This window comes from Clarias gariepinus, chromosome 10 (assembly GCF_024256425.1).
Source record: "Clarias gariepinus isolate MV-2021 ecotype Netherlands chromosome 10, CGAR_prim_01v2, whole genome shotgun sequence".
Taxonomy (NCBI): domain Eukaryota; kingdom Metazoa; phylum Chordata; class Actinopteri; order Siluriformes; family Clariidae; genus Clarias; species Clarias gariepinus.
Window position 1 is genome coordinate 31477552 of NC_071109.1, and position 72089 is coordinate 31549640.

The 72089-nt window shown below is 40.6% G+C and overlaps 4 protein-coding genes across 4 annotated transcripts in view; all 4 read right to left on the reverse strand.

Moving 5' to 3' along the window:
• The window catches only part of LOC128531399 (uncharacterized), a 17732-nt gene extending 7096 nt beyond the window's left edge, over positions 1-10636 (reverse strand). Inside the window, exons 1-9 of the mRNA XM_053505212.1 lie at positions 10470-10636; positions 9721-9880; positions 9455-9607; positions 9160-9320; positions 8208-8381; positions 7984-8119; positions 7026-7213; positions 6817-6958; positions 6451-6637 (exon numbers count right to left, since the gene is read on the reverse strand). Of these exons, the coding sequence (XP_053361187.1) occupies positions 6451-6637; positions 6817-6958; positions 7026-7213; positions 7984-8119; positions 8208-8381; positions 9160-9320; positions 9455-9607; positions 9721-9880; positions 10470-10631 (1463 nt within the window). The 5' untranslated portion in view covers positions 10632-10636. The remainder of the gene's footprint in view (positions 1-6450; positions 6638-6816; positions 6959-7025; positions 7214-7983; positions 8120-8207; positions 8382-9159; positions 9321-9454; positions 9608-9720; positions 9881-10469) is intronic.
• Positions 10637-14711: 4075 nt separating this feature from the next.
• On the reverse strand, positions 14712-38220 carry LOC128531878 (cytochrome P450 2F2-like). Its single transcript, XM_053506055.1, has 9 exons — positions 38004-38220; positions 27586-27745; positions 27348-27500; positions 27064-27224; positions 16684-16857; positions 16460-16595; positions 16142-16329; positions 15924-16065; positions 14712-15804 (listed from the first exon to the last, which is right to left on the reverse strand). The coding sequence occupies exons 1-9, from the start codon at positions 38163-38165 to the stop codon at positions 15608-15610; spliced, it is 1473 nt and encodes a 490-aa protein (XP_053362030.1). The 5' UTR covers positions 38166-38220; the 3' UTR covers positions 14712-15607.
• A 14420-nt stretch (positions 38221-52640) lies between these two features.
• Positions 52641-57881, reverse strand: LOC128531877 (cytochrome P450 2F2-like). Its single transcript, XM_053506054.1, has 9 exons — positions 57700-57881; positions 55956-56115; positions 55717-55869; positions 55436-55596; positions 53869-54042; positions 53625-53760; positions 53297-53484; positions 53079-53220; positions 52641-52955 (listed from the first exon to the last, which is right to left on the reverse strand). The coding sequence occupies exons 1-9, from the start codon at positions 57859-57861 to the stop codon at positions 52759-52761; spliced, it is 1473 nt and encodes a 490-aa protein (XP_053362029.1). The 5' UTR covers positions 57862-57881; the 3' UTR covers positions 52641-52758.
• Positions 57882-71601: 13720 nt separating this feature from the next.
• LOC128531876 (cytochrome P450 2D3-like) overlaps positions 71602-72089 on the reverse strand; it is a 4018-nt gene continuing 3530 nt past the window's right edge. The window contains exon 9 of the mRNA XM_053506052.1: positions 71602-72089. This exon is cut by the window's right edge and continues 449 nt beyond it. The gene's annotated coding sequence lies outside the window, so the exon portion shown is untranslated.

Here is a 72089-nt window from a genome sequence, read left to right on the forward strand (position 1 = left end):
CAAAGTAAGAATTGCAATGTATGGTTTAAACCAGTGTTTTTAACATGCATATGACAAAAAACTAAAATTCAAACCTACAATGATGTTGCATCCAAATACATACACTTTAATATGAAGTTGGTCTCCCTTTTGCAGCTATAACAGCTTTCACTTTTCTTCAAAGGCTGTCTACAAGATTTTGGAATGTTTCTGTGGGAATTTGTGCTCATTTATTCTGTAGAGCATTTCTGCTCCTATTCATTCCAAAGGTGCTCGATGGGATTGAGATCAGGACTCTGTGTGGCCAAGTCAAACTCACACCGAACTCATCAAACCATGTCTTTATAGTCCTTGCACTAGGGCACAGTTATGTCAAATTAAAAAAGGGCCTTTTAAAAACTCTAGCCACAAAGTTGGAAGCATCATAGCTTTGTCCAATTGTCCAAGATCTCTTGGACAATTAAGATTCCCCTTTACTGGGTATATGGAGCCTGATTGACACACCTGAATTTAATAATAAACAGGTTTGGCTAAATATCATTCACCAAACCAGCAGATGTGTCATGGGATCATGGGTTCCAAAGCTCATCGAAAGGACCAAAAGCTAGCCTGTCTGGGGCACTGGGCACTGGGTTAGGTGCCAGCACATACCCACAGGCCTTGTGGCTTCTGTCCCCCTGCACAATATTGGGCCTATTGTATATATGCAATGACTTTAATGCTTACTTGCTACTTCATAAGAGACATTAAATTCAATTTAATTTCATTCTATTTGTATAGTGCTTTCAACACTTGGCATTGTTGCAAAGCAGCTTTACACAATCAAAAGAATAATTTAAGTTTGTCTGAAATGTGAATGTGTATAAATTAAAATAATAGGATTGTCCCTGATGAGCAAGCCAAGAAAGACAACGACAGTGGCAAGAAAAAACTGATGGCAGTAGAAAAAAAACCTTGAGTGGAACCATAGTCAACAGAGAACCCATCCTCATTTGGGTGAAACAGATAGCAGGGATTGATCATACATCATACTGTTCAGTATAACAGTAAAGTGAATGTACAGTGTATATTTAGTGCAAAGTGCAAGCAGGGACTCTGGCAGGACTAACTATGACAGCATAAGTAAAAGGAAGAGCCAGAAGGAAACACAGATATGAGGACTTCCTGAGATGTAAAGTGACCAATCACTTCACCATCAACAAACCTGAGTGATCAATGAGAGTGGGGAAGACATCATCTAAACATACCAGTTTACCATAATACTCGTAGTAAACGAGTTGTGAGAGTGCTTATGATATGCACGGGAGGCCTTTTCATTTGGAGATGGTGTGGGATTATCAATTAAGGAAGTTAAGGAAGTTAAAAGGAAATTGAAAAAACCTGAAAATACAAAATAAACAGAGCTTCGCCATCTATGCGAGTATGGATGGGGCTCTGGAAACTAAAACAAAGAATATATCCTCTTGGGGCTCATGCGCTTACCGAGGATTAATAGGGAGGGAGTTTGTGTGTTTCTTGTGTATACTTTATACTTGGCCTAAGAGCACGTGCTTAAAGGACAGCACGCCACTCTCTCTCTCTCGCGCCGGCATCTTAGGGAGGCAAAGGCTGGGTCTTTGCCTCTGTCTCTCGACTTTCTGTGCTCTTGTATTTTCTTTCTTTCTTTTTCTTTTCTCTTGTTTTGGCCTTTTTTTTGTCTTCGGCCCTGATACCTTACCGGTGCTACCTAAATGATTGCACAAAGCGGCATAGTATCAGGACCCTAATATAGAGACGCTGCCACGTGCGGTTCGGTGACGGCTGATTGCCTGACGGTGGCGTTGCCTGGCAACTGCGTATATAAATGGCAGCACCTTTGCCTGTTTAGAACTCTGCGTGGTAGCAGACTGCCCATTCTGAACAGTTTATGCGTAGTTCTGCCCCTCGCGCAACCCGCATCGTTACAAGTGAGGACTCTCGCTGCAGCATTCTGGACTAACTGAAGCTTGTTTTTGCACCTAGTTGAACAACCAGACAGTAAGGCATTACAATAGTCTAACCTATAGGTGGTAAAAGCATGAACTAGTTTTTCTGCAACATTTAGTGACAATATTTTCTTTATCTTGGCAACATTTCTGAGATGAAAGAATGATATCCTGGTAATATTATCTACATGAGTTTCAAATAAAAGGCTGGATTCCATAATCACACGAGGTCTTTCACTGTTGCACTGGATGGAACAGAAAGGCCATTTAAAGTTACAGTGTGATTGAAAAGCTTGCTTCTAGCTGCTTGTGGTCCTATGTCTAGGTCATTTGTCTTATCAGGATTAAGCAGAAGTTGATTAACATCCAATCTGTTATGTCCTGCACACATTGCTAAACTTTAGTAAGCTGTTTTTTTCTCATCTGGTTTTGCTGAGACATATAATTGTGTGTCACCGGCATAGCAATGAAAACGAACACCATGCTTATAATTTATGTTGCCCAGAGAAAGAATGTAAAGAGAAAAAGCACTGAGCCCTGTAGAACAACAAACAGTATTGAGAACATGCAGAAGTGTCACCGTTTAGATCTATGAACTGATAGGATCTAATTCACAAGTTGACGATTTTAAAGAAGAGATAAGTGAAATTAGTTCATTCTCTTTAAGGGGAGTAAAGTATTTTTTGCATACTGGAACTGTGAGAACTTTGCATACCGATAGAAATGAGAGTAGCTCTATCATACCTAATGTACTCAATTGTGATGAATTTGCCAAGTTTATTATTCAAAAAAATTGTTTAATAAAAAAAAAAAAAAAGAGGTCAGAGCATAATGTATACACTGTGTATAGATGTAGATATATGTTTATAGATAAAAATATATTTATATCATGTTGTGCATGCTGTTTTTTTCCTGGCATTTTCTCTCCACTGCAAAATGATTTCACAGTTTTAATGTATATGTTACCTTCTTCTTGTTACCTACTGCACCTTTTATACACAAGACACTCTCACCTCTGTACATATTTATTGTAAATAGGTCACTTATGCACTTCTGCCTAGATGCTAACTGTATTTCATTGGCTTTGTCCATTTTGATAGCACTTTGCACAATGACAATAAAGTTGAATCTAATCTAATCTAATCCAATTAAAAAAAATATGTAATAGCTTCGCGTCAAAAATCTATGTAAACTGCCTAGTAAGCTGTTTGACAGTGTTACAACCACAGTGTACCTCATGTGTTCTTAGTGCTATATATGTATAAAATAATGCTGAACACTGTGTAATTCTTGCACATAAAAACTGTATCATGTAGGCAGGGATCAGAGATCTCTCTCTCTCTCTCATTAGGTCAATAATCTCCTGAAGAAGGATTTTTTTTAGGTTCTCGCTAAAAAGAAATACGTAATACGAGGAGGCTTAATATAGAAAATATAGTAATATATAATATAGAATAATTATTCTTGTGCAAACACTAGAAAAACTTAAGCTACCATAGTTTACAAGAAATGATTCTTATCGTCAGCAGTTTTAAATACAGTTGTGAGATTACTTTGCTCAGTAGCATTAGCATTGCTAGGTCTTGGGTGGTAAAATGAAACATATTTTGCCTCTGTGTATTTCCAGATTCCTACTGTGCATTTCTTAGATTACTGTTCGCCACCACAAGGCATGACTGGAAGAAAAGGCCCATGCCAGGCTCTGCTCCTTCGTTCCTGATTTTCACCTTCCCCTTTTCTCTTTCAGCCGAAAATTTTTTTATTTTGTTAATAAAAGATCACCCTTTTTCCTTAACATTTCTCTCCCGGTTTCTGTATTTTAGCTGGCCCTGTGTAAGGATTTCTTGAATTTTGGTAGACCCCCTTTTGTCTACTCAGTGCTCAGCCTGTATTCCGCTTGTCCCACCAGGATCCAGGGAACCCCGCAATGAAACACACAAATCAGTGCTCAGTGAGATGTTCAAAGTTTATTGTGGGAGACAGAAGTATATATATGCACACACACAAAAGCACCAAAAAGGTGGGTGCAGGAGCGGTTACATCTTTATAAAAGATAACGTGAAGAAGAACAGAAACTTGGGAGTAGTTCTGCATTTACAAGCCTTCAGCAGTTTTACGACCCTTAACATAAACTATACTATGGAATGTGTTTATTGATAGTGCAGTGTGTCGAAGTAAAAGAAAGAAAACACTCTGTTCTCATGCACACAGAATATCATAAAACACACTAAAAATTAAATATTTCCCACACCCTATTCAAGACTTTACACTGGAGGAAAACGTGTGCATCCGAAGTAAACCCTGGGGCACAGCCCACTCCCTTTTCTCTACATCCCTGACTTCAACTGTCTCTTTCAAGTGCACACCGATGTGTTGGAAACTGGCTTGGCACGGTCCTGTTGCAGACTTTAGAGGGCAAAAAAAAAACATGTCTTGTATGTACGTACTGTATGAAGCTCACACCAGCAGAGCAAAAGTATGAGCAATAGGCTCTTGCCAAAGATGGTCCATGGAGTAGTACTACTGGTAAAACAGCTATCTACTTGTACAATAGAAAATACAGATAACATTACAAGAAACTATCCTTTACTATGTTTATATGCCATGCCTGTGAACATCAATTTATAACACTTTTTAAATATAAAATCAATAAATTGTATAAAAATTTACTTTATATGGTGTGTCAATGTGTATAAACCTTAAATTAATTTTGAATAAAATATACAATTGACAATTAAAGTATATATTTTAAGTAATTACAGGTAAACCTTGGATTGGGAGCATAATTCGTTATGGAAATGTGCTTCTTATTCAAAGCAGTCGTATATTAAAGTAAAGTATGGAGAGGGATGTCAAATCAACAGGCCATCAGTGATAACAAATCTTTGACCCAGCAAAAATGACATTTCACAGTAAAGAAGGTCCAAGGCTGTACTCCACAATAATGAATAAATATTCATATGTAAGGAAGTTACCTGAACTATCCACTAAGTGTCATTGTTGCACTGTATATACCACAGTGCAGTTCAAGACAATGTTCCGTGAACATTGTTTTTTGCAGACATGTTTTTTATGATAACTTTTGCCGGTATCAGTACTAACGGTATCTTGCATTATCATAAAATATAAGAACTAAAACCACATTTTCAGTTATTCAGATAATCTATGTTATTGGTTAAGCTACTGACCTATATTTTGGCCTGGGTATAAAAAAATAGAAATTGGGTTTTACACTGAAATATTGGCTATAATACTGCGTGGCAGGAGAGAAGTTACTAAGTGGAAAATTGAAGGATGGAACATCAGTCCTTGAACTAATTTAAAATTAAGTTTTGTAACGGGGGGTAACTTGTTCTGGGAAGGATGTAGTATTCAATATATTTTCACTGTAAAGTTGTCTTAAGGTTATATAATGATTATTTTTTTATTTATCTTAAATTATTTGCTGTAAATGGACCTGCATTTAAAAACAATTTTTTTTTAGGTTTATCTTGCACTAACCACATGTGTAAATGTTGACTGGGGTCTTATTACAGTAGTACAAATGGGAATAAATACAATGGTCTCTATTGGCCTCCACAGTCCCTAGTTCGACTACAGAGGTTCTTGGAGGGATGGATGGATGGATGGATGGATTTCTCAAGAGTTGAGAAAATTCTGTGTCTCCTGGGTGGAAACTCCCTTCGGTAATATGATGCACAAGATGCAATTGCACCTATTGATTGGGGCGGTGGTGAAAAGACAATAGCAACCAGTGATATCACAGGCTGTCAACCATATCCCAAGGTTTACTGGCCCCTTTACAGCAGTACCACCCTCATAAGCATAAACCCTGGACAGCTAAGATTCCAGCCAGATTGCAGCTTCCTTAGTGTGAGCCCTCCTGTGGCCACCTGTACCCCAGGTTTCAGTACACATTATGACATACCCTGTATGGCTCCAGATGGAGACTTAAATTGTTATCAGTATGCCTTATGTTTTTATTTTATGACTAGTTTCATCCAGATGAAACAGTGGTGATCGTCCCACGCGAAAAATGCAGCAATCTTGTGTTATAGATCTCCTCTGGTTGCATCTGCCTCCTGGTGTGAGAGATCAGGAGCATGTGTGATAGTACAGCAGGGCTGTGTTAAATAATGTCAGCGCTTGCAAACATAAGGCATCAAACATTCAGTTATTTCTGGCACCCTTTTAATAATTGTTTAAAAAAGGTTGAGGCTTGCTATTTGCAATCTAACAAATTTAATGTAATACTTTAAATATTTGGAATTTAACTTGATGAAATCTATGTTGGCCCTTTTTTTGTTTACTTTCTCACAGACTCACAGAAACAACACAGGATTTTACTTATATGGCCATAAGAAAATAAGTAATTAAATGTAATACAGCCAACAAGCATTTTTATTATAGCAACATTTTTCCTAAAACAGCTTTCATATGTGCTTAAGAACAGTCTAATTTCTTATTGTTTTTAGTTTGGAGCCAAATATCCTCAGTCTATATTTTTCTAACTGGCTGTCTCAGTCTGAGTCCCATCCTGTATGGCTTGGGTTTAGTTGTTACTCCAAACATGATAGTAAAATCTGGTTCTCCTGCATCTTCAGGCCAAACAAACTGAAAGCGGTGCAGGAGTGTAACTAAGACGAGGAAAAGCTCCATGCGAGCCAGACCTTCTCCAAGACACGCACGAGGGCCTGCAAACAAACAAACATATGTGTATATATATATATATATATATATATATATATATATATATATATATATATATAGTGTATGTATATATATATATATATATATATATATTGTCATATCCAAATAAATTAATCTGGTTGTGGAAGAGATCTGCAGTGTCCTTTTACTATTGAGTTCTCACCAGCAGAAAAGGGTAAGAAGGCCTCAGGTTTCTCAAACTGTCCCTGATCATTAAGAAAGTTTAATGGGTTAAAATCATGAGGAAACTTCCACTGGCCTTCTTCACGCAATACTGAAAATAGGTTGGGGATGATCATAGTTCCCTAAAACATAGAACAAAAATTAACATGTATAGTGGACCATTGAAGCCAAAGCAATTAAAATCATCACCTTTGGGATGGTGTAGGTCATGAGTTCAGTATCTCTTGTGGTACAGTGGGACACACTCAGAGGGACGGTGCTAGCGATGCGCTGACACTCATAAATCACAGCTTGTGTGTACGGCAGATTTTGTCTGTCTTCAAAAGATACCTGAGATTTTCCCTTCATAACTTCATCAATCTCCTTCTGGCATCTCTCTAGGAATGAAGCATATACTGTATGCCACCCTTATTAGACAATATAAATAATGTATATTATAAATATAAATATTTGTTTATATTCATATTGTACGTTATCAGGGACGTGCACAGACATTTTGAGGGGCAGGGGCTCAAGTTAAATAAAGGGCACTTCTCATAATTATATTTTTTTTTTCCTTTTTTTAAACAAAAAAGTATATATATTAACGCAACACTGACTTCCTTTTTAAAAAATAATTTAAAAAGTTAATTTATAAATACCAGAGGCAGTTACTTAGATTTACAAAATTTATAGGGATAATATATAGCGATTATCCCTTACACATTAGCTAGTCTAGTAGCTCATGAGGCATGCATGCTAGCAAAACACAGGTTAACTATATGTTTGTTTTTGGCTAATCAGCAGTAAATTCGAGCCTTATTCGAGCACTGGTAGTTTAATCTTTTGTTTATCAACAGCTCTACTCACCACAGCACAAGCCAAGAAAAACTGCGCGGGCCTTGGGGGGTTGGGGGTTGTTCGCTTCAGAACTCCTGACCTGATATTTAGATATACTATTCTTCAATAAATATATTTGTTTGACAGGGAAGCTGTGCGCAAACAGGAATACTGTATATATTATTTTTCAAAAAAAAAAAAAAAACCAGAAAAAAGGGCACTTTCTCTCCAGGAATAAAAAGGGCAGGTGCTCAAGCCCCCTTTGATCTCTATGTGTGCACGTGCCTGTACGTTATTATTTTAATATTTAAAATTTTAAAGTTCAGACTTTGGATGTCTGGATGAGCCATGAGGTAGAGGATCGCTGTAAGGAGTGTGTTGGATGTGGTATCAGTTCCAGCTAAATGCAGATTCATAATATACGTTGAAAGTTGCTCTTCACTGAAAGTGGATTCATTGCTTCTCTATTAAAAACAAGTTATAAAATAATTCAATTTAGTTAGAATTATAATTAGGGGCAAAAAGAAATGACTTCATTACATAGGTACAAACCTTATCAAGCTCATCCAGATAGCAGTCAACAAAGTCTCTTGGTCTTCCGGGCACTCTTGTTGTCTTGTGCTCTTTGATCATGTTTGCTGTCAAGCTTTTAAGCATCTGGTAATTGTCAAAAGCTTTTTTAAAGGGAAGGGGCCAGGTCCTCACCACAGGAAGTGCATCATAGATCTACAAAACAACAGATTTGTTTGTTGTAGTACATTTCTTTATTTGTTATCCAATAAATTAAATTTTATTTCTATCTTATCCAAAGCAGGCAGATTCTCACACTTTTGCAGCACCTAAGCACTGATTTGCGAACACAGTGCAGCTAGATTACAATACCTAAATAATAAATATAATTTTCATAATGATTGATCGTGATTTCCAGATACAGATTACATGAAATTAAAAGCCCTAATCGAATTAATCTAAATGACCCTAAATTCACTGAAAAGATGACCCCATAGACTACAATAGAATGACTATAGACTAAATTCAACTACTTAATTGAAAACCTGTCATCCTGTATTCAATTTTGAAATACACATAAGAAACTTGACCTCCCATAAATTGAAAGGTGCTCTAGCACTGACACCTCCTGTGATATAAGTAAAAGAAGCACAGGCATGCTGTTGGCTTTAAAGTAAAAACTAACTGTCTGTGCCTGTGAGTTTCATTTGCAGGGGTAGGGGCAGCTGCAGCAAGTGGCTCAATCTACGCTCCCTCAACACGTGCACACAGACACAAACACTTCTTTCTTTCTCTCTCTTAAATCAAAGGCTAGAATCAAGCTAGCAGCAGTCCAGAAAACGCAGCTGTTATTTCAAAGTTTGCTATATCAAACTTACAGAAATTGTGTCTAGTTAAAAGAGTTATACTATATGTACTATATTATAATATATATTGTACTATATGTGTGTAGTTAAAGAGTTGTAGTATGCTAGTAAGGTAGTCTTGAACTTACCAATGCCCAAGGTCCATTAGCAAGCTTTGTACTTTCAGCAAATAAGCGAACATAAACTTTAAGAGTTTCATCACCATACTCATAGCGAGTGCCAAATAAAACCAGGTAGATGATATTTGATGCTGCATCGTGGAACAATGTCTGAGGATGTAAGGAACTTCCTACAAATATAAAATCTTGGTGATATAACATAAAATATTGTTTTTTACTTGCTTTTTAAAAAAATGTTCGATGACGTTTTGTGGGCAACTATATTCAACACGTTTGAGATATGTTTCACATGTTTGTACATTACCAGCATATTTTTCCAATTTTGCAACAAGATATTCAATTTCTCCCAGAATCCTGTTCTCCATAGACTTTTTTCCCAAGCCAAAGTTCCTTAAAGTCATAAGAGCAAAGCGCCGATGCTCCTTCCATACAGGGCCATAATCAGCCATTATGAATCCTGTTACATTTTACTTATATCAGTTACACACTTTAGAATTGCACTTATTATACATGTATAACAGAAACTTGATACAGTGTCACATGGGATGTGTAATTGTTTGTAACAGATACCTTTTCCTTCAGTCACATCCTTAAGCATATTCTGTGGGCGTCCTGAGAATTCTGCAGATTTGGTCACGAGAGCCTCTCTTATGGCTTTTAAACCATTAAGAACAACAACTGGTTTTGTCCCAATATACAGACTGTAAACTTTGCCATACCGCTTAGCCAACTACATGTCCAATATAGAACACAAATTATTCAGAACAGATAAACATATACTTAAATAACCAAATTGCAAAATTGTCATTAGTCAAAGCACCTGCTGTTCTGTCATAGGAAGGCTGAGCATGTTGAGTATTTTATAAAGAAAATTTTGCTATCACAGACAAAAGTTGACTGCCCCATGACCCCATCATTGACAAAACAAGCAAAACAAGCACGGCTAGTTTGCCATAGATTGGGAAAGTGCTTTATTGGCTTCCATGAATGCAAAAAAAAAAATAAGATATTGTATTATCTAAGGTGTTTTAATAGGTTACATAGGTTAATGCCCTACGCGTGGTCCTCAGTGCATGATGTTCTAAAAGTACAAATTACTGTAGCTAGTGGTGATGGCAAAACACATTTTTTTATAATATTTAATAAAATATTTATTCTTTCAGGTCCATTTTAAAGAGTGTTTGTATATAAGCTAACCTGCTTACTTAACTAGTCTGGATTAAATAAAAAATCACCACCACAGTTTTCTTCACACCATTCATTAAATAGTTTAAAAAATATATATTAATATATTTTTTAAAGACAATATGGTATCATACCTTCCCAAAGTCTTTCAGAGGATTTTTTACATTAAAATGAAACAAGTTCCCAAATACAGGGATAGGTAGTGGTCCGGGAGGAAAGTTTTTAGGCCTCTGAATCCTTATCAAGAAAAAGAGGAAGCAGACACAAAACACAAGCAGAATCCCGGAACCCAGCATGATGACTGTACAGCTGTTCTACACTATTGTACGTCTGTGCAAGGCTTTAAAGTAGTGCTGAAAAACTTGTTAATAATTTACATAGCATGCTGTTTTCCATGAACTTTCATTTCTGTGCTTTTTTTGCAATTGGGATTAGATTAATAATACAGTGACACTTGTGCTAAAATCACATGTCCATTTTATAAAAATATAACTATATAAATAAAAAAGTCTTTGTGTATAATAATATTTCTTGTGCATAAACTGATATTGACTGTAGTCTTTCTCAAAAAAATTTTATTGATAAATTACTAAACCAAATGATTATTATTATTATTATTATTATTATTATTATTATTATGGGTGCATCACTCATACAGGCTGCCTTTTTCTGAGCTCCACCAGATTGATTTACGCTTTTCAATTTTATAGCGTAATCCAGCCTTATATTCTAACTATCGTCCGGCACGTCTGCACTATTGTCTGGCTTATGGTAAGGGGCGCACTTGTTGTTTACCTGGTGGTAGTGTTCTTGATGTCGCTGCACAGGTGTCTGCGGCCCCGAAAGAGAACATTGGAGCTGTGGTCCTTCATGCTGGCACGAACAATACCAGGCTGAGGCAGAAAGAGATCCTAAAGAAAGACTTCAGGAGCCCGATTGAGAAGGTTTGCAGCATATCACCCACAACATGGATCATCATATCAGGACCACTTCCCACATTTCAACAAGAAATTAAGTAGACTAGTTGCTTTAATGAATGGTTATGATCTTGGTGTCAACAACAGAAATTACCTTTTTTTGATAACTGGAAAATTTTCTGGGAGCGTATTAGGCTCTACCACACTGATGGACTGCCCCTAGCAGAGCTGGAGCAGCAGCCCTCTCTGACAACATTTCTAGGACACTACGCACCATCTGACTGGCAATAAGTTGTACCTTAGATTTTAATTTTATTAGCCATGTTACAACCCACCACAATAATACAAGTGCACATATAGCTTATACTATAGAAACTGTGTCTGTTCCCCAAATAGTTAGAACAAAGAATAATTTTGCAAGAAAAAAGGACAAATATGTAATCAAAATCCACCTTTAAAATTTAGGCTACTCAATGTTAGATCCCTTGTCCCTAAAGCACTATTGTTAATAAAAGTATCTCAGATTTTTGTCTTGACGCACTCTACTTCACCAAAACCTGGCTTAAACCAAACGAATATATTGGTCTGAATGAATTTACACCGTCAGGATATTTCTACAAGCACGAGCCCCATAAAACTGGTCGTAGAGGTGGTGTTGAAACTATCTATACCAATTTACTCACTATTACCCAGAAAATAGGACCTAGGTTTAACTCTTTCTAAGTGCTCATTGTTAAAGTTGCACTCACTGACATGCAAAATAAATCCCTGCTATATCTTGCTCGGGCTTCCATGTTTAGACCCCCAGGGCCCAACAATGATTTTCTTAAAGAGATTGAAGATCTACTATTAGATATATAAATTACCTCTGACAAAATAATGATTGTAAAAGACTTAAACATTCATGCAGACAATGCAAATGACGCCTTAGGACTTGCATTTTTGGATTTACCAAATTCCTTTGGTGTTAAACAGAATGTCTCGGGTTAATTTGCTGTAACTCTGTTCCCTGGAAAAGCAAGAACGAGATGCTGCATGAAAATGCTATGGGAACATCATTCTGTGTTGCCGGTTGTGAAGCATGTGTGTATTAAACAAGCCAAATTTTGGCATATATAACCTCGGTCAGCTGACTTCATCTGATAAAGTGCACCCGTAAGTGATACATAGGAGTGGACCGGAAACATTCCTCAGATCAATTTTAATCGAAATTCTCGTTCGCTTTCGAAAAGCTACACTTGATGCTGCGTGAAAACGCTATGGGAACAAGAATACCAACGCTGCTGCACTGCAAGTGTCTGGACCCCCAAAGTTTGCACACAAGGGCCAATGAGGTCTCAGAGCTATCTCTGGGAGGTTGACTCAAGGACCTGTGAGCCCGGAGTAGCATGAACATCCAGACTATGGAATCTGACAAATGTGTGCAAAGAGGACCACCCTGCCGCATTACATACTTGCTGGGGAACACCTCTTGCGAATGAGCCCTGATTCCTAGAGGCGAAGTGAGACCATGCACCTTATAGGCTAGGGCAATAGCAACTCTTACTCAGCATGACAACGTTTGTGTAGTGGCGCCCGCCCCCTTGTTGCAGCCCCCATAGCATTTGAATAGCTGCTCTGACTTATGCCACTGGCTAGTGCGGTAGACGTAAATCTGAAGAGCACGTACTGGACAAAGTAAGTAAAGTCCGGGGGTACCAGGAAGAACACTTCATTCTCAAAAGGAATTCTATGTGGAGAGTCAGGAGTCAGGAGAACTCAGGAGTTCTTCTTCGTGAAGAAGACAGTATCCTAGTCGGACTACTTTGATGCGGATTGCGAAGCATGGCGCGCCGCACCCCAGTCTTTACGAGGGGGTGCCTGGCTCAAAACACTCTCCTCCTGTGTTTCACGCCTCGTGAGAGTCAGACTCTTGAGCACGGCGGGGAAGGAATTTCCTGAAAGCTAGCCCGCCTCCCGAAACCTAGTGGCGACCGAGTTAACAGCATTGCCTGGCCACCCGACAGAAACCTGTCGTCACTCCTATTTATAACCTGCAGGTGCACTTCATCAGATGACGTCATTTGACCGAGGTTATATAAGGCAAAAATTTGCCGTGTCTGATACACACATGCTTCACGACCGGCAACACAAAAAAAATGTTTCCATAGCGTTTTCACGGTACCAACAGTCGTCGCCCCGCTGTAACCAGCAGATCAAAGGAGCAGGCTATGACACATAGCCTTCTGAGTTTGGAGGCCAGGGTTTGTTGGTTGGAAGCACGTTTGAAGGGGAAGGTAACATCACAAACACACATAAACTCTCCGTGCATACTGTACACACCTACAGTATGAGATGCGCGCGCGGACACACAAACTCTCCATGCACACACACACACAATCTCCTCGTGCAGATACACCGTGCAGGGAACAGAACAGGTCTTCACTTCATAATACACCTGGCCATAAATAACAAATTATATTTGGCCATAAAAAAGATGCTTTAAAATTAATTCATCTGCGTGTATAAACCCGCAGCTCGCACTTTGACTTAAAAAAAGGCTGTGTTTTGATCAAAAGGATGATAAACGCGTGTGATTTATCAATAAAAATGCAGACATACCCCCGCCCCTTGCCCAAGAAATACAACAAACACAAATATATAGGCTACATGCTAGATAAACGCTGGCTTTTCCAACATGCCAGCACGCCCTGGTGTGAGCTGATTTGTTTAAGTCATAAAAAGAGAATATATATACAGAGAAATATTATAAAAAAAGCATAATACAACTGTCCATACAGTAAATTAGAAGAAAAGTATCGAATACAACAATTAAGTCTAATTTAATTGCTATCATTAATCATTTTTATTTTTTAATCTATTTAAGGCAGAGACGTCTTCTGTCTTTTTAATTCACCTAAAACCCCCTACAGTATTTGCCAACAGCGCACACAGTTTGATAAATTTACACCTATCGTGAATAAAAGGTGAGAAGAGATTCTGCAGAATCTTCTGACACAATGCTTGCTCTGAAGGACTATACTCGACAAGAATATAAAGAATAAGAATCATATTTATAACAAGATAATTAATTAAATAATAAAATTATATCAAATAAGAACTTCAACTAAAAGCCAGACCGACCAAATTTCTCATTCACTGCTGATGGAGTTAAATACGCTTATACTGTAGATACGGAGGTTACATTTTAAAAATACAATTGCAAGTAAATTACAAACTGCATGTTATATTGTAAAATATGAATAAAACAGTATTAGACACAAATATATTATATTATTATATGGTAGTATATACAATGAAAAAGCTATTTACACAAATAAACTAAAAGCAAATGCAATTATTCATCTATTGTGCATATTTAACTTCATTCAGTCATTTAAGTTAAACGAAAAATAATGTGTTTTTTTTTTTTTTTGGAAAAAACGCTGCCTTTTGTAAAGTGAAAGTACGAGCCGCAGATTTCTGCACACCAACAAACAGCTTTATTTCAGTCATAAATTCACAATTACATTCCTGCTATTATTTCCACCTGTGGTCAAATAATGGATGAAATATTTATTTAATGCTGGAAACAAACAGCAAAAAACATGATAATTATTATTACAAAAAGCCAGGAGCACTTCATGTTCATAAAATAATATTTACTTAATATGATATATATAATTTGTTTATTTATGTCTTCTGATGATGTCGACACATTTTTCCGTTTTAAATAAGATATATTGGCATATTCACGGATCAGGATATTTGCATAGTTAACACTATCAGATAGCCTACTATCAGAGACCATTTAAACCCAGGCATTGTCATGACTTTTATTGTTTTGTCCCTGTTAAAACATTACAACAACTATATAAGAAACTTATTAGGAACTTTAAACCACGATTTTCTCACGAAAATAATTTGAAGCACATATACACACATTTATCATAGAGGATCTGTTGTAAAACAAAATAAAATTCATGTTTGCTTTAGCATTGGAAAAAATATTGTTTTAGGCTAACTAATTATATACAGTTCTTAGTTGTACTTGGTCTGGCCTTCAGATAAAGTCCTTCCATGCACCATATGGCGGATATTCAGTGAAGCACAACACATTTATTCAAATTCTATTTCATATTGGCAGCTTGTAGGAAAAAACACATATTCTTAATGGCCACATCTGTAAGTTGCTCTGGATGAAGATTTTATATGTAAGGCCATGAGAATATACATAATTAAATGTAAAACAGCCAACAAAGACTTTCATTACAACATAACATTTATTACTAGAACAGTTATCACATGCGAATAAACGTAGGATTGTTTCTTAATGAGCCATAAAGTAGTTTCTAATTTGTAGATATATATTATTTCTATATTTCTCTAGATGGCTGTCTCAGCCTGACTTTCATCCTGTATGGTTTTGGTGTAACTGTTATTCCAAACACAGGAGTGAAATCTGGTTCTCCTGCATCTTCAGGCCAAACAAACTGAAAGCGGTGCAGGAGAGTAACCAAGAAGAGGAAGAGCTCCATGCGAGCCAGTCCTTCTCCAAGACACACACGAGGCCCTGGACACATGAACAGATACATACATTTAGTCTTGCAGATTTAAATGAATTAATAAATCTAATTTGGCAAATAAGATTTAAGTGAGGTTTGCGTTGCCATTTCCCTCCTGAGTTCTCACCAGCAGAAAAGGGCAAGAAGGCCTCAGGTTTCTCAAACTGCCCTTTGTCATTTAGAAAGTTCAGTGGGTTAAAATCATGAGGAAACTTCCACTGGCCTTCTTCACGTAACACTGAGGACAGGTTGGGGATGATCGTTGTTCCCTAAAATACAGACAGTTAAAAATAGAGATTAATTTGTGTCATGAAACAGTATGAAAAATGTGATTAAAATCCTCACCTTTGGTATGGTGTAGTTCATCAGTTCTGTATCTCTTGTGGTACAGTGGAACACACTCAGAGGGACAGTAATGGCAATGCGCTGACACTCATGAATCATAGCCTGTGTGTATGGCATGTTGTGTCTGTCCTCAAAAGATGCCTGAGATTTTCCCTCCATAACCTCATCAATCTCCTGCTGGCATTTCTCTAGAAACAAAATATGTACAGCATTCTTTTTCTGATTAATTCAACCTGGCAATATGGGCAATAAATAAATTCTTGACAATCATTTAAATAGCAGATTTGGAATGCAATTTAATAGATGAAAAGTTCAAACTCTGTATGTCTGGATGAGCCATGAGGTAGAGAATCGCTGTAAGGAGTGTGTTGGATGTGGTATCAGTTCCAGCTATATGTAGATCAATAATATATGCCACAAGGTTTTCTTCACTAAAAGTGGATTCATTGCCACTCTATTAAACACAATATAGGAACAAATATTATTATGCTTTCTCATTCAAGTAGAACAGCAATGACTAATATAAATTGGCAATTACAAACCTTCTCAAGCTCATCCAGATAGCAGTCAACAAAATCTCTTGGTTTTCCTGGGACTCTTGTTGTCTTGTGCTTGTTGATCATGGTCTCTGATAAGGTTTTAAGTCTGCTGTAATTATGAAATCCTTTTTTAAAGGGAAGGGGCCAGGACCTCACCACAGGAAGTGCATCATAGATCTACAAGAAAACAGGAGATTTTGCTGTTGTAATACATGCATTATGCTTTCTTCTCTTCTTATTTTCAGAAACTAAAGCAAATGGAAAAAGAAATGCTTGTCCCATCATAAAACCATAACAGGGTGGCTTGGTGGTTAGCTGTGTCGCCTTTCACCTCCAGGGTTCAGGTTCGATTTTCCACCACAGGGTCTGTGTGCATGGAATTGCATGTTGCCCTTGTGCGTGGTGTTTTTTTGTTCAGGTTCTCCAGTTTCCATTCCATAGTCCAAAGGCATGCAGCTTAAACTAATTGGCGTTTACAAATTGCAAGTAGTGAGTGTGCCCTGCAATGGAATGGCATACCATTCAGGGTCTACCCCGCTTCATGCTCTAAATCTCCTGGGATAGAATCCAGGCCCCTTGCAAGCTTATACTGAATGAAGTCGTGTAGAAGATGATTGAGTAAGTGAACCCACAAGAGGAGGCGCTCCAACACACTATCAAGACACACTACAGAGACGAGGTTCAACATCTAGTTGAGTGGTGTGTGGAGAGTGACCTGGTTTTAAACACAACTAAAACAGAGGAGATCGTTGTAGACAGGAGAACACCAGGTGCACAGCAGGGAATGATGAGAGTTGGCTTGGATACTTAAGACTTGTGGGGGGACACACACACATAGATGCTAGGAACAGAAGGTGTACAGTATATAACAAACAAAGCTGTTTGCCCCTCTTCCTAATGATGCTGCAAATGCACTGAACTCTTTACACCCAGGACTGTATTATTATATTCCATTGTAAATATTGTTATATTCATTATATTTTATTGCAATTATTATTCGTTTATTCTTTTGTTTATTTTACATGTTCTTAATGCTGATGGTCTCTGAGAGCTACAAAACAAATGTATCACTATAATTACAATAAAGTCTCTTTATCTTTTTCTTAATTCATACTAATATTAAGCCTTTTTTATGAGCCTCACTAAATAAGTTTTCTTATGCCCATGCAGCAGTTTAGTCCCAATCCTTTGAATTCTTGTAGCATTGTATATGTGGAAATTTTCTTACTTTTTTTATTTTTAAACATAAAAATTATTAAACATAAACATAAAGTGATTTCGATTATGTATTTTTTTTACAAAGCCACTTTAAATTAGATTTAGTGATCTCCACTATGATCATTCATGATTCTTTTCAACCACATTTCTGTTCCTAAGCTAATATATCATATATATAATAATATATCATAAGGTTTAATAATGCTTTGGGTTGTCCTTAACACAATACCAGAATCTTCATTACAATTACATTTTCATTAAAATGGTGACAGTTTTGACCGGGTAGTATAAGAGAGTTTAAGTGCATTAAAATATAACACTCATGACCTATTCCTGAAATTTGCCCAAAAAGAAAAAAATACACATTAGGTCCAAGTTGCTATTATTTATAGAAGATTTTCTCTCAGGTTAATTGCTGTAACCCTGTTCCCTGAAATGGCGGGAACGAGATGCTGCGTGAAAACACTATGGGAACATCTTGTCATGTTGCCGGTTGTGAAGCATGTGTCTATCAAACGCGCCAAATTTTGGCTTATATAACCTCGGTCGGGTGACGTTATCTGATGAGACGCACCTGCAGGTTATAAATAGGAGTGAGCTGGAAACATTCCTCAGATTGATTTGTCTGAATAGACATCCGGTCACGTAGGCAGTGCGGCATTGGAACGCAGCATCTCGTTCCCGCCTTTTCAGAAAACAGGGTTACAGCAAAGTAACCCGAGACGTTCTCTTTCAAAGGCTACACTCAATGCTGCGTAAAAGCGCTATGAGAACGAGAGTACCGAACTGCAAGTGTCTGGACCCCAAGGTTGTGTAGCGTGTGCGCACAAGGCCGAGAAGGTCTCAGAACTATGCCTGGGCAGCTAACTCGGGGACCCATGAGCTCGAAGTAGCATGAACAACCAGACTATAAATGTAACAAATGTGTGCGGAGAGGACCAACCCTCCACGTCACACACTTGCTGCAGGGGAATACCTCTTGCTTGTGCAATAAATGACCCGATCCCCCTGGTTAAATGAGCCCTGATTCCTAGAGGCAAAGTGAGCCCGCACGCCTCGTAGGAGAGGGCAATAGCATCTCTCACCCAGTGTAGTGGCGGCCGCCCCCTCGCGGTCCCAAAACATGTAAAGTCTGCTTTGACTTACGCCACTGGCTGATGCGGTGGACGTAAATATGAAGAGCACGTACTGGACACAGTAAGTGAAGACTCTCCTGCTCCGAAGCTGTAAAGGCGGAGGACAGAAGGCTTCAAAACAATAGGGTGCATGTAGAGATGGAACTTTCGGAAGATAGTTCAGTGAGGATGCAGTTAAGTACGTCCTGAGAGTACTAGGGCACAAGCCCGAGGACAACTTTTCCTGCAGAAACTCCAGCACTGAAACAATTCGGCAGTGGACTGGGTCTACCTGCTTCACACACACTTGCCGCATGGGAATACCTCTTGCTAATGCAATAGATGAGGCGATTCCCCTAGTTAAATGAGCCCTGATTCCTAGAGGTGAAGTGAGACCACGGGCCTCATAGGAGAGGGCAATAGCATCTCTCCCTCAGTGTAGTGGCGGCCGCCCCCCCGGTTGCAGCCCCAAAACGTGTAAAGCTGCTCTGACTTACGCCACTGGCTGATGCAGTAGACATGAATCTAAAGATCACGTACTGGACACAGTAAGTGATGTCTCTCCTGCTCTGAAGCTGTAAAAGGCAGAGGACAGAAGGCTTCAAAACAATAGGGTGCATGTTGAGAATGGAACTTTCGGAAGATAGTTCAGTGAGGATGCAAAATGGCCCTGTCTAGCCCAGGGGCAAAGTCTAGGCAGGATGGGGAGACTGCCAGCTCTCCAATCCTCTTAGCGAGGTATTGGCCATTAGAAAAAACATCTTAAGGGTCAGAAACCTGAGGCGCTGCCCGTGGCTCTAGTGGGTGGCCTCAACCGTTTAGTTCCATGAATGAAGCGGGTAACTAAGAGGGTGTTTCCCACAGTAACCCCAACGATCAGGACGTGGCAGGCTGAAATAGCAGTTACGTACGTCTTAAGAGTACTAGGGCACAAGCCAGAGGACAACTTTCCCTGTAGAGGCTCCAGCACTGAACCATTCGGCAGTGGACTGGGTCTATCCGCTTCGTCATGCACCAACCTTCAAATACATTCCTTTTAAGGGCATACTCTTCTAGGGGAGGGAGCCCTAGCACTTAGAATAGTCTTAATTACGCTGGCTGGAAGATCAGCTTGACTTAATTGGTCCCCTTCAGTGACCAAACGTGAAGGTTCCAAAGCTCGGGCCGGAGATGAAATATCGTCCCCTGTGCCTGCGCGCCAAGAATCCCGGCAGCAGAGCTATCAGGAAAAACGCATAAAGGCGTACCTGGGCCACGTACGGGCCAAGGTGTCCAGACCCAGGGGGGTTAAAAAGAGTCAGAGAGTAGCAAAGGGGACATTTGCTGATCTTACGAGGCAAAGAGGTTCACCTCTGCTACATGAAATCTCTCCAGATTGACTGACTACTTCGGGGTGGGGTTTCCATTCCCCGTGTGTCAGAGATTGACTGGGCCGTACAACTGCTCCCACATTCATATGCCCTGGGTTGTAAATTGCCCTGAGGGAGAGAAACCTGGTGCACTAGCTAACTAGCGGCGCGAGCACAGTCCGCCCTGGCGATGAGTCCCTCTCATGTGCAGAAGGCCCAAAAGTGTCACCGTGGATACAGCTGCCATGAGAGCTAATATCTCTAAAAGTGATGGTCACTTCCTGGTCTAGCTTGATTTCCTTAAGGGTGTTGAGGATGGATTCGACCTTTTGTGTTTCAATCCTAGAAACAAAGATGAGCTCGAACGACATGCTGTCGACGCGCTAGCTACTGAGACTGGGCCAGCCAGTCGTGAGAGAGCTAGACCAAATGGAAGGACCCGATACTGGTAAGCTTCCCCCCTGAAAGTGAACCTCAGGAACCTCCTGTGTTGTGTCAATATTTCTATATGAAAGTAAGCGTCCTTCAATCGATTGTCACAAAGCAATCGCTTGGTAGGATTTGAGAGCAATCACTTTGAAGCTGTATTTATTTATTTTAGATAGCGATACACCCCGCGAAATCTAAAAATTGGACGCAGTCCCCTGTTCCTCTTGGAACCAAGACATAATGACTGTAGTAGCATGACTCACTGTCTGGTAGGGGAACATGTTCCATGGCCCCATTCCCCAGCAACTTCTGTCAGCAAGGGCGGCGGAAACTAAACACTGATCCCCTGGGGGTGCCCGGGAGGGCATGCTCTTATGGAAAAGAACAATGCATGCCCCTCCCCGGGTCACCCCCACGGTCATGGGTGCGTAAGCCTTCAGAACTTCTTCTTTGAAAAGAAGGTGGCGCGGCGATCTGATCTTTTAGAGGAGGCCTGTAAAGGGCGGCGAGCCGTACCCCAGTCCTTACGGGGGGGTGCCCGGCTACCAACTCTCTTCTTCTGCGCCTCTCGCCTGGCGAGAATCAGATCTGGTCGAGGCTGGTCGGCCTCGACTCTTGAGCACGGCGTGGAAGAAATTAACCAAAAGGCTGTTCATACAGCCTAGCCTCTCGAAACCTGGTTGCGACGGAATTAACAGCGTCGCCAAATAGGCCGGAGGGTGAGACCGGGGCATCAAGGAGAAACGTTCGATCCTTATCCTTGATGCCTGTCAGATTTAGCCATAGGTGTCTCTCAGCGGACACCAAGGAGGCCATAGAATGGCCGATAGCACGGGCTGTTTGTTTAGTCGCGCGTAGGGACAAATCAGTAGCCCGGCGTAATTCTGTGAATGCTTCCTGATTCACAGTGCCGCTCATGCTCAAATCATTCAGCAGATCAGCCTGGTATGCCTGCAGAACCGCCATGGTGTGCAAGGAAGCGCCGGCTTGACCTGCTGCTTGGAACGCCTTCCCTACAAGGGTAGAAGACGTTCTACATGGCTTGGATGGAAGGGTTGGCTTCTTTAATGAGGATGATGTTCCAGGAGAGATATAGCCCGCAAGCATCCCTTCTATCTGGGGCATCACCACATTACCTTGTGCTTTTGCACAAAAATACGGGCTGAGAAAGGTTTATTTCAAGATAAACGATATAATTCGTTATGGAGGTCATCAAAAAAAGGGAGAGACCGGAGTTTTGGCGCCCTCTCCCGGCCACCCGACAGAAATCTGTCATCCAGTTTTGATTGTTTTGGGTGAGCTTGCTCCTGTGGCCAATCAATGTGTTGAAGTGTTATAGCTTCAAGCAACTCCTCATACTCTCTATCATCTTTAGAGGAGCGTTCTGAGGTAGCTACTTCTATTTCTACAGAAGCAAGGGAACGAATCTCTTCCGTACACCCACGAGAAGCCCTGAAGTGCGCTCGTGAAGTGGAAGAAAAGACTTTGTGATCGGGGGAGAGGGCGAGAGAAAGAGGGGGGCTCCGTCTCTCGTGTCTCGGCCAGATCAACTTGTGATCCTCAAGAGTGCAGCGCGGTTCGTGGTTCCTGAAAGAACGCAAGGCGCGTGCGAAGCACCTTCATCGGAAGATCATCACAGTGCTCACACTCTCTAAGTCCTTCGAGAGCGTGGCTCTCACCCAAACATTCAAAGTAGAGAATATGTGAATCGCCCTCCGAAAGGAAATTTTCACAAGGAGGAGGACATCTAGCTATAAACTCTGCCATTATTTCTGGTGAGTTTTATGCTTTTATCTGCTTTTAAATGTGTTTCCTGCCTTTTCCAACCTGCGATTCTCATTTCTCTCAGCAGATGGCGCAAGGGATCACGCATACTATTTATGCGTCATTCAGTGTGTATATGTAACTATCGCAGGTTTCATTCCATATATGCAGTTTATATATATATATATATATATATATATATATATATGCTTCCGTAAAATATCGACAATTCGCCATTCGTTCTGGCGTTGATAATCAGCGATATTTTATAAGGACATTTAGGGGATTTCGCTTTACTTAATTTTATAAGGTTTTGATAAAATTAATTAGTTTGTTCGTTCTGTTAGAAGCTTCCGTGAAATTATCTTTGAAACAATATTGTTTTACATATTACATATGTAATGGCCCCTCCTGAGGATATAAAGCCTCATTATTAAATTTGAATAAATCAGATCTACCACAGCAGATAATAAACTATGCTATGTCATTACCGAAGCAAACACCACGATTATGCCTCGTTTCGTTCAGTGTTGCTAGGCAACGGACCACGTGCCTAATCGGCGGGAACAGGGTTCACTTGGCCGCAGTGTATTATAAACCTGTGGAATGTTTCACTGCTTATGCTCATGTAATAAAAGCAAGTGAAATGTGGAAGTGGTGTGGCCACTGAATGAGAACTAAATCAAAGATTTCGGTAACTACACTGAGTGTAACATCTGCATAGTGACACTAAACAGCTGAACAACTTCACTTTTCAGTTTACCTCTGAGAAAGAAAAAAAAAGCTGTATGTTGTTTGTTTATATGTAGAATGTTTATGAAAGTACACGAAGTAGGCGCGCACGTGCGCACAGACAGACAGACACACACACACACACACACATACCTCCCCTGAGCCCTTGGTCAACATCTAATGACCGTCGATATGCAAATGAGTTAAGACGTAGCCTAACGTGGTGTCGTGTCGGATTTCAGCGGTCACGGAGTGGAAAGACTTTGAAGCAGTTGCAGCGTTTTTCAGTTACAACAAGCACAGCGATGAGTCCACGTTGTTTCACTGTTTATGACATAGTGACACTAAACAGCTGAACAACTTCACTTTTCTGTTTACCTCTGAGAAAGAAAAAAAAGCTGTATGTTGTTTGTTTATATGTAGAATGTTTATAAAAGTACACGAAGTAGGCGCGCGCGCGCGCACAGACAGACACATATACACACACACACACACACACACACACCTCCCCTGAGCCCTCGGTCAACATCTAATGACCGTCGATATGCAAATGAGTTAAGACGTAGCCTAACGTGGTGTCGTGTCGGATTTCAGCGGTCACGGAGTGGAAAGACTTTGAAGCAGTTGCAGCGTTTTTCAGTTACAACAAGCAAAGTAGCACAGCGATGAGTCCAAGTTGTTTCACTGTTTATGACATAGTGACACTAAACAGCTGAACAACTTCACTTTTCCGTTTACCTCTGAGAAAAAAAAAGTTGTATATAGTTTGTTTATATTCAGAGTAACACCTTTCAACCACCTCTTATAGTCTATTGTTAATTTTAATGATTTGGCAGAAACTAATTATCACTACATAAGTACCCCAACACCATTGATCATGAGTTTCAGCTGAAACTAATTCTATACATGCAACAGAAAATGTAGATGCAGATTCCAAATGTATAAAGATACATGCTATATACATATATTCCGCTTCAGCGTGTTTCTTAATCTTAATCTTTATATATATACTTTTCAAATAAAATCGCTATTACTTGACCCTGAAGTTTAGTTTAGCACACAAAAACTGAAAAGTCCTTTCTGGTAAATCAACTGCATATGTTGTTTATTTACAGCAATTCATTAATAAAATGAATATACATTGTACAGTACAAGGTAAACACGAGAAAGATTACAAAATAAAAAAACAAACAGTGTCTTATTTTTATAAATAGCTTATACTGTGCGTCGAGATGCTGAAATCTCTTGCATGTTGCCCCTCAATTTTGTGCTTCAATTTCAAGTGGAGAGATATTTGACCGACAGCTTAGAACAAAAGAACTGTAGGTGTGATCACAACCCCCTCCGAACGACCGTGCCATCAATCACTGACCACCTCAGAAGTTCCCTCCAAAGTATGCTGATGTTTTGCAAGTATTTTTGCAAAACTATGGCACTCTCTTGAGAGGTGGTTGGAATGTGTTATTCATTTATTTATTCTATACAAGGGCACTAACTACACAGACCAAACTGATACCTTATTTTATTCTTATACTCATCGCTGTGCTTGTTGTAACTGAAAAACGCTGCAACTACTTCAGGGGAGGTGTGTGTGTGTGTGCGCGCGCTGCAGCCTGTGAATGAATACGCACAGCAGAGGGACAGAGACATGAGGGACATCTAATACCGTATTGTGTAGTGTCCCTTTTTCAGCGGATTTCTCTGCTACCGCAGATCAGTTTATCAACTTGTAATATATTAATTTTAGGAATATATTAACATGTGCAGACATTTAGTTGAGGGGGCGCTGCCCCTCTTGCCCCTGAATAGAGCCAGCCTCGATTACACACACATACACACACATATATATATATAGCATGCATCGAATATACACACACACACACACACACATATATAGCATGCATCTTTATACATTTGGAATCTGCATCTACATTTTCTGTTGCATGTATAGAATTAGTTTCAGCTGAAACTCATGATCAATGGTGTTGGGGTACTTATGTAGTGATAATTAGTTTCTGCCAAATCATTAAAACTAACAATAGACTATGAGAGGTGGTTGGAAGGTGTTACTCTGAATATAAACAAACTAAATACAGCTTTTTTTTTAGAGGTAAACGGAAAAGTGAAGTTGTTCAGCTGTTTAGTGTCACTATGTTATAACCAGTGAAACAACGTGGACTCATCGCTGTGCTTGTTGTAACTGAAAAACGCTGCAGCTTCTTCAAAGTCTTTTCAGTCCGTGACCGCTGAAATCCGACACGACGCCACGTTAGGCTACGTCTTGACTTATTTGCGTATCGACAGTCATTAGATGTTGACCGAGGGCTCAGGGGAGGGGTGTGTGTGTGTGCGCGCACGCCTACTTCGTGTACTTTTATAAACATATAAACAAACAAAATACAGTATTTTTTCTCAGAGGTAAACGGAAAAGTGAAGTTGTTCAGCTTTTTAGTGTCACTATGCAGATGTTACACTCAGTGTAGTTACCGAAATCTTTGATATAGTTTTCATTCAGTGGCCACACATCACTTCCACATTTCCCCTTGCTTTTATTACATGAACATAAGCAGTGAAACATCCCGCAGGTTTATAATAAACCGCGGCCAAGTGAACCGATTAGGCGCATGGTCCGTTGCCTAGCAACACTGAACGAAACGAGGCATAATCGTGGTGTTTGCTTCGGTTATGACATAGCATAGTTTATTATCTGCTGTGGTAGATCTGATTTATTCAAATTTAATATTGTTTTAGCGATAATTTCACGGAAGCGAGTTCAGAACTAAATCGCTGCTCCAAGACGTTCAGAAGCTTCAAATAGAATGAACAAACTAATAACATTTTCTCCATACGATATAAAATTAAGTAGAGCTTTCCTTTTTGTTATAGTACAAAGCCCCTAGATGGACAAAGGAGGAGAAAAAACGGCAGAAAAAAGTCATGCCAAAAACTTTGGGTTATAATGCAAAACATGACTTGTTTTTTTCTGCCGTTTTTTCCCTCTTCCTTTGTCCCCTTAGAGACTCTGTAGTAGGTTTTCTCAGTTGAATATGAAAAAAAGATACCGCTGATTATCAACGCGGGAATGAATGGCGCATTGTCCAAGTGCAAGTTGATCTTGGAGCTAAACTATTTGCTTTGGGTGAAAGCGCCATCTAGCAATCATTGTATGTCAGCAGCAGCTTCCCATTCAAAACAATAGGCGGTCAAATGACCGCTGAACCGCGTTATTAGTAGGTGACACTGGCGCGGCGCTTCTAGTGTTTAAGTGTATTTTATGCTGACACACACACGCTCACAATGTCGGTGAAGACAAAGAATCTGAGGAATGTTTCCGGCTTACTCCTATTTATAACCTTATAATCTTTTTTTTATAATAATGGATTGTGATTTAAACGACTTTAACATACATTTCAGTATGACATCATGTTTTCAGTTAAAGCTAAAATCTTTTAACACCAGTCTTAAACCAAATAAGCAAATTAGCATGATAAAATAAGAATAAGCACATTCCATCTATTTAAGACCATTTTTTTTATCACACTGCTTTCTGGTGACACACAGAAGAGGATGGGTTCACTTTTATGTCCGGTTGTTCTAGTCTGGTTGTTCTAATCTTTTCCTCATGTTGTCCCAGGGGTATTTTTATGACACTGTGACCACTGGCTTACTCATTAGAGATCCAAATCTTTAAAGATTACCAGGCTTATGCAATGCTACTTTGTCACTTTCTGTTATTAATTTTTTATACAAATAAAAAATAATTTAAATAAACTTACCATCGCCCAAGGTCCTTGAGCAAGCTTTGTAATTTCGGTAAACATACGAACATACACTTTAAGTGTTTCATCACCATATTCATAGCGGGTGCCAAACAAAACTAGGTAGATGATATTTGATGCAGCATCGTGGAACAAAGTCTGAGGTGAAATGGAACTTCCTAAAAATCAAAAAGGTATATTATATTATATTTTTATTTGCTTTGTATAACTTAGCAGAAAACCTTAATTCAATACAGTATATATTGAACGGAAACATGATTGAAAGGGAAATCTGTTCATACCAGCATATTTCTCCAATTTTGCAACAAGATGTTCAATTTCCCCCATAATCCTGTTCTCCATAGACTGTTTTCCCAAGCCAAAGTTTCTTAAGGTCATGAGAGCAAAGCGCCGATGCTCCTTCCATTGTAGACTATAATCGGCTATTATGACTCCTGTTTCAGATTACTCATATTAGTCAAATGCTTAATAGTTGTTCTATTTGAAATGGGTCATGTAAATGTCTGTTACAGATCTCACCTTTTCCTTTAGTTATATCCATAAACAGGCTTGGTGGGCGTCCTGAAAAGTCTGCAGATTTTGTCAGCAGAGCTTCTCTTATGGATTTAAAACCATTAAGAACAACAGCTGGTTTTGTACCAACATACAGGCTGTAAATGTTTCCATATTGCTCAGCCAACTACACAAAATACAAGAAATGTTTTCAAGGCCAGAATACACACATTGCAAAAGTGTCATTAGGTAAAATGAATAACAACTACGACTTGTACATGGTATAAGAAAATATGATGCAGTGCCCAATCCCTGGACTTCAAATAGTAAAACATCCTTTATGATGCTGCTGCTATGTGCAAGAAAACATTATAAGGTCCTCCAGGGTGGTCTTCCTGGAAATAAAATGAGACAGTGTACCACAAAGAATGTTTTTTTTTTCTATAAACATAGGTTAATCCCCTATGGGTGCTCTTCAAACAGTATGTGTCTGTCTAGGACAGCACTAAATGACCAGTCTTAGAACAGCTAAAAAAATAAGATAATGTCAGAGGTAAAATGAGACATGTGCAGCCACACCTCTTGTCATGACTCATTCCTTGCCTGTCCGTTTTTTGATCAACTCTGTCACTTTTCCCCATGTGTTCATGTTTTCCCTAGCCCGTCCTTTCCCATACCCCCGTTTCCAACCCGTCACCAGTTTCCCATTTTCCTATTAATAACTCCAGCATTCAAGCAGGCATTATGTGTTGCTTAAACTGGTGGACTACTGTATGTGCTTTGCTCCAAATTCTTTTTCATGCTCTCATGTTGTCTAGTTCATTTCTCATTTTTTGTCTCACAATTTGGATTTGTTCGCCTTGCCTTTTGATTTTCCGGCTTTGATCTCGCGCTTCCTCGTTTTGACCATGGCTTTAGTTTCACGTTTTTGGATTGTTGCTCCGCTTTTTTATTTCCCAGGTACCAATTTAACATTTCCGCTTCTGACTACAGCTCTCGTTTTGCAATTTGGCTAAGACGCTATGCTGATTCCCCGTTGTTTGACCCTCGCTTCCGCACTCCGACCATGCTTCCGTCTATTGTCGCGATCCGCATCTGCGGTTGGATTCACCTTGTTCTGCTCTGCTCTGTGAAAGAATAATCCAGCCAGCGATATGAATCCAGCAGATGTTGACCGCATGAGATCGGAGCTGGAGAGACAAGGTGCCCTTCTTGAAGCCCACCAGCAGGAGCTGCTCAACACCAAGCAAAGCCTGATGTCACGATCCAGCTCCAACGGCTCCACCTCTCTCTTGTGCAAGGCAGTGACTCCAGCATGCAATGGGAACCATTGCCCCCTGCGCACTGATATTTGAGCTCCAGTCCTCCACGTTCACCACTGAACACTCTAAAGTGGCGTATGTTATCACGCTTTTCTCAGGACAAGCCCAAGAATGGAGCACCGCGCTCTGCGACGCCCATGACCCCAGCTGCTCCCATTATGAAAGTTTCATTAAGGAGATGACAGGAGTTCATCAAGGAGGAAATATCCTGACGGAGTCTACTATTGTTGCACTCAGTAAAATACATAATAAACCCGCGCTATATTTTACTCTGGCCACCGTGTACAGACCCCCGGGGTCATATGTCGATTTTCTTAAAGAATTTGGACATCTGCTATCAGACCTACTGGATAACTCTGACAAAGTGTTAATAGTAGGAGACTTTAACATTCATGTAGATGATGCTAACAACGCTTTAGCACTCGTATTTATGGATTTACTAAATTCCTTTGGGGTTAAACAAAATATAAATGGAGCAACTTACCGCTTTAATCATACGCTAGATTTACTTATATCCCATGGTATAGATGTCTCTAATTTAGAAATCTTACCTCAAAGTGATGATATCACAGATCATCACCTCCTGATATATACTCTACCTGTAAAACAGATTAGCTGTGTCTCCCCACGTTATCAATTTATTAGAAATATGAATCCGACTACTAAAGACAGATTCACAAGTAATTTGCCGGATCTGTCCCAAATTCTTATTAGACCCCTAAATGCAGACGATCTAGATGAGGTAACTAGCAGCATGGGCATTATTTTTACCAGTACATTAGACACTGTTGCTCCCGTCAGATTAAAAAAAGTCAGAGACAAACACTTGCACCGTGGTACAACAGTCATACTCGCACCCTAAAGAGAGCAACCCGTAACCTTAAGCGAAAATGGAGGAAAACTAAATTAGAAGTTTTTCGAATTGCGTATAAAGACAGTATGTGCAGCTATAGACAGGCCCTAAAAACTGCTAGGACCGAGCATCTTAGCCAACTGATACCAAGGTCTAGGTCACGTCCCTAAACCTTTCAACTTGGCATTTATTAAGCCGCTTCTTGAAAAATCTAATTTGGACGCATTAATTTTCAGGGGCAGGCATTAAAATGGATTAGATCATACCTGTCTGATCGATACCATTTTGTAGATCTAAATGGAGTACCGTCTGATGTAATGCCAGTGAAATATGGGGTCCCACAAGGGTCAGTTTTAGGACCTCTGCTGTTCCCAATATACATGCTTCCCTTGGGAAACATCATTAGAAGGCATGGGATTAGTTTCCATTGTTAAGCTGATGATACCCAATTATATATCTCAACAAAACCAGATGAAATACCCAAGTTGTCTAGATTAACCGAGTGTGTCCAGGACATAAAGGATTGGATGACCAATAACCTTCTTTTACTAAATTCAGATAAGACAGAGATATTACTCATCGGCCCAAAAACCAGCACACAACAGCTTTCACAATTCAGCCTGCGTTTAGAAGGATGTACTGTTACTACCAGCTCAACAGTAAAAGACCTGGGCGTAATATTAGACTGTAACTTGTCTTTTGAAAATTATATTTCCAATATCACAAAAACTGCCTTTTTTCATCCTAGAAATATTGCCAAACTTCTAGTATCCTATCCGTATCTGATGCAGAAAAGCTAGTTCATGCATTCATGACCTCCAGACTGGACTATTGTAATGCATTACTAGTAATGCATTACAATAGTCCAGTCTGGACTATGACCTCCAGACTGGACTATTGTAATGCATTAATATTTTTCTACCCATCCCGAGGCATCTGGAGATTGTGCCAGCTTTAGTAGACAAAGGCCAACCCTGCGAGGTTTCTGAGGCATCCAGAGAAGGACCAGCTCCAGCTGGATTCTGCTTTATGATGGCTGGAGCTACACATGATGCTCCTGTGCTTCCAGTGACCCAGACCCCATCTTCCCTCTGCACCTACTGACTCCCTGTGCTGAACTGGACTTCATGTCAATCTACACAACTTCTGTTATATTGAACTTTCACCTGCACAACACACATGATGTTATTTCCCAGTACATCACAGGGCCCTCGCGGCATGGATTATTTGCCTTTCTCCTTTCGGGCGGGGCTGGGTGCTTTTTTTGTGGGTAAGAAAGATGGTTCCCTTTCGTCCCTGCATTAAATATATAGGGGCCTAAATGACATTACTGTGCAAAACCGGTACCCCATTCCACTGATGTCCACCACCTTCAAACTCCTTTAATAAGCCAAGCTATTTATCAAGCTGGATCTGCACAATGCATACCACCTTCAGTTTGCAGTTGCGTGTAAGGCGGCCTTAAACACCCCAATAAGATAGTATGAATATCTAAAGGCTCTGTTTAGCCTTACTGATGCCCCCGCTGTCTTCCAGGCTCTCATTAATGGTGTACTCAGGGATCTCCTTAACTCTTCAGTGTTTGTCTACCTGATCTTTTCTCGGGACCTGAGGGAGCATCAACACCATCTCCGGGAGATGCTACAGAGACTCCTAGAAAATAACCTGTTTGTGAAACTAGAGTGGTTAATCAATCGGAATGTAGGTCCTACCGTCGCCGTGCTCAGCGGTACCGTTTGGCTTTGTGCGTTTGCTGGCTTTTACTGTTGAGTGGCGCTATATAACTACAGGCTGACGCCTCATGCCTTAGTTCATTCTCTGCTGGATTAATGAGACACGGAGTTTTAGAACTGCACGTAGTAGCGGATAAAATCAAGTAAAACATTGTAGTTAAACAAATTTATAATCACAGAACTAAAATGACGATACAAATGTAGAATTTAAATTAAATTAAATCTTATTAGGATCAAATTTAAACAAAATAAATGTTAACACAGTGAGCCTTTAAATTGTATCAGAAATTAATTAGAAAAGAAGCGTGTAGGGTTTTGTGCCGTCTTATAACTTGTGTTCTTTAAATTTATAGTAGATTTATTAACTAAAATAAATGACCATAAAAATTATAACATTGTCAGGACGTTCTACTGCGTCAGCTGATGTTGGTCATTCAGCCCCGCTTGTGTTTGTGCGTTATTATAAGAATGAAATGCAGTAGACTGTTATGATCTGTAACGGGTTCGACCCATAAAGCACGGACACGAGGCGAGGTCTTACGGGAAAAGGGTAATTTATTTAGGTAAAATGGGGAAGGAAAGTGTTGAAGGAGGGAGAATGGAAAGAAAGGGATAAAGGTTGTGCATGTGCAGTTCCGGGGGCTGTGCCACACTGGCATGCGGGCACACAGCTGACGATAAGTGTTGGTGCGCGGAGTGGCAAAACTGCACACTCCCTCGTGACAGCGCTTCTCCCGCTGTCGATGGCCGGCGTGAGTCCTCGCTGACGCAAAAACCTAACCACACTTTTCCTCTTCGGCAGCGGGGCTGCGAGGGCGGGCTCGGTGTGGGAGTAAAGATGCCGCGGGAGCTCGCGCAGCTCTTTCTCGCGCTGTCCTCAGCGCGGAGATCAAAGGGCGGAATTCTAGTGTCCTTGTTTAAAGTCCCTCGGGCGCGTCACATCTCCCCACTGACATGCTTTTTTTATATTCTCCATTACATCACGTACTTCCCAGACCTCAGACAAACCTCCGCGCCTTGCTTTTATAATGCGGAGCAAGCCCGAGATCATATTAACGTTAATTATCGCCAGCCGGCACAAATAGGCGGCTCCCGTCCCTTTGCTGCCTATTCAGGGAGCCTACGGAGTGAGGGAGTAGTTATAGTAGATTTGGGCGTACACCCATCACACGCGCACGCCGTGGCAGATCATCATAATTGTCCTAAACTTGTATTTCATAAGGTTTTCCGAGCGGTGGTACAGCGCAACGGGGGTCATTATTTACTATTAAACATTAAACGAATTTACAAAACTTAATGCGTGCGATTAAGCGCTGATTCTACGTAGGAAAGTAAAGAAGAGGATCCTGATGCTTAACATTCCGGAGACCAAACCCCATTTAAATTAAATTAACAAATATTGCAAGTAAATAACAATAGCCCACGTTTAAAAAAGCATTTTTATTTAGATTATAAAAAAATAATCCTGCATCTGTTTTAGGTGTTCCAGCTGCCACTGTTCTAGAATTCAAATTAAATCAAATCTTATTAGGATCAAATTTAAGCACAATAAATGTTAACACAGTGAGCCTCTTGATTTTATCACTTGTAATTAGAAAAAAGGGTGTATGGATTTGTGTCATCTTATTTCTTGTGTTCTTTAAATTTATAGTAGATTTATTAACTGAAATAAATTACCATAAAATTAAAACAGTGTTAGGACGTTCTACTGCGTCAGCTGATGTCGGTCTTTCAGCCCCGCTTGTGTTTTTGCGTTATTATAAGAATGAAATGCAGTAGACTACTATGATTTGTAACGGGTTCGACCCATGTTACTCAAACAACTCAGTTCAGGTGTAAGTAAATGGATAGAAAGTAAATGTCTGTGCTGTTTGGGGGAGGGAGGTGCTAATGATTTGGTCGGCTATGTGTGTGTGTGTGAGAGAGAGGGGTGTCGCGGTCGTTTTCAGTGAAACAAAGGCTCAGCTGAAAAATGTTAGGCACATCAGTCACTTAACCCCCAATAAAAGGTATTTGAGTGTTATGATAGTTGTAATATAACAGATGCGCACTGAATACTAAACCTAAACCAGGCACGGAGATTAATGAACCAAGATAGCCCCCATACCTGTTTAAAAAAAATAAATAAATAAAAATACCAAAGAATATTATTGTGTATAGACTGATTAAAAACAATGCAATTTATGCTATCATAAGGAAAATAACAAGTTCTTCCATTCCAATGATTAAAAAAGGTAACAATGTCAACTTTAGAATCTAGAATCCAGGAGATTAAAATTACACAAATTGAAATCACTGAAAGTCTCCAGAAGAGCCTCAGATTCAAGAGGTTTTTAAAGTGGGGAGAAGTGCATTTCAGTTCCTCTAAATGTATAGGTGAGAACAGCCGATTCACACCTGGGGAGGGTGAATCATTTGTATTTGAATGTTGTCTGGCATTGTAAAGCACTATAGTGACACTAAAAGAACAACCCAGGATTAATAGGAATTCTTATACTGCATAAACATTATTTAGCACAAAAAAATTCCTCGCGCTCGGGAAAACTATGCGTGTGGTTGAGCGCTGGTTAGACTATAGGAAATTAAATCGGAGGTTTTTTTATTTAGACTATTAAAAAAATAACCTGCGTCTATTTTTAGGCGTGCCAGCTGCCACTTTTTAGTTAGAAGTTTTCAATACAAAGCTTATAATGCCCACATGACATGACGGAATAAGGCACGGCTGGTGATGATTGGGGTTTGTTGGGTTACAGTGGATTTTACTATGCGGTGTGAGTGCAATGGCCATCCGTCTGCTTGCGCTGACTCTGCTCTCCGCGGATGGCCGTACACCCCCCCCAAACCCTTTGAAGTCCCCGGGGCGCGTTCCATTTGCCCTGCTTGCATGCCGCACTTCCGCATTGTTGCACGCGCGCTGCATACACAGCGCGTAGTAAAATCCACTGTAGCCCAACAAACCCCGAGTATTTTATAGCGCGGGGTGCAAGCCCGGGCAACGATAGCAACGATAGCTCACCAGTCATGTGTAATTCTGTGGTCCCGCTGCTTCGCATGTCTGAAGGGGAGGCCGCCTAACTAGTGAGCGAGGAGCGATATTGATTTGGGCGCACGCCGTGACAGGCTGAAAAAACTGTGTCAGATTAATGTGCAAAAACTATATAATAAAACTATATAAGACTACATGCCTTTATAAGACTCGACTTTTATTTAAGCGCACTCACAATAACGAAAAAACTTTGTGATTTTGTAAGTGTTGTGATTTTGTAAGTGTTGTAAGCTGCGCTGTTCTGTATTGTTTTTGGTGAACTTGAGCGCGTCAGAAAATGAACGCAAACGTTTTTTTAAATGTTTAGAGTCAGTCTGCTTGCTGTTTTTCCGACGTATTCATAATCATTAGTCTACTTCTGCCGGTGCGCTCTGGAAAACTTCATGCATGCGGCTGAGCGCTGATTAAAACTATGTAGTAAATTAAAGAGGAGAATCACGATTCTGAAGTCCTGAGCCCAAACCTCATTTAAATTAAATTAACAAATACTATAAGTAAAAAAAAACAATAGCCCACGTTTAGAAAATAATAATAACTTTAATAACTGATGGAGGTTTTGAGCTGTATACACACGCATTCCTGCCTAAACAACTCTTAAAACTACACCTGTAACACAATAAACAGTAATATTTCAAACATTCTGCAGGCTGATATTTGGAGAAAGGAAAGAATAATGAATAAACTAGTTGTTGGGTCAAAATAACCCAACCAGGTGTTCATTTGTAAACTACATCTCATATGAGCCAACATGAGCAACCCAACAATGTGTTTAAAGTACCTGAAATAATCCAGAACTTAAATAACAATAAACCGATACAGAGATACGCTGTATAACGGTCACTGTTGTATTTACGGCAACAAGCGAAAATGTCACTTTGCGCCACCTGGCGGCCATTTTACGAATGACTTTGAAATGCAACTGATTTATTTTGGCCGCTGACGTTTTTACGCGGCGATGAGCGCGACGGTAATAACCATTCCAATTGATCAACTACTGTAGAGAAGTGTGAATTCCACACGATGTCCACCATTTTCTTTGGATTTAGCATTGGGACATCACAGATCAAGGTGGAACCCGCCCAGCTCCAAGCCGTCACGAACTGGGCTACGCCCACCTCATGACAGAAACTTCAGAGGTCGTGGGGTTCGCAAACTTCTATCACCGTTTCATCCAAGACTACAGCTTTATCGCTGACCCCTAACAGACCTCACCTTTCCCTAGTTCGATTTTTGCTGGAACCTGGAATTCGAGGGGGCCTTTACCGAACTTAAGAAGCGTTTCACATCTGCTACTATTCTCACTGTCCTTGACCCGTCACATCAGTTCTTCGTAAAAGTCCACCAAGGATAACAAACTGTTTTTGCTGGAACCTGAAATCTAAGGAGGCCTCCACTGAACTTAAGAAGTGTTTCACGTCTGCCCCTATACTCACTATCCCGGACCTGTCATGTCAGTTCATCATAGAAGTTGACATCTCCAGCATGGAAGTAGGGGGCGTTCTCTCACAGATGTCCACCCAGGTAACAAACTGCACCCCTGCTCCTTCTTCTCCCATTGCTTAACTCCTGCTGAAAGAAACTATAGCATTAGAGATTGTGAGCTCTTGGCTATCAAGCTTGGGAATGGAGGTCCCATTTCTAGTCTGGACCAACCACGAGAACCTCAAATACCTACAGAGTGCTAAGAGACTCAACTCTCGACAGGCTCAGTGGTCCCTCTTCACCAGATTCATTTTTAACCTCTCCTATAGACCTGGGTCAAAAAACTACAAGCCAGATGCCCTTTCGGGAAAATTTACAACCACCCACGACTCTGCTACCTGTGACACTATTCTAAAGTCAAGCAAGCTCTTCCTCATGAGCCAGGGCCAAGTAACCCCCTAATCCCTGTCATAAGTCCAGCAGTGTCCGGTGGCCCATTGGATGCGACATTACCGTTCTGTGTCAACACAGCCCTCAACTGCCTCCTCAGGCTCCTGCTTATCCCTTACCACCTGTGGTCTGACATTGCTTTGGCCTTTCTTACAGGGTTACCCACCTCTGATGGCCACACTTGCATCATGACTGTGGTAGCTCTGTTCTCTAAAGCCACTCACTTTATCCCCCTGCCTAAACATTCATCCACCAAGGTGACCGCCGAACTCATGGTAGTCCATGGTTTCAAGTTCCACGGCCTCCCCAAATACATCGTCTCTGACCTTGGGCCACAGTTCACTTCGCAGTTTTGGAAGGCGTTTTGCCAACTTATTGGAGCTACCCTCAGTCTGTCTTTAGGGATCCACCCCCAGTCCAATGGCCAGACCAAAAGAAAGAATCAGTCCCTCGAGGTTGCCCTAAGGTTCATGGTCTCCCAGGATGTCTTCTGTTGGACCAAGTTCCTGCCCTGGGTGGAGTATGCCCACAACAAGCTTGCTACCCGAGACATTCCCCTGAAGACCGTCTCCCGTAAACTCTCTCCCTGCTACATTAAGCCTTACACCATCACCAAGATTGTCAACCCATGCGCTGTCAAGCTCTTGCTCCTCTCTACTATGTGGCGGATTAACCCCATGTTTCATGTTTTCCAGTTACACTGTCTTGCCTTATGCCCATGTTATTGTGTTTTGATTCAATTTTCTCGCATTTTAATTCTAATGCTCTCACGTTGGCTAGTTTGTTTCATTTTCTCGTTTCTCGTCTCTTGATTTGGATTTGTTCGCCTCGCCAATTTCCCAGCTTTGATGTTGCGCTTCCTCGTTTTTAACCATGGCTCTTGTTTCACATTTTTGAATTGTTGGCCCGCTCTTTGATTTCCCAGTTACTGATCTAACGCTTCCTCTTTTGACCACAGCTCTCATTTTGCGATTTGGCTGACTGGTTCCCCGGTGTTTGACCCTGGCTTCTGCATTCCAAATATGCTTCCGCCTAACGTCACGATCCGCTCAGTGACACCTCTGCTAACACACACATATCAGTACCATTCCATTTCATACTCCATGTTTCAGGGTTTCAATCGTACTGGTGCTGTCATAACCACACAACATATTACACTTCTATATTTTTACACTTTCATACCTCAAAGTATAGAATTTATTTCTATACAGTATGTAAAGCCTTCATAACTTATATTCTTCTATTTTAATTCTATTTTATTTTGGTTACTTTTGTTAAAATGTTAAAATTTTCAGTCTACATTTTTATGGTTATGTATCTTGTTCTAATTCCAATATTACTTTTATTGGGAAAAATTATTTAAACGCTTGCTTTCTGCAAAAATCTTAATCAAACTGAACATCATGGCTTTTTTTTTTAGGTTAGTCACCATATGTCAATACATCAAAGTCCTAAACATTTCTTTGTTTCAAACAAATCTTTGCAAATTTTAATATCATTAAATTATTTTATTGTAATTTATTTTACAAAACAACCACAATCAATGTATTAAATGCATACATAAACAAATATTTTTATATTATTATTGTTTATTATTTTAAGATTGTTTGATGTTGTACCTTCTCAAAGTCTTTCAAAGGATTTTTGATGTTAAAATGAAACAAGTTTCCAAATATAGTAATGGGTCTTGGTCCTGGAGGTAAGTTCCTGGGCCTCTGGATTCTGTAGAAAAGGAAGAAAAGGCAGACACAAACCACAACCAGAATCCAAGAACCCAGCATGATGATTGTTGTGCTGTTGAATGTTCTGCTGTTTTTCCACAAACCTTTGGAATGACAAGCCCTAATAGCAGACCTTAAGAGCTAATCATTTACCTTGCATATTGACTAAACATGCATAACTGAATTTTGGCTGAGTTTTTTTTTTTTTTATTGTTTTAATTCAGCCATATTTGAGTGTTTTCAAGCATGAACAGCCTGGACATGCCACCACATCCAAATTGGATTTACAACCCGAATTCTGGAAAAGTGGGAACTACAAAATCTAGTATTCACCAATTATGAGAAAGGTATCGTAAGATCTGGGCAAATGTTTAAACTTCAAAATACTTGACCAAGACAACAGTTCTTTATAAAGAAACTAGAACTTATTTGACTAATCTACGATATATGAAACTACGCTACTTAAACACACACGCACACATACACACAAACAGTTCAGTGGGTGAAAGTTAATGGAGTTCTTCTAGTAATGTTTACTAGACCTGAGAAAGTCACAAGAGCAGGGCCTTGGGTTTAATCTTACTGTTTAGTTATGAATCGAGTACCAGTTTTCAGCAGGGTATGAAGCTTTTTTGTTTATTTGTGTTATGTTTCGTTCTCATTCGGTGGTTTGCCCCTCAGCAAAGAAAATCGCAGTATTGCTGATTGGTTGGTGCGTGTTTGTTAAGATGATGTCTTTCGGGAAAGCCCTTCGGTGAGGCATTGGTTGCCTGGTTACCGATGGCGGCACTCTGGAACATTTTCTGAGGGTTTCTTATTGCAGGACTTCAGAGTTCTGGCACAAAATCTCATTGAGGGTTCCTAAAGAGCTGATGACTGCCATACTTTAACCATTTAACATGCTACATGTCCCTAAAGCATTGTATGTTCTCTGTTCTGAGCCCAAAAGTGAAGCAGGAAACGCACTCAGCGGGGGTCAGCAACTGCCAGGGGGCTGTGAAACTTCTCCATTCAAGGGATTTGTGCTGATCTACAACGTTTGAGTGAAGATGTGAAATGCTTCTCTCTTGTGCATGCAAGTTGCTTTGCAGATTTGCACCATCTGAGTTGGAGACGTGTACCGTTTCTTTCCCTATTTACTGATGTTGTGAACTGTCTCTTCATGGCTTGTTGATTTGCACCATTGTAGGTCGGGGTTGGTGAAAGCCATCTGGGTTTCCAATTTTGACCGGGTCACGTTTCCAGATGGTTTACACCACCGAGAGATCACGTTGTCAGTATGGTGCCATTTGAGGTGGCCTGCCAGTCTCTACAGAATGTTTTTTTCAATTTGAATAAAATAAAAACTATAATACTTTCAAATCACATAAGCCAATATTTAATTCACAATAGAATATAGAGAACATAAAGGGGTTGGACAATAAAACTGAAATGCCTGGTTTAAGACCACAATAATTCATTAGTATGGTGTAGGGCCTCCTTTTGCAGCCATACAGCATCATTTTATCTTAGGAATGACAGATACAAGTCCTGCACAGTGGCCAGAAGGATTTTGAGCCAATCTTCTTGTAAAATAGTGGCCAGATCCAGTGACTGTGCAGGCTATGGGAGATTTAACTTTAGTTTCATGTTTATCAAACTTGCTTTGTCACCAGTCTTGCTATGTGTATTATGCTCTGTCACCAGTCCTGCTGTGTGTATTGGTGCATTATCATGCTGATACACAGCACCACCTTCAGGATACAATTTTTGAACCATTGGGTGCACATGGTCCTCCTTGGCAGTAACACGCTCTTCTAACACAAGTATTGGGCCTAGGTAATGCATTGATATTGCAGCCCAAACCATCATGCTTCACTTTGGGCATGCAACAGTCTGGGTGGTACGCTTCTTTGGGACTTCTTTACACTGTAACTCTTTTAGATGTGGAAAAGACAGAGAAGGTCTATAGACAAACAGTTTTGAGGTGCACATTTATTTCTGCAGTGGGTTGGGCAGCTGTGGTTTAATGTTTCCACAGTTACTCCTGTTGGACGTGGTTCGTCCTTCTTGACGGTATGCTGACATTACCCTGAATACTGTGGCTCTTGATACATCACAAAGATTTGCTGTCTTGGTCACAGATGCACCAGCGAGACGCGCACCAACAATTTGTCCTCTCTGATATGTCACCCATAATATTGTGTACATTGCAATATTTTAAGAAAAACTGTGTTATTACTCTGCTAATAAAACCTTCACACTCAGCTCTTACTGGTGGAATGTGCAATCAATAAAGATTGGCCACCAGGCTGGTCAAATTTAGCCATGAAACCTTCAAGACTAAATTAGCCAGTGTTTTAGTTTCATTGTCCAACCCCTGTGAATGTAATTATTTTATATATTGGACTTCCGAAATTAGAATTATTCACCATTAGGACAGCTTTAAAGGACAGACATTTTCATCATTGTCGTGCTTCTGGACTGATTCATTGAAACTAGTGAGGCCGACACTTTTCTCCCGCACCCCACACGCACACACATACAATATACCAGACTTTAGACATTTTATACATTCACGTACACACTGAACATTATTGTACAGTACATAACTGTAAATATTGGTATCTGGTGGACTTTTTTGTACAATACATGTGAGCTACTTCTGCGATTTGTTCGCATTCAATTTTCATATTGGCATATATGAATGTTTGTAGAAGTGCTGTCAAAACTTTTAAAGTGGGGACTTGCTGTACCACTTAACTGTTATACACTTCGGAGTTGTCCTAAACTCAGTGAAGATAAATTGCTGGCTCGACTTTTGTTTTGTTTATTCAATATGTGTCTTTAAAGTTTTCAAGTACAGTGGAACCTCGGATTACGAGTAACACGGTTTACGAGTGTTCCGCAAGACGAGCAACGATTTTTAATAATTTTTGACTTGAAAAACGAGCATTGTCTTAGTTTACGAGCACCAAGTATCATGTTTCACGCATGCGCTTCTTGTTTTGACACCGAGCGTCACGTCATCACAAGTGATGCTGTGTGTGTGTGTAATGTGCGTGCACGCACATTACACACACACATTAACGGAGAGACCGTTTTTAAAACCATTTAAAAATTAGCAAGGAACATCGCTAGTCACACTCGCGTGAGCGCATACTAACGGGATCACTACTGTAAAGTAAAACAACAACAAGAACAAAAAAAAAACAAATTAACACTAGAAGCGCCGAGCAGCGGTCATTTGACCGCAAGGGGGTAAAAAAAAAATAATACTTCACACTCGATCAATTTCCAGGACCCTCCTTTCATGACTTTTCCTAGTTCTGTGAGCTTAATCACCCTGTATGCTTAAATTTTTAAAATCGCACCAGTAAAAGCCAGTATAAAGCTATTTTGCTCTTATTTACGTGAAATCGCTGACAGCTGCGCGGCGGCATGACGTTTCCTGTCTTTTCCAACGTGCGATTCTCATTTCTCTCAGCAGATGGCGCAAGGAATCGCGCATACTATTTATGCGTCATTCAGTGCGTATATGTAACTATTTCAGGTTTCATTCGATATATGCAGTTTATATATGTATATATATATATACATATATATGCTTCCGTAAAATATCGACATTTCGCCATTCGTTCTGGCGTTGATAATCAGCGATATTTTATAAGGACATTTAGGGAATTTCGCTTTACTTAATTTTATAAGGTTTTGAGAAAATTAATTAGTTTGTTCGTTCTGTTAGAAGCTTCCGTTAAATTATCTCTAAAACAATATTGTTTTACATATTACATATGTAATGACCCCTCCTGAGGATATAAAGCCTCATTATTGAATGTAAATAAATCAGATCTACCACAGCAGATAATAAACTATGCTATGTCATAACCGAAGCAAACACCACGATTATGCCTCGTTTCGTTCAGTGTCGCTAGGCAACGGACCACGCGCCTAATCGGCGGGAACGTGGTTCACTTGGCCGCGGTGTATTATAAACCTGCGGAATGTTTTACTGCTTATGTTTATGTAATAAGAGCGAGGGAAGTGTGGAAGTGATGTGTGGCCATTGAATGAGAACTAAATCAAAGATTTTGGTAACTACACTGAGTGTAACATCTGCATAGTGACACTAAACAGCTGAACAACTTTACTTTCCCGTTTACCTCTGGGAAAAAAAAGCTGTATTTTGTTTGTTTATATTTAGAATGTTTATAAAAGTACACGAAGTAGGCGCGCGCGCGCACACACACACACACACACCTCCCCTGAGCCCTCGGTCAACATCTAATGACCGTCGATATGCAAATGAGTCAAGACGTAGCCTAACGTGGTGTCGTGTCGGATTTCAGCGGTCACGGAGAGGAAAGACTTTGAAGCAGTTGCAGCGTTTTTTTCAGTTACAACAGGCACAGCGATGAGTCCACGTTGTTTCACTGGTTATGACATAGTGACACTAAACAGCTAAACAACTTCACTTTTCTGTTTACCTCTGAGAAAAAAAAGCTGTATTTAGTTTGTTTATATTCAGAGTAACACCTTCCAACCACCTCTCATAGTCTATTGTTAGTTTTAATGATTTGGCTAAAACTAATTATCACTACATAAGTACCCCAACACCATTGATCATGAGTTTCAGCTGAAACTAATTCTATACATGCAACAGAAAATGTAGATGCAGATTCCAAATGTATAAAGATACATGCTATATACATATATTCCGCTTCAGCGTGTTTCTTAATCTTTCCCTATATATATATATATATATATATACACTTTTCAAATAAAATCGCTATTACTTGACCCTGAAGTTTAGTTTAGCACACAAAAACTGAAAAGTCCTTTCTGGTAAATCAACTGCACATGTAGTTTATTCACAGCAATTCATTAATAAAATGAATATACATTGTACAGTACAAGGTAAACACGAGAAAGATTAGCGTCGAGATGCTGAAATCCCTTGCATGTTGCCCCTCAATTTTGTGCTTCCATTTCAAGTGGAGAGATATTTGACCGACAGCTTAGAACAAAAGAACTGTAGGTGTGATCACAACCCCCTCCGAACGACCGTGCCATCAATCACTGACCACCTCAGAAGTTCCCTCCAATGTATGCTGATGTTTTGCAAGTATTTTTGCAAAATTATGGCACTCTCTTGAGAGGTGGTTGAGATGTGTTATTCATTCATTTATTTTATACAAGGGCACTAACTACACAGATCAAACTGTTACCTTATTTTATTCTTATACTCATCGCTGTGCTTGTTGTAACTGAAAAACGCCGCAACTACTTCAGGGGAGGTGTGTGTGTGTGTGTGTGTGTGTGAGCGCGCGCGCTGCAGCCTGTGAATGAATACGCACAGCAGAGGGACAGAGACATGAGGGACATCTAATACCTTATTGTGTAGTGTCCCTTTTTCAGCGAATTTCTCTGCTACCGCAGATCAGTTTATCAACTTGTTATATATTAATTTTAGGAATATATTAACATGTGTAGACATTTAGTTGATGGGGCGCTGCCCCTCTTGCCCCTGAATAGAGCCAGCCTCAAATACACACACATACACACACACATATATATATAGCATGCATCGAATACACACACACACACACACATATATATATATATATATATATATATATATATATATATATATATATATATAGCATGTATCTTTATACATTTGGAATCTGCATCTACATTTTCTGTTGCATGTATAGAATTAGTTTCAGCTGAAACTCATGATCAATGGTGTTGGGGTACTTATGTAGTGATAATTAGTTTCAGCCAAATCATTAAAACTAACAATAGACTATGAGAGGTGGTTGGAAGGTGTTACTCTGAATATAAACAAACTAAATACAGCTTTTTTTTCTCAGAGGTAAACAGAAAAGTGAAGTTGTTTAGCTGTTTAGTGTCACTATGTCATAACCAGTGAAACAACGTGGACTCATCGCTGTGCTTGTTGTAACTGAAAAAAACACTGAAACTGCTTCAAAGTCTTTCCACTTTCTTTGACCGCTGAAATCCGACACGACACCACGTTAGGTTACGTCTTGACTCATTTGCATATCGACGGTCATTAGATGTTGACCGAGGGCTCAGGGGAGGTGTGTGTGTGTGTGTGTGTGTCTGTGCGCGCGCGCCTACTTCGTGTACTTTTATAAACATATAAACAAACAAAATACAGCTTTTTTTTCTCAGAGGAGGCTAAACGGAAAAGTGAAGGTGTTCAGCTTTTTAGTGTCACTATGCAGATGTTACACTCAGTGTAGTTACCGAAATCTTTGATTTAGTTCTCATTCAGTGGCCACACATCACTTTCACATTTCCCTCGCTTTTATTACATGAACATAAGCAGTGAAACATCCCGCAGGTTTATAATACACCGCGGCCAAGTGAACCGATTAGGCGCGTGGTCCGTTGCCTAGCAACACTGAACGAAACGAGACATATTCGTTGTGTTTGCTTCGGTTATGACATAGCATAGTTTATTATCTGCTGTGGTAGATCTGATTTATTCAAATTTAATATTGTTTTAGCGATAATTTCACAGAAGCGAGTTCAGAACTAAATCGCTGCTCCGAGACGTTCAGAAGCTTCAAATAGAATGAACAAACTAATAACATTTTCTCCATACGATATAAAAATAAGCAGAGCTTTCCTTTTTGTTATAGTACGAAGCCCCTAGATGGACAAAGGAGGAGAAAAAAACGGCAGAAAAAAGTCAAAAATTTTGGGTTATAATTCCAAACATGACTTGTTTTTTCCCTCTGACTTGTTTTTTCCCTCTTCTTTTGTCCCCTTAGAGACTCTGTAGTAGGTTTTCTCAGTTGAATATGAAAAAAAGATACCGCTTATTATCAACGCGGGAATAAATTGCGCATTGTCCAAGTGCAAGTTGATCTTGGAGCTAAACTATTTGCTTTGGGTGAAAGCGCCATCTAGCGATCATTGTGTGTCAGCAGCAGCTTACCATTCAAAACAATAGGCGGTCAAATGACCGCTGAACCGCGTCATTAGTAGGTAACCTTGGCGCGGCGCTTCTAGTATTAAACAGCTCCTCACCTTTGAAAACAGTCGCGACAGAGAAGAGTTTGTGTGTTTGTTTGGCAACCTGAGAGGAGGGGATCTGTAAAGCCGAGACCTATCATCTCCCCTGCTGGGTCTTAGTGCTTGCAGTGTTTTTGAGTGTGCGTGTGTGTGTTTGTGTCTGTGTAAGGCAGAGACTTTGTGTGTTTGTTTGGCAACCTGAGAGAAGGGGGCTGTAAACGCGAGCGACCCCCTCTTCAGCCCCCCTTCTCTCACGTTGCCAAACAAACACACAAACTCTTCTCTGTCGCGATTGTTTTCAAAAGCGAGGTGCTGTTTAATTTGTTTTTTGTTGTTGTTTTACTTTACAGCAGTGATCCTGTTAGTATGCCCTCACGCGAGTGTGACTAGGGATGTTTCTTGCTAATTTTTAAAAACGTTTTTAAACGGTCTATCCGTTAATGTGTGTGTGTGTGTGTGTGTGTGTGTGTGCAATTTACACACACACACCCTGCGTGCACAAACGGAAACACTTATCTGTCGGGATTTATTTTTACATTTTCTTAAGGTAAAGTACAGGTTAATTTGTTTTATTTCTACTTTATATTTTGTATTAATTATTTTTATGTATTTATTTTTTTGGGCTGTAGAACAAATAATTTAAGTTTTTATTATTTCCTATGGGAAAATTAAGTTTGGTTTACGAGTGTTTTGAAATACCAGCCCGCTTCCGGAACGAATCATGCTCGTAATCCGAGGTTCCACTGTATACAGTGTTACTGTTGTCTTAACAAATACCACTGAACGAATTTGTAATACAATATTGATTCATTCAACATTTATCTAGTTGGAATTTTGACAGTGTGGATCCAGTGCCAGTCCCAGGCCTGAACAAAATTGGTTGCATCAGGACATAAAAAAAACTTGTGCCAAATTGTGCACAGATCTGATAATGTGCTTTGGCAAAACCTTGATTTGGGCAGCTGAGACAAATACACCTCATTAGGGTTAAATTCTGAACTACTATTCAGGAGGTCTTTGGGCACAGGACAAGTTTCTGTCCCTCAGGGCGATTTACATTCCCGGGCATATGAATGTGGGAGCAGACTTGCTATCCAGACAAGCTGTTATACATGGGGAATGGAAACTCCCCGCTAGAAGAACTTACGCCCTCAAACGGAATGTATTTGACAATTGAAAACATGTAGACCCAGTCCATTGCCGAATTGTTTTAGTGCTGGAGTTTCTGCAAGAAAAGTTGTCCTCTGGCTTATGCTCTAGTACTCTCAGAACATACGTAACCGCAATTTCGGCTTGCCATGTTTTGATTGATGGAGTTTCCGTGGCTAAGCACCCTTAAGTTGCCAGTTTTATTTGTGAAGCTAAACGGTTGAGGCCGCCCACTAAAGCCTTCCTGGGACTTATCTATTGTGCTCGAAGGTCTGTTTGACACCCCTTTTGAACCACTAGAGTCAGCGCCTGCTAGGTTTCTGACTCTTAAGATGGTTCTTCTCATGGTCGTTACTTTTCTGAAGAGAATTGATCTGCAGACTTTTTCAGTTTCCCCAGCCTGCCTAGACCGTACTCCTGGGCTAGTTAAAGCTATTCTGCATTCTCACCCGAACTATCTTCCGAAAGTTCCATTCTCAACCATGCACCCCGTTGTTCTCGAAGCATTCTGTCCTGTGCCTTTTACAGGTTCAGAGCAGGAAAGACTTTACTTGCTGTGTCCAGTACGAGCTCCTTAGATTTATGTCCACCGCACTAGCCAGTGGCATAAGTCAGAGCAGCTTTTCATATGGGGGGGGGTCGGGGGGAGATCCCATTGCCCTAGCCTATGAGGCAAGTGGTCTCACTTCCCCTTTAGGAATCAGGGCTCATTTGACCAGGGGGATTGCCTTATCTATTGCGCTCGCAAAAAGTGTTCCCCTGCAGCAAGTGTGCGATGCGGCAGGGTGGTCCTCTCCACACACTTTTGTCAGATTCTATAGTCTGGATGTTCATGCTACTCCGGGCTCACGGGTCCTCGAGTCAGCCTCCCAGAGCTAGCTCTAAGACCTCCTTGGCCCTTGTGCGCACTCGCTACACAACCTTGGGGTCCAGACACTTGCATTTCAAACCTTCCGTTCATATAAAAAATATTAGAAAAAGTAGTATCAGCTCAAATATGCACATTCTTGCAGGAAAACAACATCCTAGAAGAATTTCAGTCAGGTTTCAGGCCCCATCATAGTACAGAAACTGCACTAGTTAAAATTACGAACGACTTGTTTTTAGCTTGAGACCAAAGCTGCATCTCAATACTAGTCTTACTTGATCTTAGTGCTGCATTTGACACCATAGATCATAATATTCTCATAGATCGCCTACAAAATCATATAGGTATTCAGGGGCAGGCATTAAAATGGTTTAGATCATACCTGTCTGATCGATACCATTTTGTAGATCTAAATGGAGTACCGTCTGATGTAATGCCAGTGAAATATGGGGTCCCACAAGGGTCAGTTTTAGGACCTCTGCTGTTCTCAATATACATGCTTCCCTTGGGAAACATCATTAGAAGGCATGGAATTGGTTTGCATTGTTATGCTGATGATACCCAATTATACATCTCAACAAAACCAGATGAAATAAGTTGTCTAGATTAACCGAGTGTGTCCAGGATATAAAAGATTGGATGACCAATAACTTTCTTTTACTAAATTCAGATAAGACAGAGATATTACTCATCGGCCCAAAAACCAGCACACAACAGCTTTCACAATTCAGCCTGCGTTTAGAAGGATGTACTGTTACTACCAGCTCAACAGTAAAATACCTGGGCATAATATTAGACAGTAACTTGTCTTTTGAAAATCATCTTTCCAATATCAAAAAAACAGCCTTTTTCCATCTTAGAAATATTGCCAAACTTAGGAGTATTCTATCCGTATCTGATGCAGAAAAGCTAGTTCATGCATTCATGACCTCCAGACTGGACTATTGTAATGCATTACTAGGTGGTTGTCCTGCATCCTCAATAAACAAGCTACAGTTAGTCCAAAATGCAGCCGCCAGGGTTCTCACTAGATCCAGAAAATATGATCATATAACCCCAATATTATCATCCCTGCACTGGCTACCTGTTCAATTTAGAATTAATTACAAAATAGTACTACTTACATACAAGGCTTTAAATGGTTTAGCTCCCACATACCTAACCAGTCTTCTGATACGCTATAATCCACCACGTCCCTTAAGATCACAAAACTCCGGACTTCTGGTAATTCCCAGAATTTTAAAATCTACAAAAGGGGGCAGGGCATTTTCATATTTGGCTCCAAAACTTTGAAATAGCCTTCCAGATAGTGTTCGGGGAGCAGACACGGTTTCCCAATTCAAAAGTAGACTCAAGACGCATCTCTTCCCATAACCTCATACTCCAGTACACCTATCCTGAATGGCAACTACGCTAATTCTCTCCATCTTTACTGTTTTTTTCTATCCATCCCGAGGCATTTGGAGATTGTGCCAGCTTTAGTAGACAAAGGTCAACCCTGTGAGGTTTCTAAGGCATCCAAAGACCCCATCTGCCCTCTGCACCTACTGACTCCCTGTGCTGAACTGGACTTCATGTTAATCTACACAACTTCTGTTACATTGAACTTTCACCTGCACAACACACATAATGTTATTTCTATTTGTTATCACCCTGTTGAGTCTGGTTCCTCTCAAGGTTTCTTCCTATTGCCATCTCAGGGAGTTTTTCCTTGCCACCGTCGCCGTCACCCTTGGCTTGCTCATCAGAGACATTTCATTCATCATTCATTCATCTCATTATTATCTAGACACATTTTTCTCACACATACACACTTCCAAATATTTTCTTTCCTTTTCTAAAAAAAAAAAAAATTTATTTTTTGTGAAGTTGCTTTGAGACAATGACCGTTGTTAAAAGCACTATATAAATTAAATTGAATTGAATTGTGGCGGCGTTGTTATTCTCGTTCCCAGAGCGTTTTCACACAGCATCGAGTGTAGCTTTTAAATGGGAACGTCTTGTGTTACTTTGCTGTAACCCTGTTTCCTGAAAAAGCGGGACGAGATGCTGCACCGCTTGCATGACTGGACGTCCTTTCAGACAAAAGTGATCTGAGGAATGTTTTTATAACCTGCAGGTGCGCTTCATCAGATGACGTCACCTGACCGAGGTTATATATGCCACAATTTGGCGTGCTTGATACACACATATTTCAAAACTGGCAACACAGAAAGATGTTCCCATAGCGTTTTCCTACTTATTTAAAGAACAGGTTTACAGCAAAGTAACCCGAGACATTCTTTGTATCATTGTGTGTGTGTGGAAATTTTCATACTTTTACTATTAAACATAAACTGTGATTTCTACTATTGATTTTTTACACAGCTACTTCAGATCACATTTTGGGATCTCTGATTAGTCATTTCTTTCCCAGTCAGCATTATACTTCCAAGGTTTAATAATGCTTTGGGTAGTCCTTAACACAATCTTAATAATATTTAATATTTTCCTTTAAAAATATTATTTGCATTAAAATTGTGAGTCATATAGTGTCCTATTCCTAAAATTTCCAACAAAAAAATACACATTAGGGCCAAGTTGATATTGTTTATTGAAGTTTTTTTTGTAATATCATTTGCACTAACCCTAATAGTTCAGCAATAAAATATAATCTGTTTTTATTATAATAAATTGTGATTTGGAAATGCTTCTTTCTCCAGAGCTGTAGCCTGTATTACTTATATATTACTATATTTCTTATTACTATCATTTGCCCCAAGCATATTAGTTCTGTAATAAAATATAATCATTTTTATAATAATGGATTGTGATTTGGGCAACTGTAATGTGCAATTTCAGTATGACTTCACGCTTGCAGTTAAAGCTAAAATCATCATCGTCTCTAACCAAATAAGTATGGCGTGATGAAGTGGCAATTAGCACATAGCAGCTATTGTTGAGCAAAGTTTTTAATCACACTGGTTTTTGGTGACATACAGAAGAGGATGGGTTTGCTTTTGAGTTTGGTTGATCTCAAAGGTCTTTTTCTCATGTTGTCCTAGGGTTATTTTTAGAACACTGTGACCTCTGACTTACTCATTAGAGATCTAAATTGTTAAATTCACCAGGGCCATGAAATGTTACTTTGTCACTGTCTGTTAGTAAAGTTTATAATATATAATCAAATACCAAATATTTAAATTATATATACACATATATACAGTGCATCCAGAAAGTATTCACAGCGCATCACCTTTTCCACATTTGGTTATGTTACAGTCTTATTCTAAAATGGATTAAATTTATTTTTTCCTTCAGAATTCTATACATAACACCCAATAATGGCAATGTAAAAAGAGTTTACCTGAGGTTTTTGCAAATTTATAAAAATAAAAAAAAATGAGAAATCACATGTACACAAGTATTTACAGCCTTTGCTCAATAATTTGTTGATGCACCCTTGGCAGCAATTACAGCCTCAAGTCTTTTTGAATATGATGCCACAAGCTTGGCACACCTATCCTTGGCCAGTTTTGCCCATTCCTCCTTGCAGCACCTCTCAAGCTTTATCACAGCCATTTTAAAATCTCTCCAGAGATGTTCAATCGGATTTAAGTCTGGGCTCTGGCTGGGCCACTCAGGGACATTCACAGAGTTTTCCTGAAGACACTTCCTTGATATCTTGGCTGTGTGCTTAGGATCGTTATCCTGCTGAAAGATGCAGCAGTCATCTTTCCCTTTATCCTGAATAGTCTCCCAGTTCCTGCCACTGAAAAATATCCCCACAGCATGATGCTGCCACCACCATGCTTCACTGTGGGTATGGTATTGGCCTGGTGATGAGCAATGATGCCTGGCATTTACACCAAAGATTTCAATCTTTGTCTCATCAGACCAGTGAATTTTGTTTCTTATGGTCTGAGAGTGCCTCAGGTGCCTTTTGGCAAACTCCAGGCATGCTGCCATGTGCGCTTTACTAAGGAGTGGCTTCCGTCTGGCCACTCTACCATACAGGCCTGATTGGTGGATTGCTGTAAAGATGGTTGTCCTTCTGGAAGGTTCTCCTCACTCCACAGAGGACCTCTGGGCGCTCTGACGCTCATTTCTAATTAACTAAATTTACCACAGGTGGACTCCAATTGAGCTGCAGAAACATCTCAAAGATGATCCGGGGAAACAGGATGCACCTGGTTTTGCAAAGGCTGTGTTTTCTAAATTTTTTCAAGTAAACTTATTGTATGTTGTAATTATGGGGTGTTGTGTGTAGAATTCTGAGGAAAAATATAATTTAATCCATTTTAGAATAAGGCTGTGACATGACATAAAATGTGGAAAAAGTGATGCGCTGTGAATACTTTCCGGATTCACTGTATATATATATATATGTATGTATGTATATGTTAATTGCAGATTTCTTTATTTTTGTTTAGTGATTTATTTTCTACATTTTACAACAATACTGGGGATTTCAAAACTATAAAATAACACATATGGAATTAGGTAATTACAACAATTAGTTGTTATTTTAAGACACAGAGGTCAGCCATTCTGTAATAGTTCTTGCAAGAACAGTATTGTCAAGTGCATTTGCAAAATCCGTTAAGCACCATAATGAAACTGGGTCTCATGAAGCATTTCTTTACAATATAGAAAGAAATAAAAATCAGTTAGAAAGTGACCCCAAACTTTTGAACAGTAGTGTAGAGAGAGAGAGAGAGAGAGAGTAAGTAAAACCTCGGATTACGAGTAACTCGGTTTACAATTGTTCCGAAAGATTTTTAATTAATTTTGACTTGGAAAACGAGCACTGTCTTGGTTTACGAGTACCGAGTATCATGTATCATGCATGCGCTTCTTAATTTTATGGCGAGCGTCACTTAATCACAACTGAGCCAACGTTTTTTTTCCCTCTTGCGCTGCGGGGTCTTAGTGCTTGTCTATTACTGGTATAACCACTATTCATGTGTGTGTGTGTTTTTCTTTCTATTTCGCTGCAGAGTGTGTGTGTTAGGTGTGCACGCGCGTAATTTGACACTATGCCGGTTCACACACAAACGCTCTCTCTCTCTCGCCTTTACTGTCAGTGTTTAAGTGTGTGTGTTATGTGTGTGTGAGTTTTTCTTTCTCTTGCGCTGCAGAGTGTGTGTTACCGGCACGGTGTCAAATTACGCACACGCACACACATAACACACACTTAGCAGAGCAGGAGAGAGAAAAACACACACAGCGTCTGTGCACATAAATGGAAACACTTATCTGTCGAGATTTATTTTTACTTTTTTTAAGGTAACATGCAGGTTAATTTGTTTTATTTTTACTTTATATTTTGTGTTAATTATTTTTATATATTAATTTTTTTGGGCTGTGGAACAAATTATTTTAATTTCCATTATTTCTAATGGGAAAATGTGCTTTAATTTACAAGTGTTTTGGAATACCAGCCCGATTCCGGAACGAATCATGCTCGTAATCCGAGGTTCCACTGTATACAGTGTTACTGTTATATATAAAACAGCCAATAAACACTTTCATCAAAACATAACATTTAATACTAGAACAGTTTTTACATGTGAATTAACACAGGATTGTTCCTTAAAGAATAAGTTTCCAATTTGCAGACTGGTTCTATATGTGTCTAGATGGCTGTCTCAGCCTGACTTTCATCCTGTATGGTTTGGGTGTAACTGTTATTCCAAACACAGGAGTGAAATCTGGTTCTCCTGCATCTTCAGGCCAAACAAATTGAAAGCGGTGCAGGAGAGTAACCAAGAAGAGGAAGAGCTCCATGCGAGCCAATCCTTCTCCAAGACACACACGAGGCCCTGGACACATGAACAGATACATACATACATTTAGACTTGCAGATTTAAATGAATTAATAAATCTAATTTGGCAAACAAGATTTAAGTGAGGTTTGCATTGCCATTTCCCTCCTGAGTTCTCACCAGCAGAAAAGGGCAAGAAGGCCTCAGGTTTCTCAAACTGCCCTTCATCATTTAGAAAGTTTGATGGGTTAAAATCATGAGGAAACTTCCACTGGCCTTCTTCACTTAACACTGAGGACAGGTTGGGGATGATCATTGTTCCCTGAAATACAGACAGTTAAAAATAGAGATTAATATGTGTAATGAAACAGTATGAAAAATGTGATTAAAATCCTCACCTTTGGTATGGTGTAGTTCATCAATTCAGTATCTCTTGTGGTACAGTGGAACACACTCAGAGGGACAGTAATGGCAATGCGCTGACACTCATGAATCATAGCCTGTGTGTATGGCATGTTGTGTCTGTCCTCGAAGGATGCCTGAGATTTTCCCTCCATAACCTCATCAATCTCTTGCTGGCATTTCTCTAGAAACAAAATATGTACAGCATTATTAATTAAAATTTTGTAATCAATTTAACATGCCAATTTGGGCAATCATTTTTTTTTTAATTAACTAAAATAAACAGATTTAATAATACAATTTAATGGATAAAAAAGTTCAAACTCTGTATGTCTGGATGAACCATGAGGTAGAGAATCGCTGTAAGGAGTGTGTTGGATGTGGTATCAGTTCCAGCTACATGTAGATCAATGATATATGACACAAGGTTTTCTTCACTTAAAGTGGATTCATTGTCACTCTATTAAACACAATAGAGGGACAAATATTATTATGCTTTTTATAATAAGAAAAATATTATTATGCTTTCTCTTTCAGCAATAACTAATATAAATTGGCAATTACAAACCTTCTCAAGTTCATCCAGATAGCAGTCAACAAAATCTCTTGGTTTTCCTGGGACTCTTGTTGTCTTGTGCTTGTTGATCATGTTGGCTGTCAAGGTTTCAAGTCTGCTGTAATTATGAAATCCTTTTTTAAAGGGAAGGGGCCAGGACCTCACCACAGGAAGTGCATCATAGATCTACAAGAAAACAGGTTTTTAACGTACAACATGCGTTATGCTTTCTTCTCTTTAAAAAAAAAAGCAACTAAAGCAAATGGAAAAACAAATGCTTTTTCCATAATAACGGACAACGACACCACCACACAAAGGATTTAACATGGGCCATTAACACTTCCTGCATTGTGAAGAAAACTTAGCTTTACTTCCTGAGAAAGCTCAAGAAGGCCAATGTACCCTCTCAGCTCTTGAATTTATACAGGAGCATGATACAGTAGATACTGTAGCATTCTCTCTTACTGCGTCACAGTGTGAATATTTCTTGATTTATGACAATCCTGTTTGCACTCCACTATTAGTTTCAAGATCCAAGACCGACTGCACATATATTTCATTGTATATATTTTTATATTCATTATATTTTAGTGCAATTAGTTAATTCTTTTGTTTATTCTTACCTTCTCTTATTGCTGATGGTTTCTGAGAGCTACCAAATTTAGCTTTATAACTACAATGACAATGAAGTCTCTTTATCTTTTTCTTTATTCCTAAAATTAAGCCTTTTTCTGATAAGTCTCTTTAACAACAGGTTTTCTTATGGCTATGCAGAAATTTAGTCCCAATCCTTTGAGTTCTTGTAGCATTGTATGTGTGGAAATTTTCTTACTTTCACTATTAAACATAAATTGTGATTTCTACTATTTATTTTTTACAAAGCCACTTTAAATCACATTTAGTGAAACTCTGATGATATTCATGATTCTTTTTAACCACATTTCTTCCCCAAAGTCGATATATCAGCATTATACTTCCAAGGTTTAAAAATGCTTTGGGTTGTCCTTAACACATTACCAGAAATTTTTATGTTTTCATAAAATTTAATTTTCATTAAAATTGACCAGGTAGTATATTACTGTAGAGTCATTGTTTAAAAGCATTAAAATATAACATTGTCCTATTCCTGAAATTTCCCCAAAAAATACACATTGGGTCCAAGATTTCTTATTATTATCATTTGCCCAAAGCATATTAGTTCTGTAATAAAATATAATCATTTTGTAATAATGGATTGTGATTTGGATAACTGTAATGTAGAATTTCAGTATGACTTCACGCTTGCAGTTAAAGCTGAAAAATTTTAACATAGTCAAAAACTAAATATGCATGGTGTGATGATGAAATAACAATTAGCACGCTGCAGCTATTGTTGACCAAAATTTTTAACACTGGTTTCTGGTGACACACAGAAGAGCATGGGTTCACTTTTAAGTCTGGTTGTTCTGTGTTTTATGTCACTGTGACCTTCGACTCACTTATTAGAGATCAGAATTCTCAAATTGACCAGGTTTATGAAGTGCTACAATGTCACTGTATGTGATTAAAGTTTTATACAAAATAATTTAAATGAACTTACCATCGCCCAAGGTCCTTGAGCAAGCTTTGTGTTTTCAGTAAACAGTCGAACATACGCTTTAAGTGTTTCATCACCGTATTCATAGCGGGTGCCAAACAAAACTAGGTAGATGATATTTGATGCAGCATCGTGGAACAAAGTCTGAGGTGAGATTGAACTTCCTAGAAATAAAAAAGCTATGTTATCATATATTTTAATTTGCTTTGTATAATTAAGCAGAAAACTTTTAAATTCAATATATATCTAACAGGAACATGATTAATAGGAAAACCTGTTCATACCAGCATGTTTCTCCAATTTTGTAATAAGATGCTCAATTTCCCCCAGAATCCTGTTCTCCATAGACTGTTTTCCCAAACCAAAGTTTCTTAGGGTCATGAGAGCAAAGCGCCGATGCTCTTTCCAGTGAAGACTATAATCAGCTATTATGACTCCTGTTTCATTTTACTCATATTAGTAAATGACTTTATAGGTCACTTTATTTGAAGTGGTACATGAAATTGTTTGCCACAGATCTCACCTTTTCCTTTAGTTACATCCATAGATAGGCTCTGCGGGCGTCCTGAAAAGTCTCCAGATTTCATCACCAGAGCTTCTCTTATGGTTTTAAAACCATTAAGAACAACAGCTGGTTTTGTACCAATATACAGGCTGTAAATGTTTCCATATTGCTCAGCCAACTACACAAAATAGAAGAAATGTATTTAAGGTCAGAATACACACATTGCAAAAGTGTCATTAGGTAAAATTAATAATAAGTATGACTTGTACATGGTAAAAGAAAATATGATGCTGTGCGCTAATGCCTGGCCTTCAAGTAGTAAAAAGTGATGAAATGTCCTGTATGATGCTGCTACTACATATGTGCAAGAAAACATTATGAGGTACTCCAGGGTGGCCCTCCTGGCAATAAAATGAGACAGCGTACCACAAAAGGTGCTTTATATACAGTATTTACAGCGCATTACTTTTTCCACATTTTATGTCACAGCCTTATTCTAAAATGGATTAAATTACTTTTTTTTCAGAATTTTGCACACAACACCATATAATAACAACATTAAAAAAAAGCACATGTACATAAGTATTTACAGCATTTGCAAAATTGAGCTCAGGCGCATCCTGTTTCCTCTGATCATCCTTAAGGTGTTTCTGCAGCCTAATTGGAGTCCACCTGTGCTAAATTCAGTTGATTGGACATGATTTGGAAAGGCACACACCTGTCTATATAAGGTCCCACAGTTGACAGTTCATGTCTGTAGATCTCCGAGACAAGATTGTCTCGAGGCACAAATCTGGGAGAGGGTTACAGAAAAATTTCTGCTGCTTTAAAGGTCCCAATGAACACAGTGGCCACCATCATCCATAAGTGGAAAAAGTTTGAAACCACTATCAGAAGTTTGAAACCACAATTAAATTTGCAAAAATCTCAAGTAAACTTTTTTCATGTTGCCATTATGGGGTGTTGTGTGTAGAATTCTGAGGAATTTTTTTTTTTTATCCATTTAGAATAAGGCAGTGCTTATAAGGCTCCGGATGCACTGTATATGTGTGTGTGTGTGTGTATATATATATATATATATATATATATATATATATATATATAACATATGTTAATTCCTTATGGGTGCTCTTCAAACAACATGTGTCTGCCTAGGACAGCGACCAGTCTTAGAACAGCTAAAAAAAATAAGGTAATGTCAAAGGTAAAATGGAACATGGCCAACCACACCTCTGATAACACACACACATATCAGTACCATTCCATTTTATACTGCATGTTTCAGGGTTTTAATCATACTAGTGCTGTCATAACCACAGTATTTTCATATTATTACAATTCTTTATTCTTACACTTTCATCCCTCAAAGTTTAGAATTTCTTTTTATACAGTTTGTAAAGCCTTCATAATTTATACCCTTTTATTTTAATTTTATTTTATTTTGGTTACTTCAGTGTTTCATCATTAGTAAATATTGTAAATTTTATGCTTATATATGTATATATTATTATTATTATTATTATTATTCCAATATTACTTTTATTGGGGAAAAAAAATTTAAAGCCTGCTTTCTGCAAAAATTGTGATCAAACTGAACATCATGGTATTGTTTTTTGTAGGTTAATCATCATATGTCAATACATAAAGACTAATATTTTCAACTCAAATCTTTGTATATTTTTTCCATAATTTCATTGCTTGTTTACATTCGTAATGCATACATAAATATATATATTTTTTGCAAGATTGTTTGATGTTGTACCTTCTCAAAGTCTTTCAAAGGATTTTTGATGTTAAAATGAAACAAGTTCCCCAATATAGGAATTGGTCTTGGTCCTGGAGGGAAGTTCTTGGGCCTCTGAATCCTGATGAAAAAGAAGAGGAGGCAGACACAAAACACAACCAGAATCCAAGAACCCAGCATGATGACTGTTGTCCTGCTGTTTTTCCACAAACCAAACCTTTGGAATGACAAGCCCTAATAGCAGACCTTAAGAGCTAATCATTTACCTTGCATATTGACTGAACATGCATAACTGAATTTTGAGTTTTAGGGCCCGAGCAATATAGGGTGCACGGGACGCTCTTGTTTTCCTATGGATTTTTTCCCCAGGCTTTTGGGCTTTTGGGGGGTCTTAACATGCTCAAAAACTCATTAAAATTTGCAGACAGGTTGAAATCTGCTGCCATTAGGATGCTTGAGAGGCGCGTGGTCTGGGGCCCTCAGGGGCTCCCATATGATATTTTGCTGCATAGCTCATACACACTTTCACATAGGCACGCGAAACTCGGTACACATTTGGAGCTCATTGAGCCGAATGACTTTCGCACTGTATGTCGTCGGCTCAACTCAACAGGAGGCTGGTTATTTTGGGTTGTTCGCAAAAAAGCACCCAATAGATTTTGATATACTTCTACTAAGGAAATTTATACGCCCCCCACAAACCTGGCCAATGTAATCCAAAGACATTGAGGACGCAAAATTGCAGAGGGATTTTTGATATCTCAAACGGGTTAGCCATGATTATGCCTTAAACTTACACCGAAAAAGTATTAATAACGTTCTGTGTGGCATTATGTTCAGTGACATCACATTGAGTAAAATCATAGTGTGATGCTTATTTCCAGCATCTGCAGCCTATTCGACACACACGCACACACACATCTCTCTCACGAGGCACACACACGCACAAACACACTTATATTACACACCCATTACAAATGTACCACTTTTACACAGACATACATACAGTACCGCACACATACACAAACGAACAAGTCACATCTCTCACACACACATCATAATAAAGCACACATTACAGATGTTAACACACAGACACACACCACACACACAAACATGCACAAAAACATTTACTCCTCAAACACACACACACACACACACTAACGCACTAAACAAATATTTAGGGCCCAAACTGACATCAGCCTTGTATAGTGTGTGATGTGTGCAAGTTATTTAGTGCTTTTTTGAGGTCTTAACACACTCAAATAACACACAGATTGTGAGGTGCCTCCGTGGTGGTGATGGCACAGGGTGCTTCTGCCCGTCATCATTTACTTTATTCACAACAAAGCATAGAGAAAATTGATGTATGAACGTATAAATTTTACATTTGCTTCCAAATGAGGTCATTTCAAATTTAATGCCTGCTACAGGTCTCAAAAAAGTTGGCACAGGGCCAACATTGGGCTAAAAAAAGTAAGAAATCTTGAAAAGATTTAGCCAAATGAATTGACATCAGATTAGCTATAAAGGAAATGTCTTAAAGAGGCAGTCTAATGACTTAAAGATGTCCTAAAGACAACACTGCATCACTCATTAGCATGACTGTGTCATTGACATTACTAAATGGGTCCAGGAATACTTCCAGAAACCACTGTTGGTAAACACAATCTGCTGTGCCATCTGCAGATGCCAACCAAAGCTCTATCATGCAAAAGAAGTGAACATAGTCCAGAAGCGGTGTCGTGTTCTGTGAGCCAAGGCTCATTTCAAATGTACTGTTTCAAAGTGGAAAAGTGTTCTATGTTCAGACGAGTTCAATTTGACATTCTTGTTGGAAATCTCCAACGCTGTGTCCTCCAGACTAAAGAGGAGGGAGACCTTCCAGCATGTTAGCAGCATTCAGTTCAAAAGCCAGCATTTCTAATGGGGTTTTATAAGTGCATACAGTATGGTATAGGCAGCTTGCATGTTTTGGAAAACACTAAGAATGCTGAAACATATAACGTTTTTAAAGCAACATATGCTCTAGGGAGGCCCCTTGTGTATTTCAGCAACACAATGCAAAGCCACATACTGCAGCTATTGCAACAGCATGGCTTCGTAGTAGAAAAGTCCAGGTGCTAAATTGGCTTGTCTGCAATTCAGCTCTTTCACCTATGAAGAACTTTTGCCATATTATTAAATGGAAAAAATATGTTAAAGACGACTACAAACTCTTTAGCAGCTGGAAACCTATGTAATTCAAGAATGGGATGAAATTCTAACACCAAAACATCAGAAACTCATAAACTCAATGCTCAGATGAGAACTTCCAAAAAATGCCAGATAAGAACATCCAAAAAATTCTACGTTTGTCCCATAAGTCAACATAATATTTGTCCCGAAGACCTGGGGGTACTCAAGATGTTTTTTGGCAAAATGTAAGATGGGCCTTGATGTTCTTTTTGGTCATTAGCGGCTATCCCCTTGAAACTCTCCAATGGATCCTGTTTTTGCCCAGTCTTTTGTTTACTGGTGAATCATGGATACCGACCTTAACTGAGGAAAGTGAGGCCTGCAGTTCTTTATACAATAGGTAGTCAAGCGGATGCAGTGTGTGGTGTAGATGTTTTCAACAGAGGGAAGAGAGACCCCGATGATCTTCTCTCCTGTCCTCACTAACCGCTGTAGGGTCTTGCATAATGGCAAAATTCCCAAACCAGACAGTGATGCAGCTGCTTAGAATGCTCTTGATAGTCCTTCTATAGAAGGTGATAAGGAACGGTCGTGGAAGCTGGGCCTATCTTAGCCTTCTCAGGAAGAAAAGATGCTGTTGAGCTTTCTTGTGCAGAGAGCTGGTGTTGCGGGACCAGGTGAGGTTCTTCTCCAGGTGGTCACTCAGGAATTTGGTGCTGTTGATGATCTCCACAAAGGAGCCGATGATGCTCAGCGGAAAATGGTTGTGTCCTCCTAAAGTCAACAACCATCTCTTTTGTTTTGTTGACATTCAAAGACAGGTTGTTGTCCTTACACCAGTCCATAAGACTCTGCACTTCCTCTCTGTACGCTGACTCGTTGTTCTTGCTAATGAGACCCACCACAGTCATGTCATCAGCGAACTTAATGATGTGATTTGAACTGTGTGTTACTACACATTCATAAGTCATCAGTATGAACAGCATGGGACTGAGCACATAGCCTTTTGCACTCAGCCACTCCATTGGGGAAAATACTGCAGCGGGTCCAGTGTGGGGGGCAGCAGGGTCTTTATGTGTCTCATGACAAGCTTCTCGAAGCACTTCATGATGATGGGTGTGAGTGGAACAGGACAGTAGTCATTGAGACAAGACACAGAAGACTTTTTCTGCACGGGGATGATGGTGGTGGAAGCATGTGAGAACAACAGCGCGGCTCAGAAAGATGTAGAAGATGTCGGTGAGAACATCTGCCAACTCTGCCAGGGATATTGTTCAGTCCAGCAGCTTTACGGGGGTTGACTCTGCGTAGAGTTTTCCTTACATCAGCTGTGGTAAGACACAGCACCCAGTCGCTCGGAGAAGGGCTGGTCTTCCTCGCCGTCACATCATTCTGCATGTAGAAACATATAAGCGTATAATTTGTTCAGCGCATCCAGAAGGGAGCTGTCACCGTCACAGACTGGCAATGTCGTCCTGTAGTTTGTGATAGCTTGTATACCCTGCCATACTGTCCCTGAAGTGAGCAATAACTAAAAACTAGCACAGAGTTCTTGCACATTTCGTGTTGATGTAAACAGACAAGCCACCGCAGCGAGTCTAACTGCACAGGTTATAGTAAGGAAGTTCTCGGTCTCTTTTATTCCAGGGATTAAAAAATGGTAACAATGTCAATGTTTTATCTGTAGAACCTTAATGGCCCCTGAGAGCGAGCTTTTCTCTGAAAACACTGAGGGTAGGGCTAAGAAAAACGCGTCCTGGTTTGCACGCCCAGTTCAGTAATGCGTGCACATAATTTAGCATTTACTTACATCTGAAAAGAGTCGTTTACATAAATCAATGATCAATAGCTCATGATACATATATTTAAACAATTTATTCATACAGATGTACCTGTATTACATGGAAATTTACAGTCTTGTCACTGAACGATTTACCCTGATAAAGAGCCGTAAAAGAACAGTGGCAGATGGCACACCTAAAATTGATGCAGGATTATTATTATTATTATAGTCTAAATGGAAATGTTTGCTAAATGTGGGCTATTGTTGTTCACTTACAATATTTGTTAATTTACTTTAAATAAGGTTTGGGCTCGGGGTGTTGGGCCGGCATTTTAATTTTCCTCTTTAATTCCTCTGTAGTCTAATCAGTGCTCAACCACAAGCATACAGTTTGCCAGAGCACACCGGCAGAAGTACAGTAGACCAATAATTATGCATCGGGGAAAAACAGCAAGAAGACTGACTCTGACCATTTTAATAATTCATTGATAAATTAGTGATTTCTTTGTTTTCGGCTGTACAGTAGTGATGAACGGAATCATGTCATCTCATCATCCCCACAGCAGTGGATGCGACTATATTCACGTTTTATACAAATTACTTTATCTGAAATTTGTTCTCCATTAGTTTATATAAAAGCAGACATTTCACTTTCTATAAGTATATTTTTTTCATGTCTGTGAGGCAGATATACACAGATTTTCCGGTTTATTTTTAGATGCACTCAAGGTAAAACCATTATTTCGGTTGAGTACTAGCTTTATGCTGTTCTGATTTCTTTCATGGGATTCATTCTGCATTTGTAAATTTTCTGCAATGGCTTTCACTGTGGTTTGATGGAGTCCCAAAGCCCTTGTCCCCAATTGCTTTGTAATCATTTCTAGACTGATATAAGTCAATTACTTTGTTTCTTATCAGTTCTTGAATTTCTTTATATCAAACAGGTCATATTTAACTGATTTCTTTATTCGATGTGTCTGGCAGTACTCAGGTCTGGGTGTGGCAAATAAAATTAAACTCAGCTTTCCAAAACATGTTTAATCACAGTTCAGAAAAGAAAACACTCTCAGTGCAAAAGGAAAAAAATTGTTAGTCATAACCAAGAAAAAGTGTGTGCATACAATTAAATTCAACATGATTCAACAAGTTACTTGTGTAAGGCCATCATCCTTGTCTTCCTGTAGAATGTTTTTCCAAAAAAGTTGGAACACTGTACAAATTGTAAATAAAAACAGAATGCAATAAAGTAAAAGTCTTAAATTTCAATATTTTATTCAAAATGGAATATAAATAACATATCGAATGTTAAAAGTGAAACATTTTGAAATGTCATACCAAATGTTGGCTCATTTTGGATTTCATTAGAGCTACACATTCCAAAAAAGTTGGGACAGGTAGCAATAAGAAGCCGGAAAGGTTAAATGCACATATAAGAATCAGCTGGAGGACCAATTTGCAACTTATTAGGTCAATTGGCAACATGATTGTCATGCACACTCGGAACGCGACCGGCACTAGGACCCGGAAGTCAAGCGGTCGCAAACCAGGAAGTATAAAAGAGGTAAACAAACCATAGCACCTCGCTCAGTCATTGAGTTTTGCCGATGCCACGTCTGATTCCTGCTTCTAACTGTGAGTACTCACCTTTTTGGTTTCAATTCCTGATCGAGTGTGTATTTATAGGACGCGGGTTAGATTGTGTCTTTCCCTTACTCCCCATCTGTGAGAGTCCTTAGACTAAAAGCGTGATTATCCTGCCTACTCGTGTTTCATCCGCGTTTGGGTTTACCATTCACGCTACAAAGGGCTAACCGCTAAAGCTACGTCTTCTGGTCATCTCAGGTTAGTTCTTGACAGAATGACTGAGCCTTCCGCGGTGAACCCAGCGGATTACGCGCACCTCTGCGATGTGGTTGATCAGCATGCCAAGCTCATCAACACGCTAACCGGGGAGATCGCTAATCTGCGCCGGGACCTCCAAGACGTCGCGGCCTTGCGCCGCGAGGTCGCGGAGCTCCGGCGGGAGAACGCGGATCTCCGGGCGGCTATGGATAGCGCGGCCAGCCGGTCTCCCGTCGCGGCGGCCGCGGCGCCGCACCAAACCCCCCCTCCCCCCCTCCTTCTGATGTATTTTTGGCACTTCCGGATAAATGGGACGGCACGGACGGGAAGTGTAATGTGTTTCTAACAGCGCTTGATCTGGTGTTTGAGTTCAATGCCACCAGGTACTCCACCGATCGGCTACGCATCGCGCTTCTGGTCTCGTTGCTATCCGGGCAGGCAGCTGAGTGGGCCACGGCAGTTCTCCGGGCGGATTCAGACACCGCGCACTCCTATAACGAGTTCACCCGCCAACTCAGACTCACATTCGAACACCCAGCGGGCGAGGTGGAGACCGACACCAAGCTCTACCATCTGCGGCAGGGAGGATCGTCCGTGAGCCGGTACGCTGCTGAGTTCCGGACCCTCGCTGTGCAGACCGACTGGGGAGATGCCGCGCTCCGGACATCCTTATACGAGGGACTGGCTCCACGTATCAAAGACGAGCTCGCCGGGCGAGAGCTTCCTGCTACCCTGGAGGGGATGATCCAGCTCTCCCTTCGTATCGATCAACGCATCCTCTCTCGCCCGAAGCCAGCCCCTAGGACCCTGCCGCCTGCACCCACCTTCTCCTACACCACGCCACGACCACCTACTGCTCTCATCACCTCCACTACTGGACCTGTCGGATCTCCACCTCCTGCCGTGGTTGACACCGGAGCCGGGGAACCCATGCAATTAGGACGCGCCTCCCTGACCGTGGCGGAACGCGAACGACGGTATCGAGAGGGGCTGTGTGCCTACTGTGGGTCGGCGGCGCACCACCGAGCTATTTGTCCAATTCGCCCGGGAAACGCGCAGCCCCGGTGAGTGGAAGGAGAGACTCACCGGGCCCCCTCCACCTCTCCTCCACAATCGACGCCACCATCTCACGTTTCACGGTTCAGGTAAACCTCCAAATTGGCCACAAACGAGTTCGAAGCGCCGCGTTCATCGACTCCGGTGCCGCGGGTAACTTCATTGACTCTAATTATGCCAAAGATTTGGGGGTGAGGACTGAGGCGTTATCCCAGCCGGTAAACATCACTTCGGTCGACGGTCGGCCCTTATCATCCAGCCCTATCACCCATCAGACCCAACCCATCACGCTCGCCATAGACCAACACCAGGAGCAGATCCAATTTCACCTTACTACCATCTCATCACCGCCCATCATCCTCGGCTATCCCTGGCTGTTACAGCATGACCCGATCATTTCGTGGACCCGGAACCGGATTCTCCAGTGGGGGCCGACCTGCACCGAACTCTGCCTACAGGCACGGACTGGGACGTGTTCCAGGGAGTCCGAGGACCCCGACGTCGACACCAACGCCATCCCTATCGCCTATCGAGACCTGGCTGAAGTTTTTTGTAAGAAACGACCTACCCATCTCCCGCCTCATCGCCCTTACGACCTGGCGATAGAACTTCAGCCGGGCTCCGTCCCTCCCTGCGGCCATCTCTATTCGCTATCCACCTCGGAGACGCAGGCGATGGAGGAATACATCACCAACGCCCTCCGTCAGGGAACCATCCGGCCCTCCACCTCGCCTGCCGCCGCGGGGTTCTTCTTCGTCAAGAAGAAAGGGGGCGAACTTCGCCCATGTGTCGACTATCGGGGGCTAAACAACATCACCATTAAGAACAGACATCCACTACCACTCACCAACTCAGCCCTGGACGCCCTCTCTGGTGCCACCGTATTCACCAAGTTGGACCTCCGGAGCGCCTACAACTTGGTGCGCATCAGAGAGGGTGATGAGTGGAAGACGGCATTCATCACACCCACCGGACATTATGAGAGCCTGGTCATACCATTTGGACTCTGCAACGCACCCTCGGCCTTCCAACAATTCATAAATGATGTCCTCCGAGACATGCTGGGCCGATGGGTGTTCGTCTACCTGGACGACATCCTCATCTACTCCCGCCACCTGGAAGAACATATCCAACACGTCCGTGCTGTTTTAAAGAGATTGCTCGCTCACCAACTGTACTGCAAGCTGGAAAAATGTGCTTTTCACCAGCACTCCACCACGTTCCTGGGTTTTGTCATCTCGCCCCAGGGTGTGGCCATGGACCCGCAGAAGCTAGAAGCTGTACGTCACTGGCCCCTACCCAGGACACTCAAACAGCTTCAGCGGTTTCTCGGGTTTGCGTACTTCTATCGTCGCTTTATCCGGGGCTACAGTACAGTTGCAGCACCATTAACCACATTGACCAGGCCCTCACCTCACCCATTTCAGCTCAATCCTACCGCCATCTCAGCCTTCAAGGAACTCTGCCATCGCTTCACCACCGCCCCAATTCTTCTTCATCCGGATGCCAATAAACCCTTCGTTGTGGAGGTGGACGCGTCGGATGTGGGCGCCGGCGCAGTTCTCTCCCAGCGAGGTCCAGACCAGAAACTGCACCCTTGCAGTTTCTTCTCCAAAAAATTTGACCCCACTCAGCAGCGATACGGGGTAGGGGACCGCGAGCTGTTGGGCATAAAGTGGGCTTTGGAGGAATGGCGTCACTGGCTCCAGGGCGCCAGTGAGCCATTCATCGTCTGGACCGATCACCAAAACCTGATCACCATCAAGAACCTCAAGCAGCTCAATCCACGACAGGCACGGTGGGCACTATTTTTCGAACAATATAATTTCCATCTTTCTTACCGTCCGGGGTCGAAGAACACCAAAGCCGACGCCCTATCACGCCAGTATGAGGACGACCTCCCCCGGGCGGAACCCGTGCCTGTCATCCACCCATCCCGAATCCTCGCACCCCTCCACTGGGATTTGGAGACCAGGGTCCGCCAGGCACAGGCGGCGGAGACCGAACCGGCAGGTGTGCCGCCTGGACGACTCTACGTACCCCAACAGCTGCGAGCGGAGGTTCTCCAATGGGGGCATTCGTCCACCATCGCCGGACATTCTGGGGCGCGACGAACCTTATCATTTATCCAACGAGCGTTCTGGTGGCCCTCCTTGAGGAGAGACGTCCTCGAGTTCGTTCAGGCGTGCCCGGTGTGCGCCAGGGCAAAGACACGAACCAACCAACTCCAGGAGAACTCCAACCACTCCCAGTTCCTCGACAGCCCTGGACGCACATCGCCCTGGATTACATCACGGGCCTGCCGGTTTCAGAGGGTAAGGACACCATTTTAACCATCGTTGATTGGTTCTCCAAGGCCGTGCACCTGGTGGCCCTAGCCGGACTCCCATCAGCTAAAGACACCGCAGAATTGATTTTGGAACACGTAGTCCGACTGCATGGGTTCCCAAAGGACATCGTCTCGGACAGAGGGCCCCAGTTCACAGCCCGGTTCTGGAAGGCCTTCTGCCGTCTGATCAATTCCACCTGTAGTCTGTCATCCGGTTACCACCCCCAGACTAATGGTCAGACGGAACGGACCAACCAACAACTGGAGCGCTACCTGAGATGTTTCGTGTCCGATCGCCAGCGCTCCTGGGCCCGCTACCTCAAATGGGCCGAACTGTCCCACAACCTACACGTCTCCTCAGCCACCAACCTAAGCCCATTTGAGGTGTGCCATGGTTTCCATCCTCCCATGTTCGACCATCAAGAACCGGAGGTTGATGTACCATCGGCCCAACAGTTGGTCCGTAGGTGTCGGCGGATATGGAATCAAGCGAATCGCGCCATCCAGCGAGCCAACACCAGCTACGTCGCCCAGCATCGCCGCCGACACCCACCGGGACGGTTGTACCACGTAGGTGACAAGGTATGGCTATCAACTAAAAACCTCCATCTGCACACCGAATCAAGAAAACTATCACCAAGGTTCATCGGACCATACCGCATCACGTTACGGATTAACCCTGTCACCTACCGGCTCCAGCTGCCTGCGGCGCTCCGGATCCACCCAGTCTTCCATACATCACAGCTAAAACCCTTCATCACTTCACCTCTGGTTCCACCCACCCCCCCTGCTCCTCCTCCCCGAATCATTGACGGCGGTCCCGCTTACACCGTGCGACGAATCCTCGATTCGTGACCTCGGGGCAGGGGCACCCAGTACCTGGTCGATTGGGAAGGCTACGGCGCCGAGGAGCGATCCTGGGTCCCAGCACGGTTCATCCTTGATCCTGAGCTCATCCGGGACTACCGTCACAGAGTATCCTCCCCCTCAGGACCGTCTGGAGCCGGTCCTGGACAGGGGGGTACTGTCATGCACACTCGGAACGCGACCGGCACTAGGACCCGGAAGTCAAGCGGTCGCAAACCAGGAAGTATAAAAGAGGTAAACAAACCATAGCACCTCGCTCAGTCATTGAGTTTTGCCGATGCCACGTCTGATTCCTGCTTCTAACTGTGAGTACTCACCTTTTTGGTTTCAATTCCTGATCGAGTGTGTATTTATAGGACGCGGGTTAGATTGTGTCTTTCCCTTACTCCCCATCTGTGAGAGTCCTTAGACTAAAAGCGTGATTATCCTGCCTACTCGTGTTTCATCCGCGTTTGGGTTTACCATTCACGCTACAAAGGGCTAACCGCTAAAGCTACGTCTTCTGGTCATCTCAGGTTAGTTCTTGACAATGATTGGGTATAAAAAGAGCCTCTCAGAGTGGCAGTGTCTCTTAGGAGTGAAGATGGGCAGAGAATCACCAATTCCTCCAATGCTGCAGCGAAAAAATATTGGCACAATTTTAGAAAGGAGTTTCTCAAAGAAAAATTGCAAAAAGTTCATCTGCAGTGCATAATATCATCCAAAGATTCAGAGAATCTGGAACAATTAAAACTGCATCACATACAAGAATGCTACTCTAATGTAAATCACAACTTGGGTTCAGGATTACTTCCAGAAAACATTGTCGGTGAACACAATCCACCGCGCCATTCGCCGTTGCCGGCTAAAACTCTATACTGTAGGTCAAAAAAGAAGCCAGATCTAAACATAATCCATAAGCGCAGGCGTTTTCTCTGGGACAAGGCTCATTTTAAATAAACTGTGGCAAAGGGGAAAACTGTGGTTAGACAAATCAAAATTTGAAGTTCTTTTGGGGAAACTGCGACGCCATGTCATCCGGATTAAAGAGGACAAGGACAACCCAAGTTTGTTACGAAGTGCGGTATGGAGAGCCGCACCCCGAGATTTTTTTTTTATAAAATGATGACGCAGGCCTTTAGAGGGAATCAACAAAATAGGAGGCTGTGAGAGTGCTTATGATACGCGCTGGAAGACCTTCCCATCTGGAGATAGCGTGGGATTATTAATTAGGGAATTCAAAAAGAAACCAAATAAAAACTGAAAATAAAAATAAACAGGGCTAAAATTCTCTCTAAGCTTATGCCCTTACTAAGGATTTATGGGAGAGAGAGGGGTTGTGTTTTTATGTAATTTTATACTTAACCTGAGCGCGCATGCAGGACTGATGCGTCCCGCTCTCCTGCTGTCTCTCCCACTCGCCGGCGTCTTAGGGAGGCAGAGGCGAGGGCTTTGCCTCTATCTCTTCTCTTTCTTTGCATGCTTGTCTTTTCTTGACTTGGGCTTGTCTTTGTCTTGGCCCTGATACCTTACCGGTGCTAACTAATATTCGCACGAAGTGCGGAGGTATCAGGACCCTTATATAAACACGGTGCCAGGTGCGGCTCGTTCAGGCTGATTGTCTGATGGCGATGCCTGTTCAGAACTCCGCATGGTTACAAAGTTGTTATCAGCACTAAGTTCAGAAGCCTGCATCTCTGATGGTATGGGGTTGCATGAGTGCGTGTGGCATGGGTAGCTTACACATCTGGAAAGGCACCATTAATGCTAAAAGGTATATCCAAGTTTTAGAACAACATATGCTCCCATCCAGATGTTTTCTCTTTCAGATCAATTCCAGGGCCAGAATTGATGCAAATACTGCATCAATTACAAAATCATGGCTGCGTAGGAGAAGGATCCGGGTACTGAATTGGCCAGCATGCAGTCCAGATCTTTCACCCATAGCAAATATTCGGCGCATTTTAAAGAGGAAGATGCGATAAAGAAGACCTAAGACAGTTGAACAACTAGAAGCCTGTATTAGACAGAAAGTCACCATTTCTATTCCTAAACTTTAGCAACTTTTCTCCTCAGTCCCCAGACATTTGCAGACTGTTTAAAAAAGAAGAGGGGATTCCACACAGGGGTAAACATGGCCTTGTCCCAACTGTTTTTTGAGATGTGCCATGAAATTTTAAATCAATGTATTTTTCCCTTAAAATTATACAAATTTGAAACTTCCACATCATTGCATTCTGTTTTTATTCACAATTTGTACAGTCTCCCAATCAGGTTCAGGTTTGTAGTTTTATGGGCAAGAAAAACAGAGTACCATACAAATCCTGTACAAAAAAGTAGGTTGCCAACCAAGAAAGAATAGCCAATGACATTACTTGAGTAATCTATTAAGTTCATGGGATAAGTCCTATTATTGTTGTCAAAGTAAACTTAGGTTGTATGGGGAAAGGAAATTATAAGTCAGTAAGTTCAGTAGGTCCCAGGTTTAAACCCCACAATCATTGCCATTGTTTGGCAGAGCAGGGTCCTTAACCCTCAACTTCTTAGATGTATAATAAGATGAACATGAAAATCGCTCTGGATAAGGGCGTCTGCCAAATGCCGTAAATGTAAGTGCTCCACCATAACTACATTATATAGAGAAGATAAATGTATAGAGGCAAAAGCGTAATGGCCTAAAAGTTAGGTGTCTAATTAAAAAATTAAAATCAGTTTGGACCAACCAGTTTGAAAAAAAAAAAAAAAAATCCAATTAATATTGCAGTTTTCCATGCAGCATTGAAAATGGGTCTATTTACATCTAAAAGCACGAACATTTTTTATGAGAACTCTGGAAAGATAAGAGTAGTTTGAAAGTTGTATATTCAACCAAAAAACATTTGTGCCTCTGTACAAACATGGAGGTCTTTAATACTACCTATCACCTAGTTTTCCAGTGGTTTAAATATTTACTCCGGTTCTCCAAATCAATGATTAAGCAGCAGAGATTATGTAACTCTGACAATTGCCGGCTCAGCCTTTGCTCCTGTCACAGCTTCATGGGCAGCTGTTTCTGTAATGTGTTTTTGTTCTGTTTTTGTAGTTAACGTTTTGCAACCTTCTACATCAAATAACCCAAATACTTTATGGAGAGTGATCCTGTAGTGTTGAGGTATAGCTAAATACAAATATGTTATTTGGGGTAATGGATACAATATAAACATGTAAATATTTGCAAACAATAAGTAGAATAAGTTGATTTTTTTTTTTTTTTTTTTTTAAAGGTCACTTGGCAAAACGCCAAACACTGGTTTTCAATCTTTTAGACTAAGTGTTGGCAGTGGGACTATGAAGTTACATGACCAAACAAAAAAAGTTGGTCAGGTTTTTTAATGTTAAGCTTTATAGGACAGATTGGAAAAGTTTGTAAGGAGGTCAAACCAACCAAAACAGTTTGGGGTCAGAAAAACACATTATTATTTGTTCAGTCTTTTGGTGTGAAATATATTTAGCTTAGAGCATGGAAATTTATTTATAGGAGATGCTCACTTTAATTTCAGCCTGACCTAAACACAGCCTTATTGAGCATCCAAGATAAAACCATTAGTTCTGTACAAACAAAAACAAACATTATGCTTTTCACATACTGTACCGTACTGACTAGTTGCTCCATATACAGTAGCTCACTTAGACCTTGTGCAGGGCTGCAAATTCCAACTGTTTCAATTTTTTAAACATGATAAAATTTAAACATTTTTGTTATATGTTGTATGTTATATTACATGAAAGAAAGAGCTTTCCAGAAAGTTACATGTGTTGTCTGAGGAGTTGAAGAACATTATAATGTGCAAGGGGAAAAAAATTTAAAAGTTCTGTTTTCTATTTTAAAAAAATTTCCTGGCCACAGTGTTCGAGATGTGGTTAAAAATAATAATTAGCAAAAAACAGAATGCTGCTATGACTCTTATTACAACCTTAAGACATTAAACAGATACAGGTACAGATCATGCCACTGTATAGTAGAGAAGGTTCACACCATTTTGTGTCGCATGTTGGAACAGGGCAAATGGAAAGATGGAAAGAAACAATACTTGGGCAAGCCGATAATGACTGGATTACAGTCCTTATCATTATCATTACAGACCCCAAAGCACCTTACAATGTAAATTATCTAATTATTATCAATTTCTTAGGACTATGTGCATACATGTGCACATACAGGAAGGTATATTTAAAAATCCTTGGAGAGTCATACACACTTATGCAGTGACTTTGCACAGAATCTGATAATTCGCAAGGCCGTAAGAGCACATTCATACCTGCACTGGTTATGTGGCACTGCTTACCTAATTAAACAATTTTTGGGGCATAGTTTACATAAATTTACACATTTTTTAA

What these genes read in the sequence shown, in the direction of transcription:
- LOC128531878 (XM_053506055.1), bottom strand. Translation starts at nt 38,165, where the DNA reads ATGCTGGGTTCTTGGATTCTGGTTGTGGTTTGTGTCTGCCTTTTCTTC. An exon ending in CTTTGAAAGACTTTGAGAAG is followed by an intron (nt 27,746 to 38,003) that starts GTACAACATCAA and finishes TATTTTGTGTAG; the next exon opens with TTGGCTGAGCAATATGGAAA. An exon ending in CTTCTTGCCCTTTTCTGCTG is followed by an intron (nt 15,805 to 15,923) that starts GTGAGAACTCAG and finishes TCATGTGTCCAG; the next exon opens with GGCCTCGTGTGTGTCTTGGA.
- LOC128531877 (XM_053506054.1), bottom strand. Translation starts at nt 57,861, where the DNA reads ATGCTGGGTTCTTGGATTCTGGTTGTGTTTTGTGTCTGCCTCCTCTTC. An exon ending in CTCAAGGACCTTGGGCGATG is followed by an intron (nt 54,043 to 55,435) that starts GTAAGTTCATTT and finishes GTTTTCTTGTAG; the next exon opens with ATCTATGATGCACTTCCTGT. An exon ending in TGAACTACACCATACCAAAG is followed by an intron (nt 53,221 to 53,296) that starts GTGAGGATTTTA and finishes TCTGTATTTCAG; the next exon opens with GGAACAATGATCATCCCCAA.